The 71,596-nt window shown below is 44.1% G+C and overlaps 2 protein-coding genes across 9 annotated transcripts; both read right to left on the reverse strand.

The window, feature by feature from the left end:
* Nucleotides 1-10,966: 10,966 nt before the first annotated feature.
* TTLL6 (tubulin tyrosine ligase like 6) lies at nt 10,967-38,883 on the reverse strand. Of its 3 annotated transcripts, XM_032791449.2 has the most exons (16): nt 38,836-38,883; nt 30,797-31,027; nt 29,804-29,844; nt 28,750-28,868; nt 28,502-28,632; nt 27,912-28,068; nt 25,976-26,119; nt 25,464-25,549; nt 24,143-24,368; nt 23,193-23,374; nt 21,727-21,915; nt 21,166-21,322; nt 20,080-20,382; nt 16,825-17,191; nt 16,296-16,509; nt 15,077-15,252 (listed from the first exon to the last, which is right to left on the reverse strand). In XM_032791449.2, exons 4-16 carry the CDS (start codon nt 28,768-28,770, stop codon nt 15,228-15,230), a joined length of 2,202 nt encoding a protein of 733 aa, XP_032647340.1. In that variant the 5' UTR covers nt 28,771-28,868; nt 29,804-29,844; nt 30,797-31,027; nt 38,836-38,883; the 3' UTR covers nt 15,077-15,227. The 3 variants fall into 3 exon arrangements, with proteins under 3 accessions (XP_032647337.1, XP_032647340.1, XP_074915753.1); XM_032791446.2 differs by lacking the exons at nt 15,077-15,252; nt 30,797-31,027; nt 38,836-38,883 and adding an exon at nt 10,967-14,665; XM_075059652.1 differs by lacking the exon at nt 21,727-21,915 and having other exon boundaries at nt 29,804-31,027.
* Nucleotides 38,884-48,555: 9,672 nt separating this feature from the next.
* Nucleotides 48,556-69,392, reverse strand: CALCOCO2 (calcium binding and coiled-coil domain 2). 6 transcript variants are annotated; one of them, XM_032791451.2, is made up of 14 exons: nt 69,278-69,365; nt 62,281-62,469; nt 61,497-61,599; nt 60,702-60,835; nt 57,997-58,122; nt 57,756-57,914; nt 56,645-56,772; nt 56,024-56,114; nt 54,733-54,855; nt 53,816-53,902; nt 52,501-52,596; nt 51,137-51,278; nt 50,417-50,445; nt 48,556-49,915 (listed from the first exon to the last, which is right to left on the reverse strand). In XM_032791451.2, exons 2-14 carry the CDS (start codon nt 62,458-62,460, stop codon nt 49,745-49,747), a joined length of 1,569 nt encoding a protein of 522 aa, XP_032647342.1. In that variant the 5' UTR covers nt 62,461-62,469; nt 69,278-69,365; the 3' UTR covers nt 48,556-49,744. The 6 variants fall into 6 exon arrangements, with proteins under 6 accessions (XP_032647342.1, XP_032647341.1, XP_074915822.1 ...); XM_032791450.1 differs by lacking the exon at nt 69,278-69,365 and adding an exon at nt 68,929-69,019; XM_075059721.1 differs by lacking the exon at nt 53,816-53,902 and having other exon boundaries at nt 69,278-69,392.
* Between the last annotated feature and the right edge of the window lie 2,204 nt (nt 69,393-71,596).

The following is a 71,596-nucleotide window of genomic DNA, read 5'->3' on the forward strand; positions in this document are numbered from 1 at the left end:
TCCATAACCCCTGACTATATGCGGTTGCTTTAAAATTCCCCCAATTTTAAGAATATCCAAAACTGTGCTCAGGCTTTCCCACAATAGTACATTAGTTCCCACAGATCCATTCGTAATAAGAAGCCCTAACTCTGCTTTTTGCAGGTGGGGTGGGTGGAGGAGAGCACTGACTTCTGTTTAGTAATGGGAGAAGCTCAGATATTAGGGTGATGAGAGTCATTAGCTAGACAGAAATTAGTGTATGTGAAGCTAGATAGCTAGATCAGGATTTTGTACTATGGTAATAAATAGTAAAAGTAATAAATACTTCACAAGTCACAGGACTGAGCAAGGACACAACTGCGTGGAAACTGTACAAAATGTGAGCAACATTTTGCAATGCAGCAAAAGGCATGGCACACCCTTTTTATCTTCCGGATCATTAGCGTGGCATGCAACAGCTGGAGAACCAGCCAGCTTGCAAAATGACTTTCACTTTTCTGAGTCCACCCTTTGGGCTCGGGATAAATAAATGATAATAATAGAAGTCACCTGCCCCATCAGAGAACAGAATCCAGCCCACATGACATTTCATTTCCAAAGGATACCAGTAGCAACATTTACCAGTTCCTACACCACAACAAAACCAGGACAATGGCTACAGCCAAAGATAGACCCCGCTCTTGCAAACTGCTCCTTGCATCCACGCAAAGCGGACCGCAGGGTCAGGGCTACATTTTTGCATGAGGAAGTAGGATGATCCTCAGTAAACACCAGACCCTCCCAAGTACTTTAGTAGCTCCCACAAAACCTAAGTCAGGTTTCCAACCTTGGAGAATTCTCACGTTGACTGGAATGTGGAGCAAGAGATTTGTATTTTATTATTCAAAAAAGAAATCTTTCTGGCTAAATTTTCCCTCCATGTAACCATGGACTAGCTGTTCTGAGACCCTTTTTCTGTTAGTAGGTATGCATGTGTCAATTGGACTGTGCCATAAGGAGGTGCGAATGTAACACCGTCAGATCCCGCTCATCAGTGAGTGGGATCAAACCTGGGACCTCTGGAGTTAAATGCATGAGGCTCGACTACTGCATGAGCTAAAAGCCAGATGGCCCTTAGCTAACGCTGTAGAACAGACTCATTAATCTCTCTCTAAGTGGCAGAGCCATAACAAGAATTTTTAGCTCTAGAGACAAGGGCTGGCTACAGGTTCTTCAGCAGTAATTCGGTGGTGGGTCCCTGAGTCCCTGTTGGAGGGAAGGACCTGCTGCCGAATTGCCGCTGCTGCTTCATTCATTCTTCATTGGCAATTTGGCAGCGGGTCCCTGAGTCCCTCTCGGAGAGAAGGACCCATCGCTGAAGAAGCAGCAGCAGTAGAGCTGCCGCCAAAGCACCGCCGATCGCGGTAGAGCTGCGCCCCCTCAGCTTTGCGCACCTGAGGCAAGTGCCTCTCTCGCCTCACCCTTGTTACAGAACTGCTAAGTGGCCTCAGTGCCACTAGATGGGACAGAAGACCACAGGCAGGAGGCGTATGGGCTACACAAGCTGTAGTTTCACTGTTACATATTTGTTCAATGTCCATCATGCACCAGTCAGAAAATGGGCCAAGCACAGCTGGCGGGCAGATGGTACCCGATAAACAAAGCCCTTCCAATGTTACCATGGGGCATGTTTCATGTTGACCAGTCACCTACCGCAAGAGGCCAAGCAAGGGCTGTCATCATTTATGAAACCCTGTACCAACAAATGCCTATTGCCAGCCCTAAGTGGTTGCTGAGTGATGCTGCTACCCAGTATTAGATCATGCATTTCTGAGTCCAGCCTCCAAGCATTAAAAGCTCAGGTGGTCTATCATCATTGGACCCATCAATGGATCTGATCTTCCGTTCATTATTAAACCACGATTTTATTACCGCTGAGATTGTTGCTTAGTGAAGACAATTTAGTGTTGCTGGTAAATGCCTTTGTTTCCTCCTGATGGGGTTACTGTAATCCTTTATTCTCGGGAGCTCTCACTCATATTGTTTCTACAGAACACAGCATCTTCAAACTGCAGTGCAGTGGTTTTCACCCTCTGTTTCTGTTTGTCAGAAGCTGGGAGTGGGTGACAGGAGATGGATCACTTGACAATTACCCATTCTGTTTATTCCCTCTGAAGAATCTGGCATTGGACACTGTGGGAAGATGGGAGACTGGGCTAGATGGACCATTGGTCTTATCCTTCTTATAGGCAAATGTCACAGCAGGATGGTGCCTTCTCTAACAGATCCAGTGAAATTTTGTAATGAGTTTAATGATCCTTTAAGGATGGGGTTTTTTAAAGCACCTAAATCAGCTAGGCATGAAAGTCTCACAACAACCTGGGTTGAGCACTAGCTGCATCTGAGTAAAAACAATAGTGCCTTGTCACTGGTTCACAGTCATGCTGAAAGGGTATAATGAGTGGGGTCCTGCAGGGATCAATTCTGGGTCCGGATTGGTTCAATATCTTCATGAATGATTTAGATAATGGCATACAGAGTACACTTATAAAGTTTGCGGACAATACCAAGCTGGGAGGGGTTGCAAGGCCTTTGGAGGATAGGATTAAAATTCAAAATGATCTGGACAAACTGGAGAAATGGTCTGAAGTAAATAGGATGAAATTCAATAAGGACAAATGCAAAGTAGTCCACTTAGAAAGCAACAATCAGTTGCATGCATACAAAATGGAAACTGACCACCTAGGGACGAGTACTGAGGAAAGCGATCTGGGGGTCATAGTGGATCATAAGCTATATATGAGTCAACAGTGTAACACTGTTGCAAAAAAGGCAAACATCATTCTGGGATGTATTAGCAGGAGTGTTGTAAGCAAAACACGAGAAGTAATTCTTCTGCTCTACTCCACGCTGATTAGGCCTCAACTGGAGTATTGTGTCCAGCTGTGAGCACCACATTTCAGGAAAGATGTGGACAAATTGGAGAAAGACCAGAGAAGAGCAACAAAAATTGATAAAAGTCTAGAAAAACATGACCTAGGAGGGAAGGACTGAAAAAATTGGGTTGTTTAGTCTGAAAGAAGAAGATGAGGAGGGGACATGGTAACAGTTTTTCAATAGATGAACAGGTTTTGATAAGGCGGGAGGGAAAAAAATGTTCTCTTAAACCTCTGAGGATCAGGACATAGAATCAATGGCTTAATTGGGGCAGAAGGGAAGTTTAGGTTGTGACGATAGGGCAAAACTCTCTGTCTAGGGTAGTTAAACATGTGATAAATGAACTAGGGAGGTTGTGGAATCTCCATCATTGAATTTTTAAGAGCATTTAGACAAAATGTCAGAATGGTCAGACAATACTTAGACTGCCATGGAAGTGCAGGGGGCTGGTACTAGATTACACTCAAGGTCCCTTCCAGGCTAATGATTCCTAAAATTTGACATTCGTTAGTTATCTCAATGTAAGAAAGCCTATTTTCAGTGAAACGTAGCCAGAGTTCATACTGGAAAGGAGTTAAGTTAAAAACATAAGAGGGGGAGTAACTCAACAGGGGAAGAGACGAAAACACGCCTAGCAAGCATGTGAATTTCATGTGAAGTGCCAGTCCAGGGGTGAGCACAAGGGCTTCTGCCAAGGCTAACAGGTGTTAAAACTACAACTGCTTGTTTCACTAGGAATTTACCTCTGTTGGTTCGCCACACGTTCAACCACAATGGTGAGGACACACCTTTTTCCTAGTAAAGACAAGAATTAAACTGGTTAAGGCTATCCCACTGAAATTTAAGACGCTTAAAAGATCATTTTAAATAATAGTTAAATTAAAACTGTTAGACAAGGACCTAATGTATTTCCTACCAAGCGCAGTGTGCTCACATTAGTATTTATATGTTACACCAGGAAACTTTCCCTCGTCTAGACAAGGTCAGAGTGTGTAGCAACTAGCGCATATAAACATATTGTTTAGATGACTTATCTTGCGCAGGCTACTTATTGATGTAAGGAAGATTGTGATGAAGGGGGTTTTTCTTGGGTTTTTCTGTCTTTTCCAGGTTTGCATGCACAGGGGGTGGATCAATGTACCTGGCGTGTTACTGGTTTAACGAGGTGAGGGGAGAGGGAGTTTGTTGTTAGAGGGGGAGACCGGAGAGGGACTTCGGAATCCCAGGCAGGAGACCGAACAGTTATTGGCCAGTGGAGGACAATGGGCTGCAGAAGAGGCCCCGGGACCTGACGAGCTGGTCTTCAGCCAGAGGAGAGCTGCGAGGATAGGGGACTGCAGGCCTTCCGTGTTTACGACCCTGTTTAGCCTGAGAGATAGACAAATGGTACTGAGGTGGCTTGAAGCAGGGGTATCAGAGACCCAGCTGGAAGGCAGGGGGGCTCAGGCTGCGAGGGGAAGCAGGCGGACCACTGGATGGCAGGGAGCTGGGTGTGCTGTTATTGTGAGAGCCAGACTGAGGCCTGAGAGTTTCAACTGTTGTGTTAGTCTCAGTACACTCCTGTTTTATGCTGGCTGAGAGTCACTCTGGCCTAGAGAACCGGGTTGCATCAGCCCCTTCAGGGGTGAAGAGGCCCAGGGGGTCCAGAGTGCGTGGACTCCCGGAGGGGGCCCAGGGCAGAGACAGACGTGCTAAAGCTCAGACAGGTGCGGCTCCAGGACGTGGAGGGGCCTGACCCCGAGAAAGAGTGGACCCCCGAGAAGGGCTGTCTCACTAAAAGGGGCACCCCCCATGGACCGCACAGGGCCAAGAGTGGGCACGATCTGTGAGTCCATGACAACATGGCAGGTAATAAATGTCACTACAACCTACACACACACGCACGCACACACATATTGATGGAGTGAAAACAAAAAACAATAAAACTTCTCTGGTGAACTGCCAGAACCAGGCAATGGTCATACATGGCAAGACTTAAATGCCTTTTGAGGTAGAGAAGTTTATAGGAATTGCAGATCAAAGGAAGCAGCACAATGGAGGTTTGGTTTATCGCCACAGGGAGCCACTTTATACAAGAGAAATCAATAAGGAGGTGGGGGCTGATTTCCAAGGCAATGGTGGGAGAACTGGGCCATTTTGGAAGACACAGTTGGCACCTCCTCAGCCCAGAGCCCAAGCAGTGCAGGGGGAGGGATGTGAATTGCTCTCTGGGCTTTAAATGGGCAGGAGCATCCTCCTCCTCCCCTTTTTATAAACCCTTTTTCCTGGAAAATCCACTCTGCAGTGCCAGACTGGCCAGCCCTCCCACAACCCCAAACTTTACTGACTCAGACCTTGCAGGAGGTTCAAACTGAAAGTGGCACCAGCTTCTCCTGGCACTGGTTTTAAGGGGAGATCACTTGAAAGGGAAGCAGCACTTTTATTTCATTCCAGATTCCACAGCTGGGAAACTGACCAGGACTGACTCCCATATGTGTGAATAGGAAGATTCTAAACCTCCTTTTCTATTGCCAATTGCAGTGAGGCAGCTGATTCCTCTGCTCGCCCTTAGCTGAAGGGCAGCTTCAAAACTTTATTTCCTTTTTGATTAACCCTCCGATCAAGTAATTTAAAGGGAAGGGATTCTGCCCAGTGACGCTATTTTCATCCTTATTCATTTCACAGTGTTGTAAAAAACAATTATGTCCTCATCACCTTCAGAACATTAAACATTGTTCAATAACATCAGATCTAGTGAGATGAAACTGATGCAGCTTGTTAGAGCAGAAACTTATTGAAAATGTGCTTCGCAGCCAGAGACAAGTGAATGGTGCTTTTTTTTTTTTCTCCTCCTTTTCAGTATGAGCTTGGCTGATCCTCCTCAAGTTAAATAAACGGGGCAGTTAACAGTCTCTGATAATTAGGTTTTTAAAGAAACCAGTTCTCATTCTAAATGAAGCTAATTCTAGCTAAATGAAGTAGCTAGATTTTCAGCAGTACTCAGAAGCTGCCATGGGGATCTGTTTTAGTGATTCTCATCGAGCCAAACTTTGGGTAGAGCTCAGGGCAGATTTTGAAGTGTTCAGCGTCCCCATGGGAGGCAGATTTTCAAGAATGCTCCATTTAGGTGCCTCAGTAAAAGCCAAGGTGCTTAGCTCCCAACACCACCCATCATGGCCCAATTTTCAAAAGATTTCAGTGCCCAGAATACTGAATTCTCCTGAAAATCTGGCCCACTGGGCAGCTGGCAACAACAGGAGCTACTCTTTGATGGGCATTTTAAACATCTGACCATTTTATTTAGGTGCCTAAATGGAAGGTGAGCCCTTTTAAAAACCTGGCCTTCAGAGAACACGGTGTTTAAAGTCGCTTTGGTTTCTCATAAGTGATCCTGGACAACAAAGACCCAGCCAGTGATGTTGAACCAACTGAGAAAGATTTGGCCCAGAAGCTGCCTCCCTCAGTTGCAGAGGCTGACCGAGTTCACAGACACAGGCCTGCTTTCAGGCGGGAGCAACTGGTGACACTGGAGTAGGAATATTCCAAGGAGAGCTACCTTTCCAGGGCCTGAAGGTACAAATTGGCTGGTGCTCTGAATCTACCTGAATGCATCATCAAGGTAAACTGTTGTCCCTGGTATGCTCTGAGACAGGCATGGTCTAGGTAAGGCTGTAGAGAGGAAAAGATATGGGATCTCATATCTTGTCTGGGAGCCAGTGTGTGCTGATATCCCTTCTAAGGGACAACCTTGTTTGTTAACTGTTTAAATCCCATGACATGGGAATTTCAGAGCAGGAACCAAATCAAAGTGGGAGCTAATCCTCCCCAACGTAGCTCCAAATGCCTTACCCTTAGGAACCCTAATCCTAGCTCCAACTGCGCTACCCTTAGGAAACCTAACCCTAGAGGGGGAAGCCCTACCCATAGGAACCTTAACCCTAGCTCCAAGTGCCCTACGCATAGAAACCCTAACCCTAGCTCCAAGTGCCCTACCCTTAGGAACCCTAACCCTAGGGCGAGGTGCCCTACCCATAGGAACCCTAACCCTACCTCCAAGTGCCCTACCCTTAGGAAACCAAACCCTAGGGTGGGAAGCCCTACTCAGAGGAATCCTAACCCTAGCTCCAAGTGCCCTACCCATAGGCACCCTAACCCTAAGGCAGGGCACCCTACCCATAGGAATCCTAACCCTAGCTCCAAGTGCCCAAATCTTACGAACCCTAACCCTTGGGAGGGGCATCCTACCCATAGGAACCCTAACCATAGCTCCAAATGCCCTACCAATAGGAACTCTAACCCTAGGGCAGGACACCCTACCCATAAGAATCCTAACTCTAGTTCCAAGTGCCCAACCCATAGGAACCCTAACCCTAGCTCCAACTGCCCTACCCATAGCAATCCTAACCCTAGCTCCACGTGCTCCAACTATAGGAACCCTAACCCTAACTCCATGTGCCCTACCCTCAGGAACCCTGACCCCCTGGCGGGAAGCCCTACCCATAGGAACCCTAACCCTAGCTCCAAGTGCGCTACCCTTAGGAGCCTAACTCCAGGACGGGGAGCCCTACCCATAGGAACCCTAATCCTAGCTCCAAGTGCCCTACTCTTATGAACCCTAACCCTAGGGCAGGGCGCCCTACCCATGCCCTACTTCCTAGAGGAACCCTAACCATACCCCTAGGGCTGGGAAGCCCTACCCATAGGAACCCTAACCCTAGCTCCAAGTGCCCTACCCATAGGAACCCTAACCCTAGTCCAAGTGCCTGCCCTACCATAGGAACCCTAACCCTCCAGCTCCAAGTGCCCTACCCTTAGGGAACCCTAACCTAGCTCCAAGTGCCCTACCATAGGAACCTAACCCTAGGGTGGGGAAGCCCTACCATAGGAACCCTAACCCTAGCTCCAAGTGCCCTACCCATAGGAACCTAACCCTAGCTCCAAGTGCCCTACCCATAGGAACCCTAACCCTAGGGCAAGGAAGTGCCCTACCCATAGGAACCTAACCCCTAGCTCCAAGTGCCCTACCATTAGAACCCTAACCCTAGGGCGGGAAGCCCTACCCATAGGAACCCTAACCTAGCTTCCAAGTGCCCCTACCATAGGAAACCCTAACCCTAGCTCCAAGAAGCCCTACCCATAGGAACCCTAACCCTAGGCGGTGCCCTACCCATAGGAACCCTAACCCTAGCTCCAAGTGCCCTAACCCCATAGGAACCCTAACCTAGGGTCGGGAAGCCCTACCCATAGGAACCCTAACCTAGCTCCAAGTGCCCTACCCATAGAACCTAACCCTAGCTCCAAGTGCCCTACCATAGGAACCCTAATAAACCCTAACCCTAGGGCAGTAAACCCTACCATAGGAACCCTAACCCTAGCTCCAAGTGTAGCTCCAAGTGCCCTACTCTTATGAACCCTAACCCTAGGGCAGGGCGCCCTACCCATTGGAATCCTAACCTTAGCTCCAAGTGCCCTACCCATGGGAACCCTAACCCTAGCTCCAAATGCCCTACCCTTAGGAACCCTAACTCTAGCTTCAAGTGCCCTACCTAGAGGAATCCTAACCCTAGCTCCATGTACCCTGTACATAGGAACCCTAACCGTACATCCAAGTGCCCTACCCATAGGAACCCTAACCCTAGGTCGCTGTGCCCTACCCATAGGAACCGTAACCTTTGCTCCAAGTGCCCTACCCATAGGAACCCTAACCCTAGGGCGGAGTGCCCTATCCATAGGAACTCTAACCCTAGCTCCAAGTGCCCTACCCTTAGGAATACTAACCTTAGCTCCAAGTGCCCTACCCTTAGGAACCCTAACCCTAGAGCGGGAAGCCCTGTTCATAGGAATCCTAACCCTAGCTCCAAGTGCCCAACCCATAGGAGCCCTAATCCTAGGACAGGGCATCCTACCCATAGGAACCCTAACCCTAGCTCCTAGTGCCCTACCCGTAGGAACTGTAACCCTATCTCCAACTGCCCTACCCATTGGAATCCTAACCCTCGCTCCATGTGCTCTAACAATAGGAATCCTAACCCTAGCTCCAAGTGCCCTACCTTTAGGAACCTTAACCCTAGATCCAAGTGCCCTACCCATAGGAACCCTAACCCTAGGGCAGGGCGCCCTTCCCATAGGATCCCTTATCCTAGGGTGGAAAGCCCTACCCATAGGAACCCCAACCCTAGCTGCAAGTGCTTTACCTATAGGAATGCTAACCCTAGGGTGGGGCGCCCCACACATAGGAACCCTAACCTTAGCCAGCTTTAGCAAGTCCGGATCCCGATTTGAACAGTTTCAATGGGATCCCAGCAGGGATGACTGAAAAAAAACAACAACACATGGCGCTTGTACTCACTGGGCGGTGCTTCTAGTCTTCGGAGGCGGGTCCTTCACTCACTCTGGGTCTTTGACGGCACGAAGGACCCACCACCAAAATGCTGCCGAAGACCTGGAGCGCAGTCGGATGAGTAAAAATTAAAAAGGAGCCTCTAGCCAGGGAAGGGATTCTCAGCCGCTTGTCCCCCTGGCGGCCCTGCCACTAGTCACGGGGTCCTCTTAGGCACGGGGCCTGATTCGGGGGAATGGGTGGAATTGGCCGAAAGCCAGCCCTGCTAGAAGAATCCAGAGACCTGGGTTCTATTCCTCACTCTGTTCATGACTGGCGTGACACTGAGCAAGTCACTCAGGCCCAGATCCTCAAAGTGCCTAACTTCTATTGATTTTAGCAGTAGTTAGGTGCCTAAATACCTTGAGGATCTAGGCCCACCTCTTTATCCATAAGGTGCATCTTATTGAGGTTTCCTTCCCCCATGACAGCTATTTCCTGCTCCATGATTCAGTTTCCCCACCTGTAAAATTGATAGCAATTCTTGTTTTCCTCCTTAGTGGCATAGCAAGGACTGAGTTGTTATTGTTTACAAAGTGCTTTGCATGGAAAGTGCTTGAGAAGTGCAAAGCCCAGTCATTTTCTTCACAGGTTTGGTTCCAGAACTGAAGGATGAAGGGTAGAAGGAAGAGATACTCTCTGCCTTGGCCTCCACTTTTGGTCCCTGTTTTATATAGCTAGGTGAGCCAGACCTCCCATATTTCATACCCTTTACCATCTCAAGACGCCTGTCCCTTTGTACTCAAGTATCTTCCCAACATTTCTAAGGCCCTTGGACAACCTCAGATTTTTTCCTCCACCATTCCTGTGGCCTCTGTCTATCATAGCCTGGAGATTTTTTCAAATGCTTTCTCATTTCGTCTTCTGTAACGGAGCTGTGATAGAACAGATTTGTGTCCCCATACAGCGATCAGATCCAGTATCTCCTATACAGTCCATGCTGGAGCTCTTTTTGGATTTGGGACTGCATCGCCACCTGTGCTGATCAGAGTTCCACGCTGGGAAAACAGGAAATGAAATTCAAAAGTTCGCAGGGCTTTTACTGTTTACCTGGCCAGTGCATCCGAGTTCGGATTGCTGTCCAGAGGGGTCACAATGGTGCACTGTGGGATACCGCCCGGAGGCCAATACCATCAATTTGCTGCCACACTAACCCTAATCCGATATGGTAATACCGATTTCAGCGCTACTCCTCTTGTCGGGGAGGAGTACAGAAACTGGTTTAAAGAGCCCTTTATATCGATATAAAGGGCCTCGTTTTGTGGACGGGTGCAGCATTAAATAGGTTTAACGCTGCTAAAATTGATTTAAACGCGTAGTGTAGACCAGGCCTGAGAGTTATTTCTTTCCCTACATGCATGATTTTTAAAAAGAAGCAATTCTGACAATCTTGAAAACATCTTAAAAGATAGTGGGGTGTGTGGGTAATTCAAGGAGTGGCGAATAAAATAATTTTGCTTTTCATTAGGAACAGAAAAAAAAGGCAGATGTGGGTAGGCAGACCAGTTACTGAATTGGCCATATAGGCCTAAATAAGATTAATAAACTTGTCTCTAAACACAAAATAAGGGGTGACACGTCATCACAAATCCATATATCAACAGAGAACTAGCAGATGAAGGAAAGAGAGCCTTAGCAAGCCATCCTTTAATGAGCACAGATGGAGAAAAATGCCAAAAGCACTGCTGACCGAGCAGGTACCACCTACAAGTTTTTTCAGTATGCCATGGCAGTTACAAGCTTAAAATAAAAATGCTGTATTTTATACTACATTTTATTGCTACTGCTGGGTAATCCTTTGTCACCAAATGTATCTCCCTGAACTTGCTCTTTCAACTGCAAATATTCTTTTGTCTCTGTCAGCTCGTTAACAGAAGAACTGGTGTATTTTTGTCATTTCCCAGGTTAATTTTAGTTAGGTAATGGCAATAAGTGTTTTTGGAGGATGTTTCAAGAGTATTTTAATGTCCAGCAATTAAACAAAGGTGCATTTATTACTTAGGCTCAGCACTACTTAGCTTTATGTCACTCCTAAAAGAATTTTTCCATTGCTCCCAAAAACTAATCAAATCTAATTCATTGCAAAATAGTTAAAGATGTGGTAGCTCTAAATCTGTGTCTCTAATATGCTCCTATTAGTAGCTTTTAGATCTTAACATCTATCTGTTGCTAATGATCAGAGTTGGTTAAATCATTGAGAAAAAATTCACACCATTTATCTGTTGATTGATGGGGGGGAATCACAAATAATTGTCTGATAAATATTATTCAACAGCTCTGTTTAAAATGGTTTCACAGCTTGAAACATATAGTCCTGGGGGTTTGTACTGATAATGGTGAAATAGAGGCTTTTCTAAAAACAAATTAAAAATTATTTCATATCCCAAATAAGAGAGGTAAATCCATAGCTAAAATAATGACAATTGTCACAAAAACTCATGTTTGCTGGATTGGGACCTTAAGTGCTGTTTGTAGGGGAAATCTGGAATCAAACTCGGAACTTGCCAAGGAAATGTGATTTCCAAAGATCTTGTTTTAAAAATGTATTTAATTTGTGCTTTTTAAGCCCACAGCTAGTCTCTGGATGGTATGTGATGGTTAATATATATATATTTTTTCAAAACATTCAATTTCATCTTTAACATTTAATTAGAGCCAGCTCTGCCTTGATTGTTATAATCATGTTGAAAGTCCATGCAAATTCAAGCCCCTCCCAGAGGGAAGGGCCTCAATACATATTGTTGATGCCTTTAAGGAAGAGATTGCTTTGAAGTGATGCTGTTCCTGAGCAACAGCCCAATGAACCCTAATGTAGAAGACAGGTTTCCAATTCCAAAGAAACTGTTTGTTGCAAAGATCATGGCCTAGAAGTTCCTCTTTGCTTTTCTTGGAGCCTCTTTTCCTACAACTATCTCGATCTAGATCAGACCAGGAATGTGTGCAAAGGAAGGGTGGCAGGGAGGGAATTAGAAGTTAAAAAATTGATCTCCCCTTTGGACCACCTCTGAACGTTCCCAATTGTAAGAACAGAAACACTGTTTCTCAGATAGTTAAATATTCTCCCTTGAAATATTCCCGTTAATACTGTAAAAGAACAAAGATCATTAAGAGACTACGTAGGCTTAAAATAGCCTTCTGTAATACCCTGCAATAAAGAAACCTATAATCTCTAATAATATTAACTACTAAAGAAAATAACCTCTTCCTCCTGCTGGTAGAAATTCCATTACATGAGCCTAATTCAAGAAACTAAGTCTCGTTGCTGGAATTCTTGATCTTCCTCACCTCCACCCTTCCATACTATTAAATATACCCAGTTGTTCTGTCATGTCTAATATGATACTGTAAATTCTCTTTCTACTTGTATTCGGCTCTACCACATCTTTAGGCACTGTAAAATAATGAATAGTAATTATCATCTAGATCTCACTTGCTCAGGCTAGGTTCCTCTCTGTTCTGGAGAAATCTTCTAGTTCCTTTTATTTACACTTCTATTCCTATTGAGGAAAATGTGTGAAATAACTTGGAATTGGTTGTTATGGGACCAATCCTGGAACATGGTGCAAAGAGATCTTAAAACTGCACCCACTAAGTGTGCAGTAGGGATTCCCTTGGCCTGCGGGAATCCTCAGTTGCTATAAAGCTGATGGGGCTGAGAATTCCCTTGGTATGGAGCAATCCTCTGATGGTTTAAAGCTAGACTAGCTGGTTCTATGCCAGGGCCCGCGTGCCTCCCCAAGTACGGGGCAAGACCTAAATGCACTGTGCTCCAGTGAACCTTACAGATGTATAGACCCCTTGAGGGCTATTACAAGCTAATGCAACTTAGAGCAGCTCTTGGGATTTTTAAACTTGTGCTGGAGGTCACTGTAGGCCTCACTGGAGAGCACCACAAGCTCGAAGGTGGTTTAGACCAGAGGATTTAGCCCTGTGAGCTTAGGGCCTAAACCTGCATTCCTTACTTGGGTAAAACTGCCAATGAAATCAATGCTTGTAGAAATCACTGCTTGAACTGTAAGCCCACTGGGAAGGGCGAGAGCCTTCTTGCAGATCTGCAGAGTGTTGTTGGCATTATATATGATAATTAATAATCAGCTAGGGGGGTGTCCTTGTTCACAACTGCGAATATTTAAAAGACTTTCCATTATGAAAAGGTGATAGATCTTAGCACATCTCCAATAGACAAATGCATTTCCTACCTAGCAGTACTCATGTTGCCGACCCTTGTGTCCCATACCACATCCATATGTCCAGTCAGTCATCCATCCTCTCTGTATTACGGCTTTCAGCATGATCTGAGTAGCCATTGCTATTACGAATTTTATCATCAAACATGCATGTTCAGAAACACAACTTAAAAAAGAAGCAGCCCCGTTCAATGAATTAACGTCTTTCAGTGATTTTAGACCTTGTCCCCACTAATCAGATGGAGACTAGGCCAACAAAGGGCATTTTTATGAGGGTTGAGTACTCTCTGAGAGCATTGAAGACCTGCAACATCACATTTGGGGGAATCTACACTTAAAAATGTAGATTGACGTAGTTACATCGCTCAGAGTTATGAAAAGTTTTGTGCCTTGTGCGTCGTAGCGAGGTCAACCAAACCTCCAATGTAGGTGCAGCTAGGTCAGTGGAAGAATACTTCTGTACACCTAGCTACCAGCCCTCAGGAGGGGTGGATTAACTACGTTAATGGAAAACTTCTTCTGCCAATATAGAAAGCTACTTCACATGTCTTCACTACTCTGCCACAGCATGTACCTATTGTGTTTTTTGTTTCAGCTTTCTGCCTTTGCTTTCTGTGGCCCTGATGAGTAAAACCCCTTCTGCATTGCACTGCCCATTTTTATTTCCTCTGAACTCTTGTTAAAAGTCAGGACAGTAACTTCACTCTACATTAGCTAAAATAAGTATGTCCTGCACATTTCAGGGTAAATTTTCAAATTATGCTGCAAGGATTCAGCTGTGCAGTTCCAGCTGATATTAGGAGTTGTGCAGCTGAAATTCAGTGCACGGAATTTTCCCCTTCATGGCTGATGTTCAGTTGAATAGAGAAGACATCACACTGGAATTCTTCTTACAAAAGAATTTTTCACTAAACTAAAACAAGAATTGGCAGTAAGCAGATACTGCCAAAGGGAGGAGATGTACATCAAGATCCAGTATGACAGTTTCACATAAAGACACCCACAAACTCCTGACTTTTTTTTTTTTTGAATGCAAATGCCATTGGTGACACATTGATGTTTCATGCTATGGAAGCTGTATAACTGGAGGCAATCACCAAGGAGTATATTTGAAAAGAAACAACAAAATGTTTCTGTCAGTTCCTGATGAACAGATTATCTACAGGAGTGAGCATCTCTCAGACTTCAGGAGGCAAAACAGTGCTGCAGTTCTGCTCAGGCCCTGTAAGGAAGGAAATACAACACCATGCACATTAAATAGGTGGACTAAGATACATTCATCCTAGCACTTTTCATAGAAATGCTAACATTATGTATTATAGTGAAGTGAAGAAGGCAGCATGAGTAGGCAGCACCCTCATTTTCAACATTCTACTTTCAGACTAGCTACAGTTCAGACCAAGAAAACAGATCAGCTTTGAGTCAGATACCACACTGCATAATGCCAGTTAGGGACCGATTTTGCCCCCTACTCTGGCCACTATTCACCTCTCCAGCGGTGTACAGGGCCCAGAAAGAAGCCACAAGTGTTGGGAGAATTGCTCGGATACAGGAGCTATATCAGGCTAATATCTGAGGCCCTATATACCCCCTCAAAGCCCTCCGAGAAAGGTGGAGTAGTGTAGCACTCAGTGCTGTGGAGGATTCTGTTGCACAATCCATAGACAGCCCTGGGGAGGTTACTGTAAATTATGCTGTGGGCTATACTCACTGCTGTAGCAACCTCGAATCTGCCCTTTCTCTCCCTGGAATGTACCTTCTGTTTTCTGCCTCCCTGTCCCAGATCACTGCAGGAGTTCATTGCTATTCCTATATGCAAATTTATAACAGAAATTGACCAATGCCAACAATCACAATATTAGTAGATTACACTTATTTCATTCTGAAGGATCCCAAAGTGCTAAACATATAGTCATTAGTCATCCCACAATGAAATGCAGCAAGCTTTCTACAGTAGCAACACTATCCAATAATCTTTAGGTAGGGAAGTGAAGAAGAATTTATCCAGTTGAAACTACAGCAGGAATCTAGGAAGGCAGAATGTAATGACCCAGCATGAAAGGAGATTGGATCTAGCACCCTCTGGTGTTACAAAAAGTGTCAGGGGATTTTAATTGAGCTCACGTGTTCCAGGCTTTGGTGTTACATATTATCAAAAGATGCTGGGTAAAATTTTCAGAAGTGCCTCACAGCCAGATTTTTAGAGGTAAATAGTCACTTAAAGATGTCCATAGGTGCCTAGAGGGATTTTCCTAAAGATCATAGGTGTTTTTTAAAATCCCGCTAGGTGTCTGTCTGCATATTCAAGGCATCTAAATTCCTTTAAAAATCTGTCCCTAAGTGAGTTAGGAGACTAATTCCAATTTTCAAAAGTGACTTTGGCACTTAAAGGTCAGATCCTCAAAGCTATTTAAACACCTAGCTCCTACTGATTTTTAAATTGATTTCAGTGGGATTTAGGTGCCTATATATCTTCAGGGACCTGGGCCTTAGTCTTTCCATGAAATTTCAGCTCTTGAGTACCTAAGTCACCTTTTAAAATGGCACTTAGGCACTTTGAAAATTTTACCCAGTACTATTAAGCCCAGAACACCTGAGCATCAAGCTGAGAGACTAATACAATGATTATTCAGAGGAAAGAATATCACTGACTGAGTCATGTGACTAACATGATTTCCTGCAGTAACCTGATCTCACATATAAAAACTGACCAGGTCCACTTAAAGAGCACAATTTCATACTGCAATTTATCCCTCACCGATCAATGTCCATTAACTGCAAAGTATTCCCTGAAGCAGACCAGAATGCTACTGGCCTCTACAATATTATAGCAGAGTGATTCTACCCATTACCTGCCCGTCGGAATATCCTCTGAAGTTAGGGTATTGTTTTTCCTAGGTCGCGGGTCCATGTGGCCTGGGGTGGAGATCACCAAAAGGTCCTGAAGGCTGAACTGGTGACAATTTGTTTTTTGGAAAACTGTTTGAGCACTCTGAAGTTGCATTTGTCTCTTGTCTGTGGAGTTTCTGCTACTCAGATGGATTTTCCTGGAGTGGAAAGCACTTTCTGTGTAAACAAAAGTCCAATTTATATTCTGCAATCAATATGCACCCCAGACCTGTTTTCCTAGAGTCCATGTCTATGTATCTGAATCTGAGATACAAAGGGAGGAGAGATAGAGGGACAGAGTGTAAGAATACTATAGGGGCAGATCTACTGTATTCTTATACAAAGACTTGTGGGTATACTAAGATTTCCTCTCGTGTTGTAATAATCATGTACATTTGAGGTACGCTGCGGCTATCACCCTGTGTTTCCACAGAGAGGCACTAGGCACTTAGATGATACAATACAAATGTGTTCTATGAAGATGACACTCACGTGTTCTACTGATGAGATGAGGGTGGTGGCGAAAAGGGAATATTACGGCCTTGTCTCCTGGTGTGAAACTGAGTTTGCTGAAGAATTTTGACACCAAGATAGGTTTCTTTTCTATTTCAGGCTCTAACAAGTTTTTGTGTGGTATATGGACTTTTGAGTATGAGGTCAAGTTCTCCCTGACATGGGGCGGGAGTTGCTCTCTCTGGTATCCAAATGGCACCAAATTCTGAGTGACTATGCTTTCACAGTAAACCACATCAGTTGCTGTTGTGATTGCAGTCCGAGGTTGAGCCAATGTTGGGAAAGGTTTTGAAGAACAATGAATTGGATTATCTGATACTCTGGAAGAATCCACTGGTGTTTGAAGCTGGAGGGGAAAATCAGAAAGATCAAATTAGGGAGGGGCAGGAGTCAGACTGAGGCTGGTGGTAACTAGGACCAAAATTTTTCTAGTAGCGCCAGCAGTTTCTACTGGATTTGAAATTTATTATTTCAAAAAATGAAAGGCCTGATTCTCTTTTATACTAATGCCCCCTTTACATGACTGTAGTGGAGTTTAGGAGCTACAAAGGGGGAAGAAACAACCTCAGAGAAATACCCCAGTTTATGGGGTTCCCAGGCCAGTGCAGAGCTGTCTCTATAGGTGAGAGGCAGTGAAGTGGGCACACTAGAGGAGGGAAGGAACAGTCTTAGCATAGTGCTCTCCAGATATTGTCACCTGCTGTGGCCAGAGCATAGGCTGGAGAAACCTGGAGGCCGCCATATTTATGCTGGAGGATAGGCAGGCTAACAGCTGTTCCAGGGTTCTGGGGAGTGTACTGCCTTAAAGTCATGTTTCCACTCATTTCCATTCCTTTGTGAAACATAGGTTTGGAGAAACAGATTCAAGGTCTAAAATTTTAACTCTTATGATTGGGGAGATAACTTACAGCTTATATAATGTAGTGTTGTCTGAATGAATCTTCAGAAAAAACAGAAAAATGAGTAAGCTGTAAACTATCCCATTAACCTCAGTGGGGTGCTCCCTTGCTCACAAAACTATATGTCGGCCAACTTGACAGCACCAAGAAATGATTCAACTACCATCTCAGCAGGTGCAGAATGACAGTTGAATATATTTTGGGAAGAAAAATTTGTAAGCTGTAAACTATCCCATTAACCTCAATGGGGTGCTGACTTTGTACTCTAATGATGATAATTTACATGTCAACATTAACCATTTCACTGCTGCTGATTTTAGTAGCAACACTTAGCTATTCTGGGATTGTGGGAGGATCTGGCTTGGACACTACCACCACATTTTTTTGTCCTGCTCTGACATCTGACTTATCTGAACATTGCTGACAAGGACTGACTTTGTAGCTACTGTGTAATCAGAATGGGCAGTATATTGATCCTGTTGTTTAATATAATGGAGTAGTTTCCATTAGAATTATACCCTTTGTAGAATAACAGAATCATAGAAATGCAGGGCTGGAAGGGACCTCAAGAGGTCATCACGTCCAGCCCCCTGCACTGAGGGAAGACCAAGTAAATTTAAACCACCTCAGACAGATGTTTGCCCAACCAGTTCTTTAAAACCTCCAGTGATGGGCATTCCATAACCCTCTTTGGAAGCCTATTCAAGAACTTAGCTCTCTTTATAGTTATAAAGTTTTTTCTAATATCTAATTTAAATCCACCTTGCTACAGATTAAGCCCATTACTATCTGTCCCAGCGAAAGCAGACTTGGAAAACAGTTGATCACCATCCTCTTTATAACAGCTCTTAACATATTTGAAGACTGTTATCAGATCCCTCCTCAGTCTTCTTTTCTCAAGACTAAATAAGCCCAGGTTTTTTAACTTTTCCTCATAAATCAGGCTTTCTAAACCTTTTATCATTTTTGTTGCTCTCCTCAGGAGCCTCTCCAATTTGTCCACATCTTTCTCAAAGTATGGTGCCCAGAATTGGACATACTACTTCAGTTGAAGGTTCACCAATGCCAGCTAGAGTGGAACAATTACTTCTCATGTCTTACATACAACACTCCAGTTAAAACACCCCATAGTGATATCAGCCTTTTTCTCAACTGCATCATATTGTTGGCTCATATTCAATTTGTGATCCACTAGAACCCCTACCTCCTTTTCTGCAGTACTACCACCTAGCCAGTTATTCTCCATTTTGTAGTTTTACATTTGATTTTTCCTTTCTAAGTATAGTAGTTTCCACTTTATTGAATTTCATCTTGTTGATTTCACACCATTTCTCCAATTTATCAAGGTTGTTTTAAATTCTAATCCTGTCCTCTAAAGTGCTGACAACTCCTCTCATTTTATTATCATCTGCAGATTTTATAAGCATAATCTTTACTCCATTATCCAAGTTATTAATGAAAATACTGAACAGTACTGAACCCAAGACTAACTCCTGCAGGGCTCCACTAGATAACAACCTCCCAGTTTGACAGAAAACCATTGATATCTACTCTCTGAATACAGTCTTTCAACCAGTTGTGCACCCACCATTTAGTAATTTAATCTGGACCACATTTCCCTAGTTTGCTTATGAGGCTGTTGGATGTCACCATGTCAAAAGCCTTACTAAAATTAAGATATATCATGTCTACTGCTTTTCCCTTATCCACTATGTCAGTAACTCTGTCAAAGCAAATGAGATTGGTTTGGCATGATTTGTTCTTGACAAATTCATGCTGACTCTATTCCTTAAACCCCCGTTATCCTCTAGGTGCTTGCAAATTGAATGTTCAATCATTTGTTCCAGTATCTTTCAGGTATCAAAGTTAGGCTGACTAGTCTATAATTCCCCGGGTCCTCTTTGTTCCCTTTTTAAAGGTAGGTGCTATGTTTGCCCTGCTCCAGTCCTCTGGGATCTCATCCATCCTCTGTGATTTCTCAGAGATAATTGCTAACAGTTATGATATTGCTTAAACTTGTTCCTTAAGTACCATATGATGATTTTCATCAGGATTGGATGACTTGAATTGATCTAATTTACCTAAATATTCTTTAATCTGTTCTTTCTCTGTTTTGGCAGTCTTTCTCCCCTGTTAATAGTAATTGAGTCGAGCACATGCTCACATTAACCTCTTCAGTGAGCCTGACACGAAGTAGGCAATAGACAGTTTGTAGGCTGGTCTGGGGCCCACGTTAAGTGTCATTTCCAGTCTGAGATGGATGTTTGAATGGACTGGAGTTAGAAATATAGGCAAACTACTACAAATACGTACTTACAAGTGTTCTGCTACTTACTATTAATCTGATGTCCATATCTGCTGCAAAGTGATGACCATGTACTGTGCGGTCCCTCAGGTCACGGTTGGAGTTGTATTGGTCTGGGGCACTAGTTGAATTCTGCACTGTCAAGTTTGGCATGGAGCTGCAGTGCTGTACCTCTTGTTTTTCAGGTGCATTTGAATACTCGTGAGTGTTGGGGTGCTCTTTTGGTGGGATCCTTGCTTCCCCATTAACCAATTCTTTTTTTGTTTCTTTTTCACCTGAGAAACTGTGAAGCAGGAGAGGAGCACCAGGTCCTGACTCTGAACAAAGATAATGCTGAGAATGGAAAAAAAATAATTAAATCTCATATGAATAAATAGCAACACTGTTGCCAGAAGACCCAGGGCCAGTTTCTCTGATGCAAACAGCATAAAAGGGCCATATTCTGGCTGTAAATGGCCAGTGGAGAATTCCTCTTGGGGAGGGGAACTCTCCCCTTGTATAAGCCTAGGGGAGGCAAATCCAGTGCCACATCGCCCTTCACCAATCTGGTATAGGGGGACTGCTGAGGGAAGGAGGAAACTTTTTGGTGGTGTGCCACAGCAGAGCTCCACTGCACCAATCCCCCACTTAGAGATCCCCCTTAGAGATTTTATGCCAGAAATAAAGTTAGAGAAACACACAGGCCGCACTAATTGATGCTGTAACCACACCCCTGGTGAACCATCTCAGTGTCAGGCTGACCTCCAAGACAGGGGAGAATTGAGCACCAATTATCTTGTCTTCAGCAGTGTTTTTAGAAAACACTTCTGATGTCTGACAAAAGGTGACAACCAGATCTAAGTGACGATATTGGCTTATAGGATGCACATATCTGCCTACATGAAAAGACTTTAAATGATTAGCCTAGTGTCCCTCACCTGCTTGGGTGGAGAAAATTGAAAGTTTGTGAACACCAGTGGAATCTTTTTATATATAATATGCCCATCACCACTATTATCCCATCTCGTTAGTTTTCTTGTGGATGTTCTATTTCTGACCTTCAGGCTTCTATTCCCCATGCCCCAAGAAGCAGGAAAATAAGTGAAAAATCAACTGAATCTTCCCCCTAAATCATACCTGTCTTAATCCTTGTGCTGTAGCTGCCCTGCTCACTAACTTCTGTTTGAAAGTCTTTATCTTCTCAGATCCAGACTCCCCCAGAAGCTCTATCTTCTTCTCTTGCAAATGGGCTGTTTTTTGCTCATGCTTCTTTCGCAGTTCCTGTAGCTGCTGCCTGTAGATACAAATGGGTCCTAACAGGTCTAAAATAGTTCTGATGATACCAGTCCCACTGACTGGATCTTGGCTACAAATTCTGCCTTATATGGAACAAGTCTGGTCAGATCTAAAGGCAACATGATTCAGAGTATTGAGCTCTGCGCTTAACTCAGGAACTCTGGAATTCTAATCCTGGCTTTGACATAGATTTGTGAGCAAGTCACTTAACCTTTGTGTGTCAATTTCACCACCTGTCAGATTAGGATTGATAATACTCATTTACCTATCTGACAGGGCCATCTCAAAGAACCATCAGTCAATGTAAAGTGCCATGTAAGTGATGGGTATTATTATTTAACACAAATTCAGAATGCATCCTCCACTCTACTTAATAAAAATTGAGCTGGAAATCCACCATACCTAGCATGTTCTTCTCGTGCCTTAGAAGCTGCAGTCTCCTGAAAAAGTGAATTGTTGTGCTGGAAAAATTTATCATATTTGTCCAAATGAGATTTGGGATAAATTCTGCGAAAACCACCTATGTTTTTCTCCTCATATTTCTCAGCTTGTTTCAACCAAGTGGCCTGGCAGTTCCTATACTCCTCAGCCCTGAAAAAAAAATAAAAATTCAGGTATAACCATTAACAAATCCTGTGGGATCCAGGCCTGGTGCTAGGAACTTATGTTGCTATAACGACATTGTTCACATCCCTGAGCAACACAGTTATATCGACCTGACTCCCAGTCGATGGGAGAGCTTCTCCCATTGACATAGGCCTGGTCTACATTGGGGCGGGGAGAGTATTTAGATCTATTTTTCGCGGTGTCTTCACTGCGCGAAGTCGACGGCTGACGCTTTCCCGTCGACTCCGCTTGCGCCTCTCGCCCTAGTGGAGTACTGGAGTCAATGGGAGAGCGCTCGGCGGTTGATTTTTTGCGTCTAGACTAGATGCAATAAATCGACCCCCGCTGGTTCAATCGCTGCCCGTAGATCAATCGCTGCCTGTAGAGAAGCCCATAGCTATCACCTCTCTGGGAGGTGAAGTACCTACACTGACAGGAGAACTCTTCCCTTCAGTATAGGTAGCATCTTCACTGAAGCACTACAGTGGTGCAGCTGCAGCATTTTAAGTGTAGCAAAGCCCTCAGAGAAATCTCCAGAGCAGGAGTTATTTTCATTTCACACTAATCGCATCCCTAATCCTGTCATCTTAGTTTTGGTGAAATGTAGAACGGTTCTCATTTACCTTCCTACATAATTTATAGCATAAATGTAAAGATTATCTGCAAAGGAAAAAAAATGAGCTTGTCTTTCTGGCTTCCCTATGGTTGTTAACAAAGGCCTGAAATTTTATTTTATTTTTTGCTTGTTTTTTACATTATAAATATGGGAACTGTCTAAGCTGGAAGACTCTATGAAGACTAAAGAACTAGTTAAATGATGCCATCACAACAGCCAAGAAAGTGAAAGATGAGCTATCGAGAGGGGAAGGAATTTTTGGTCAGGTCATTTTTTTTGCTACTTTAAATGAATTGTTCAATGAAACGTTAATTAACATTTTGAATAAAGGAATACTTTGTTAAACATTCAGCATCCTCACTTTTTCAATTCAGTTGTGAAGAGCTTATAATAAACAGCCCTTACAAATCCCAACTGCGTGCCAACAAAGCCAGGAAAGATCAGACTTTACATTTCTGGTATTTTAAAGGTTAAAAAAACAGGAAAGAAAAAATCTTTAAAAATGTCTGTGCAGGCCATCTGTATACACCATAAAGAAGCAGAAAAAAAAAGACATAAACTAATTAAAAAACATACTTTGCAGGTCACTTGAAAATTATGGCTCACATAATCTGAGGAAATTAGATGAAGCTGTATGAGAACACACCTGGTCTCTCGAGAACGGCATTGCTCCAGGAGTCTCTCCTTTCCTCGCCGTTTCTCTTCTTCTAGGATTTTTCTCTTGTCACAGGCCCCTAAATTTATCAGAACCAAAGTGTCATACAGCAGCTGGTCCTTCACTTCTTTGTCTAACCAGGAGTCAGTGGTGAAGCTTGGAGAGTGATTCACCTGAAACAACAACAAGAATGTCATCTATTTGCTGCAGTTGAGATTCAATGGAAATTACAACTCAGGACATAAAACAAGTCTGAAATCTAGATTAGTGGGGATTCCAGCCAGAATCTAGCATTGGCAAGGATCCTTACCAGACTTCAATTTGTGATATAGGTGTATAGTAGGATTCCATGGGCCAAATTCAGAAGTGACATAATGGGTGGGACAGATTTGGTAGAAAACAGGTGCAAGTGGCAGAGTGATGTAGCTTGAACCAACTTAGTATTCAGTGCAAGATCAGTAATTTATATTAATTTGATATGCTGTGAGGACCAAATTCAGGCTCTGGTATTAGCAGGTGCAGCTCCCATTGAGGTTAATGGATAACCCTGGAAGATTCCTTTGTTCAAAGAACTGAAGGGTAAGGCTGTCCCCATGAGCTAGGATTCCCACATGCAGAAACAGATTTAAATTTCAAGGCTACAGATCAATGTGACTGTCTGTGGGAATGACTGTTATTAGCTTATCTGTAGTCTCACCCCCTCTGCTGGTCACACATCAGCTTAGAAAGCTGATGGAATAATGTAGGAGATGCTACAGGATGGACTTTTGTTAGGAAATCTAGAGAAACGAAAAAAGCAAAAATCGGTGTTAAGGAAGAAGCTGGTGATAGCAACTCATGTGGCTGAATTTGGCCCCAAAGTCAGGGAAGGGTGAAAAAAGATACCAGTTCATGGTATGGATATGTTATGAGATCTAAGAGACTTTTGCTGTGGTTCTTACCTCAAGCAACCAGGGTTTGAGTTTGTGATCCAATAGAATATCAAATCCTAATATTTCAAAGCAAGCACTACCCACAGCGTGGTTGGGGAAGCAAGTGTGATAGTTATGTTTGATAACAGGATGTGCTGATATCAAGGTTTTAATAATAACATCTTCTATATCCAGCCACATCTGGTCAGTATCATAGCCATGTTTCTGCATGTACTTATTAAAGGTGGAGAGCTTCCTATGAAAAAAAAAAGTAAGTTGGTAGCCCATATTAATGGCAAATCAGTTCACAGTAAGCATTTTTCTGTATGTTTCCAGGATGCTTAAGTTAAGCATAGAAATTTAGGCCTCATGGAGATCCACATACCCGCAGAAACAAAATCTGAATTAACAGAACAAATTGTTAGTCAAACCCTTGCATAGATCAATGTAAGAGCTTCTCAAACACTGAGGATGGGAGACACACTAATACGTGGGTTCTCAGCCAAGCATACTATGAATTTCAGTCAAGTGTGTCCTGCCTGCCTTTACCATATTGCTAACAGGGAGAGGATCCCAGATATACAGGAAAGGATTCCTTGTATGACAAAGAACCACCACTGTTCTAATTAACCTCTTGCTCTTAGGACAGCTCTACGCTTGAAAATTGTATTAGTATCGCTAGGTCAGCTGGGGGGGGGTTAATGATATAGTTATACTAATAGAATCCCTAGTGTGGACACAGTTATACTGGTACAAAGGCGCCTTATACTAGTATAATTATTCCTCTTCATGTATGTGAATAGCTATACCAGCATAAAGCATCTCTATACCAATATAACTGCGTCCACCTGAGTGAGGGGGAGGGATAGCTCAGTGGTTTGAGCATTGGCCTGCTAAACCCAGGGTTGTGAGCTCAGTCCTGGAGGGGGCCATTTGGGGATTGGTCCTGCTTTGAGCAGGGGGTTGGACTAGATGATCTCCTGAGGTCCCTTCTTCCGACTCTAATAATCTATGATTATATATAGATTTATCTACATTAGATAGCCCAGTGTAACCACCAAGGGCAATAAACAGAGTGATGTAATCCAGAAGCATCAGTTGCAACAAATGCATTGGTATTTTCAACTTGAAGGATAGTTCACTTTTTTCTCTCCTGCTTCTGGCCTCTCACTGTTACTCATCTGATCTTTAAATGATTTATATAACTAATGACACAAAATACACTGTTCACTGGCTGCGCAGAAAGAAATATTTCCTAAACATATGTGAAAAAAAGTGTGGAAATGCATATGAAGATACATAAGAACAGACTAGCATCACTTGGCTGTGATTAATGTTCTCTCCCTCTTACCTCTTACTTCCAGAATCTTCATCTCGGACAAAATTAGTACTGTGCTTGTTAATGGAATAATTAGTCAGGTGCATGCAGATATCATCCTGCAAATAAACGAGTGGGTTATAGGGTGACAGAGACATCTGCCTTCTTCACTCTCCCTGTACATGATGATATCTGGTCACACTACTTAATGCAGAAAAAATCTTCAGTGCAAGACATTTAATATCAGTACTTATCACTCTAATGAGCCCAACACAGTCTTAAGCTCATTTAAATAGGACCGCTTGCATGAGTAAAGTCATTGTGGTATGTTATTGTTTGCAGGATCAGCCTCTAACTGCCAAGAAACTATTATGTAGTGTTAATGTGTGCTGTTAAACTCTAGTTATGTTCTACCACAGAGGTGGCTGCATTTCAGTGGTGGGTGAGATGATTCATCTATAACCTTACCCATCTCACTTTGATGAAGTGAGGCTTAATTATTATTGTTTGTGAAGGGCGTTATGTTAACAGGGTTCTTTACTCACCAGATTGCTGTGTGAGGGATCAGAGTAGGCTGATGTAGCAAAGCGTGCAAGGCCCTCACTATAGACAAATATCCTCAGAGGGTCACATGATGTCACCAGCACATAAATCCTCAGATCAAACTTAAAACGATCAATAATAAAAGGCTGGGAAAAAGAAGACAAAACTGAGTTGCTTATAGTTTGTTTGAAGTACAAGAGGAACATTAGTAACTCATTAACTCAAGGCTGAGGTGATGAAAATAGCTATACAGTCACACCTACAAGCTGAAAAAACAAAACCAAGACATGCAAACCTTATAACAATACTTAGCACATATATATCACCTTCCTTCTTCAAAGTGCTGGGCAGATATTCAGTAATCGAGCCTTACAGCATCCTTTGGGAGATAACACTTCCTTATCTATCTCCATTTTAGAAATTGGGAAACTATCTAGGTTAAGACATTCCATCCAAATAAGGGTAATTGCAAACCTTATGCAGAGCATCATCATTTTAATACGATCACATGATTAGAACTAGTCATGGACACTTAATAGATCATGCATCCAACGAACTGGGTATTCACCCACGAAAGCTCATGCTCCAATACCTCTGTTAAATAAGGTGCCACAGGACTCTTTGCTGCTTTTAATAGATCTAGGTGTTCTTAACATGGTTATATAGCATCCAGTAGAATGGGCCCTAATTCTGTTTGTGGTCCTGAGTTTTACTACAATGCAAAAAACAATTTACATGTAACCCAGTATCCTGGATATAATCAATTCTTGCTAGAGTACCTTCCTCTTATAAATGATGTTTCTTATAGTTATTCAAATATTGGGAAATTAGGGAAGATAAGAACAATAATGTATTCTATAGTACTGGGGACAGCCGCAACACTATAATAATAATGAAACTAATCCATCATAGAGTTCTTTACATGTTCTCAGCATTGAACAAACTCATTAATCTTCATAGACCCTATGAGGTAGATAGGCTCCCCCGCCCCCCATTTTAAAGGTGAGGAAACAGACTCGGAACAGTGTTTTGCTGAAAGCCACACAGTGAGTCAGTGTAAGAACAGATATAAAACCCAGCAGTTCTGAATCCCAGCTCCCCAGACCATGCTTTATCTCCCTTAAAAATCAGTAATAAAGAACAATAATGAAACATATTCAAAATGAAAGAACAAACCAGAGTAAAAACTTAGGTTCTGGTATTAACATTATAGGCAGCGCTGGCTCCAGCTTTTTTGCCACCCTGAGCAGCAAAGCGGGGAGAAAAAAAAGAAAAGAAAAGATAAAGCTGATCGGCGGCACTTCGGTGGTAATCCAGCAGCGGGTCCTTCGCATCCTCTCTTCCTCTCTGGCGGCAGCTCAAAGAGGAAGAGAGGGACTGAGGGAACCGCCGCCAAATTGCCGCCAAAAACCTGGACATGCTGCCCCTTTCCATTGGTCACCCCAAGCACCTGCTTCCTTCACTGGTGCCTGGAGCCGGCCTTGATTATAGGTGTCCCAAAGACACAGGAGATCCTGGAGGCTTGAATGTGGATGTTCGCTATGAAGAGAGGGTAATGCCAAGATGTCAACTAAAAGATTCTTGAGTAAGAAAGATTTGTGGGACTGGGTACAAACAATCCCTTCGCTCTCTCCTCCAGTTGGGCCTACAAAAATATTGTGTCTCTTTGAGAGCTAACTCACTCTACAGGAGGAAGGAGATTGCCCTCATCCAGTTAGGTTCACCCAGCAAAGGTGAATTAGTTTAAATAAAAAACTTATTCAAAAATGATTTAAGAACCCAATGGCACACAAAAGAGGGATTATTTCAAAGGGCATGTATTCAAAGGCAACGACTGCTGTTTATGATCGGCTGATCACAGGCAAGCAAGGCTGAGCTGAATTAAACTCTGGTTTAATGACAGAACAGTAGTCTTGGTATGTGGAATAGGGAGATTACTCTTGAGATGTAGAGCTGGCAGATCATATCCTCTCCGGGTTTTATGTCTTTCACAGATCTGGTGATGAAGATGCCTCTCCCCTGACAGCTGGAGTCGGGCTTACAGATGTATGTCTTATGTTTCCTTGATCTGCTATAGGTCTGCAAATCTCCGTAGCTATTGGAAGGAAAGAAAGAACGAAAGATCAGAATTACATGATTCTGAGGTTTGATGTCTCACAGCCTACCAATGCTAGAAATGTTTTTGCAGACAAATGCAAATGTCTAAAGAACCAGTGATCACAAAATAAAAAATCTGTCCCTCCAAGGCCTGGAATACAACCTGTTCTCTAGCTCTCAGTAAACCTTTATTTCCAGTAAATGCAAATTTGGAGTGAATCACACAGTCTTACGGGAATAATCCCTTTTTTGATTTTTAGAGAAAAGAGACTTAATATGATGTAGAAATCATCTCGCCTTCCAACAAGGGAAGATACCTCATCCCATTGAGTAATACAGCAATGGACTTCATCCAGAAAAATAAAAGGAATTTTATTCCATTCACTGCCAAGGGGTTTGCATCGCCAATGAACATTCTAAGGAAGACTCACTCAGCAGGAAGACACCAGGTCCTGGGAAAGAAGTTAAATTCTTTTGGAAAGAGCTTTAGCATCCTGCTCATGTTCCTGGCCAGCAAATCCTTCCTACAGATTTCACTCATCCCAGGGAAGTGGTTGATTTTCTGGAAAGAAGTCCAGAGAAAAGGCATAATAATAAGAATCTTTCTGGTCTCTAGGTCATTTGCACTGGGGAAAAAAGTAATAATTTAACATCTTCTCCACCTCACAGAGATGAGTACCTGGTAACTTTTCATTTCCATTACCCGATCCAGTGAGACTGAATAGTCTGTCCAATAGAGGTTCCACTCATCATTCTCCCCTGCTTCCCGTAAGCCATACTGCTGAGCAGCCCGACGCACTGCATCATAAGAAAAGAAACAGTTTTAATCATACTAGAAATTTAGACTTAAGAAAATTCTGTTTGGACTCAGAAGGAGCCATAGAATCATGATTCAGTTATACCACTCAACTCAGCCATGTGCAGACCCCTATTCCACTTTGAGTGGTAACTTCCAGTCTTCTAATCCCTATGGATATGCTGCCCAAAAATCATCCATTTTGTCTGACAAATTGGACAGTCACTGGTGACTACTGAACAAGTTGACCTCTCCAGTATGCTGCTAGAAACTTCACACTAGCTAGTAAATCTTGCAAGAAAGAGTAAGCTTGCGTTGTTGTTGCATTGGTCTTTCTATTGGTGTAAAGCAGAACTTCTTTAAATAAACAAATTAAATTATTCATTTTATGTGGAATGGAGCCATTTGAACTGGTTCCCAGTGTTCCAAATCCATGACAAGAATTCAAATCTTGCACTGGCAAAAGTTCATGGATATGAATTCTTGCCTAACTTCAGTCATGATGAGGGAAATATATTTGATGATCACAAGCTAGTCCCTTTAGACAATTGACATCATTAGCAGACTATGCTTGAGGAGGGCAAGTAATAAAATACCAAGGGATACTGTGGGTCAATAATGAGATATCCTGGGAGACCTATGTGGTGCCAAATGTGTGGAATAACAGGAATGCAGGTCAGGAATTAGTTTCACTAGTAGGGGAATCTTGAACAATGCTTGCCCAGACTGCATGAGATTTTTAAATGAGGCTTTCATTTGGGCATGTTCATAAGCACTAAAATTCAGTTAACAAGTCACATGACAAAATAAATTTCATTTTAAACTGAGTTCTTTTTCTTAAGAGCAAATTAAAATGTACTCCTTTTTACATAAATCGACTGGGTCACAATTCTTTGGCTTACCTTCTACATTTGGGAAAGGTGAGAAAGATACTCACCACTCTCATACTTACAGTTGGTCAGACTTATCACAGGTCATCTGGAAAAAAAAAAAAAGCAGAAAGACAGAGGCATACAGACAATGACCAGTTTACGCTTTACGAGGAAGCCCTGGGAACTTTACAGTTGTGCTTCCATAAATTTATGTAAAGCACTATCTAAATGTTCATCTAATAGGCTATTCACCAGGATTGATCACTGTTTTTTTGCTCAAAAAATTATTTGCTGGAGACAAACCAAATAATTACGCATCTAGAAAGAGAATTCAGCGATGAGCACTGCAGAAATGCCTGTAAAGATAAAATAAAAAATAATACTTGAATACCAAAATACCAGAAAACCAGTAGTTATGGAACCAATGTGACCAAGTTTATAGGAAGAGCACTCTTTCTGTTACAGTGTGAGAAAAAGATATGGCAGTTACTCAACAAGATTCATTATTTAGCAATCAACCTATGAATGGGATTCCCCAAAGTCATGAGCCAAAGGCCAAGTGATCAAAAGGTGAATGGGGATTAACAGAAAATATTTATGCTCACAGATTGTACACGTTCTTCTCCTCCTGGGCTATTCTGCACTGCAACGCTTAGTAGCATATCCATTTCACATCAGAACAAGAGCTCCTCCGAACTATGTTTTTCCCATGACCACTAGTGTATAACTATTACTAACTATTACCGTTTAGGTTCTTTCTATACATTCAAGAAAAGGCAGTCCCTACGTTAAGTAGCTGACAGCCTACAAAACTTAAAATCATCACTTTTTCTGAACACCAAAACACCTTCATTTCCCCTGCACTCCAACACAACACTTACCTATCCCTCTCACTACAAAAATCCTGTGTTCCTCCCCCTCTGCATAGCACCAGTCTGAACACCCTGTTCTCCAACATCTCTTCCCCTCATTACCCTCCTCCATTTTCACTAGCTCTACTAGGAATATATTCTACCCTCTTCAGGACTTTTACAGCCCTGTCAGTAGTTATTTCTAACCTCTTTCTCTTTCTTTTCTTTTTCATGGATATGTTAGGATCTTGAATTCTTCTTTTCTTCTCTTCACATCCCACTGTATCCTGATGTATGGTGTCCAAGGCATTATCTTCTTTTTCTAGTTCTCTTGGTAAAAAGTTTAGTTCAGTTACATCTTTCTCATCTGACTCTTCTGTCTCCTGCTTCACTTCTTCAAAGGATCCATATTTTTGCAGCATAGCTGATGCCTTCATCCTGAGGAAACATCCACAACAGACCAGAAGAAAAATGAACTGAGTAAAGGGATGAGCAACAGTTCCATCAACCTTTTTGTGAATCCAGCTGCTTCCTCAAATACAGCTGATAAAACAGAGTAAAGTATAACTCCTCACATATTCCCAAGTTAGGAAGAGAGATGTTCATCCCCTCCTCACGAGTTCATCCTCCATGCTTCTCTCCCCATTCAGACAGGATCAGAAGGAATATTTGTACCTATATGTATGTACCTATATATGTATCTGCTTTTACCAATAGTGATTCCCATCTGAATGACATCTCTGCACAGGGAAATAGCTTTTTTTGATGCTGATGAATATTTCTAAACTCCTGCTATCTGTGATATTATGCTAATAGAACATCAGGAAGGTGTCTTGATGTGGGTCCTTAGTGTTACTGCAAGAAACTACAGTGGAAGGATTAATAGCTTTTGTCTCATTAGAGTTAAGGCTCCCTTAACATCTTGTTCTTCCTCTCTTCCTAAAGGTTCAGTCCTGCTCAGACTTGAGAATTCAGTGCCAGCTCAGTGCTAACACATGATCAGAGGGATGAGATGAATCAACATCTATCAAATCTACAGGTGAAACTCTAATCTAACAGATCAGGTTCTGCTGCAAACAGAAATCTTTGGCAAAGTAAAGGGAGATTAACAATCTTGATATAGAAGTTAATGTTTCTCATATATCTATGGATTGTACCCTGCCCTTCCAGCATGGGGTTGTATTTCTAAAATGCTCCAGGAGGTAAGGATTCCTTTCTCTTAAAGTATAAATAGCAAGTACTTCAGAAAACAAACTCTAAAAAACTTTATATTAACAAAAATGTTCTCACTCTTTTTATTTAAAACATAATTTTTGTTTGCACTTAAAAATCTCCTTGCAGTATTTACCACCTGAGTAGTAAATATTGTGCTAACTTTTGAGAACCAGAAAGTGAAACTATTCTAATTCCATTATTACATACAAAGAATTGAATGAAGCAGGGGAACTGTGGAAAAAATAGAATATGATCATGTAATTAAAGACTTTATTGTAATGCATACACACAAGGAAGGCGAATTAGAACACAACCTAACTTTGAGCGCTTGACTTTGCAACTTTAATAATGTTCTTTTAATGTAGTTTTGTGTATGTGATTTTTGAGGTTTTTAAAAAAACAGACTGAAAAAACAATTTCCATCATGTGGCAGCATATTGACATCCATATGTCAATGGGTTATCAGCAATGTTGCAGCCTTTAGCCCTACCACATGGATGTTTGCCATTTGAGCTAACAAGTAACTGTCATCCTCTATAAGCAGCAGAGAATCCTGTGGCACCTTATAGACTAAGGGCTGGTCTACACTACGGGATAAAATTGATTTTAGATACGCAATTTCAGCTACGTGAATAACGTAGCTGAAGTCGAATATCTAAAATCGATTTACTCACCCGTCTTCAGCTGCGCCGGGGTCGATGTCGCAGCTCGCTGTCCAATTCCGGAAACTTCCGTGGGGTTGGTGTAGTTCGGGGGGGGGGCGAATCGATATACAGCGCGCTCGATGGATCGAGATATCCCGTCTAGTTAGACGCGCATATCGATCCCAGAGCAATCGTTTAACGCGCCGATATGGCGCGTAGTCTAGACGTACCCTGACAGACGTTTTGGAGCTGAGCTTTCATGGGTGAATACCACTTCGTCAGATGCATGTAGTGGAAATTTCCAGGGCAGGTATATATTGCTAGCAAGAGCTAGAGAAACGAGGTTAGTTCAATCAGGAGGATGAGGCCTGTTCTACAGTGAAGTGTAAAACAAGAGGAGGAAGACTGGTTCCGTAGTTGGCAAGCCATTCACAGTCTTGTTCAATCTGAGCTGATGGTGTCAATTTGGCAATGAACTGAAGCTCAGCAGTTTCTCTTTGAGTCTGGTCTGAGTTTTTTTTGCTGCAGGATGGCCACCTAAGGTCTGCTTAGTGTGGCAAGGAGGTTGAAGTGCTCTCTACAGGTTTGATATTGCCATTCCTCAGTCTGATTTGTGCCATTATCCCTTCCGTAGAGACTGTCCAGTTTGGCCGATGGTCTAGCAGAGGGGCTTGCGGCTATGTGACGCATATTTCATTGGGGTGGATGTGAGGTGAATGAACCGGTGATGGTGTGGCTGATCTGGTAGGTCCTGTACTATGGTGTCGCTGGTGTAGATAGTGGGCAGAGTGGCATCGTGTTTGTGCATGGATTGGTTCCTGATGGAGTTACCATGTGTGGTGTTGCAGTTGCTGGTGAGGAAACATTTCAGGTTGGCAGGTGCTGGCGGGTGGGGATTGGCCTTGCCACCAGGCCTGTTGAAGTGTGGATAATTGTCCCGGCGATGGGTGTAGATCCCTGATGATGCATGGAGGGTTTTAGCTGGGGGCTGTATGCGTGGCCAGTGGAGCTGTTGGTTTCTTCTGTCGGTTTGTCTTGCAGTAGGAGGCTTCTGGGTACACGTTCTGGCTCTGTTGATCTGTTTCCTTATTTCCTTCGTGCGGGTTTTATAGTTTTGAGAATGCTTGGTGAGATTTTGAGGTGTTGGTCTCTGTCTGAGGGTTTAGGATCATGGCTGTTGTACCTCAGTGTTGCTGTAGACAACGGATCGTGTGATGGCCCGATGGAAGCTGGAGGCATGAAGAGGATAGTGGTCGGGTAGGTTTTTCGATATAGGTAGGTGTTTATGTGACCATCCTATTTGCACCGTGGTGTCTAGAAAGTGACCTCTCGTGTAGATTGGTCCAGGCTGAGGTTGATTGGGTGGAAGCGTGTGACAAGCTGGTTGAACTCGTGGGAATTTTCCAGAGCTCTTTCCATGGGTCCAGATGATGAAAGATGTCATCAATGAGCGTAGGTAGAGAGGGCTGGTGGATGAGAGCTGAGAAACGTTGTTCCAGGTCAGCCATAATATTGGCATATTGTGGGGCCATGCGGGGGCCCCAAGCAGTGCCAACTGATCTGGAGATATATATGTGCATCAAATTTGAACATTGTGTGTATTGATAAGGACAACAGAGCTCGAGCAGCCAGTTTTGCTGCTGGGTATCATCAGGGATACTGTTCGACAGCTTGTTAATCCATCTGCGCGTTGGATTTTGTGTAGAGAGCCTCTACATCCATGGTGGCTAGGATGGTGTTTTCTGGGAGGTGACCAATGCATTGTAGTTTCCTCAGGAAATCAGTGGTGTCACGGAGATAGCTGGGAGTGCTGGTGGCATAGGGTCTGAGTAGAGAGTCCACATATCCAGACAGCCCTTCAGTGAGAGTGCCAATGCCCGAGATGATGGAGCGTCCAGGATTTCCAGGTTTGTGTCATCCTCTATGTGAACCAATGCTAAAGGGGAATGGAACACTTTGCCAGTGGGTTTCCGATATGTTTGAAAAGATTGCCAGAATTTTTTAACATGGGCAAAACAACATTTTTTTCATTACCCTCATTCTTGGAAACACCTGTATAGTGTTGGCTGAATTTTATTTTTTTTTTAATTCAGCCTGAGGCAGATACCCAGGATGGAAAATTTCAGCCTAAATGGTTAAAGTTTGGCAAAGTTATAACCAACTGAAAACAGAGTCTTATAATGGGGAATGTTGAACAATCTTAATAATATGTGGTACTACCAGCCTGCCTATAATACAGGGGATTAAGTGCAGACAGTATATGAATGATTACATTTATAAGTATTTTTAAAGTGTTCAGATTTAATCATCTAAATAATATTAGTAGCACAACCAAATCTATAGTTAAAAAAACATGTTTCACTTTTAATTTGATAGCACCTCTTTAAATGTTAACCTGAATCTCTTTACAAAATTTGACCTGGATTTCTAGCTCCTGTGCCCAGAATGAACATTGGGCTCTCCCCAGCTCTGGCCACAGCATGGAGAAGAAATAGCATGTTACAGTTTTTATCTAGTTGTTGTCTCTGGGGTAAGGGAGTCACAGACAGACAAAATAACAAACACAAATCCCAACTGATGAAAGAGTGAAATATGCCAATGCCTCACATATACATGGAGGGCCTGATTCTAAACTCACATTGATGTACATCAGGAGTTACTCCACTGAATTCAACGGAGCTACACTGGAATAAAACTGATGGGGGCTGTCCATATATTATGTAATACATATTTTGGTGATTTCCAAAACCCACCCAACCCCTTGTAACACTGCAACAAACACTATGTCATGCAAAATTAAGGACCACCAACCCACTAATATGTTGTGTTATTTATGGGCACCCCCATGTAAGTGAGATCAGAATTAGGCCCATTATTTTCAAGACATTTGTGTGTTTCAGTATAACTGGTTAGATCTGGCTTTCCACTATAGATCATTATGGCTTCTGTCTAGTTAGAGAATGCTGAATATTGTTTTTTGTATTGTCTCACATTTTAAAAAATAGAGCTTTTCAAAGGAAAGTGTAAAATGTATCTTACTGATCCTAGATCAATACAGTCCTTTTGAACTTTTTATTTTTATTTTATTTTTTTTTTTTGGTCATATAAAGGCAGTAGCTTCTTGGCAAGACAAAGCATGGTATAAGCCCCAATCCTGGAAGATTAACCACGTGATCTGACCCATAAGCAAAGCCACAATTCAATAATTAGCAATCTTTCACAAAAGAGAAATTATGATTCAATCGTTCCCCCCAAAATTCCAATGGAAACAGACTTTTAATATAAACAACATAACAAAAAAATAAGCAAATATTCCTCTGCAAAGTTTTCAAATATTGCAGCAATATGCTACTGAACAAATAAACCAAAAAATGAAATTGATGGCAAAATAAATGCAAAAAGTAAATAAACAGTGAAGAATAAATTAGATGTAAATATTCTTTTCATTTTTATAATCTAAAGTGTTGCCAGTAACACAGGTGAGGAATTTATATATAATTCCTGTGTTACTGGCAACACCTCAGATTAAAACATTATTAAATTTGATATATGGTAAATTATTTTCAGTTGACATTGTCCCTGTAACAAACAGAGCCAAATTCATCCCTGCTGTAATTCCCTTGAGCCTTGTTTTCATCAGATTTTTCTGTCAAAAAATTCTCACTGGTACTACATCCGGTTGAGCACCATTGTATAACAAATGGCAGTATTAGTGCAGAATGGTGTTCCTAGCCTCTATTCATCAGAGGATGGAGATGGATGGTAGGAGAGAGATCACTTGATCATTGCCTGTTAGCTTCACTCCCTCTGGGGCACCTGGCAATGGCCACTGTTGCTAGACAGATACTGTGCTAGATGGACCTTTGGTCTCACCCGGTACGGCCGTTCTTATGTTCTTACCAGGGAACACTGGTATTTTTACTGTCATATATTTAAGACACAAACGGGGTCATAAGACATAGCCATAGAAGTCATGTCTACTGTAGCATTTTTACTACAGCTACCACTGGTGCAGTTAAACCAGTACTAACAATTGGCAAATTCTGGCAAAACCCCTAGTGCAGGACAGCCTTAAAGTCCCTAGTATTACAACAGGGTTGAATTCGGTCCTCCAGCTTAAGTTGTAAAGGAAAGATTTCTCAAACTCTTACTAATCATACTGTTTTGAGGGCTTGTGATGACATCAATGTTTGCAGGACAAATATACAACATTGAACTCTTGGAAGATAATTGAAGAGACTGAGCATGATTCTCCACTGCTTTGAATCTTGTGTAGTCATTCACATCTGCGCAAAGTGGATGAAAGACGCTACCATCCAGTGAATGAATGATTTGGTAGAATTATACATTCATTTCACACTTCTCGCATAGGTGCAAATGACGACACAAAGTGAAAAGGAGTAGGGATGCAGGGCCACTGAATTTAAAATGTGTCAGAAAATGTTATTGTATTTGTAACATATAGTCTTTTTCTCTTATGTATATATAGTATAACTGATTGAATCAAACTATTTTACAAACATTTTATATCCAGGCCTTTTTTACTCCAATCCAAAGACTACTGTAGTCAATTGGAGCCATTCTATTTCTTTCAGTGGGCTTTTGACAGAGTCCACATGCCACACTCATCTCTGCGGTATCTGAACATATACACATAATTCAGGATGATTATTATTGGTACATGTTTACATATTTTCTCCTGGTATTCCAATATTTTAATTCTGCATTGCTCATGCAGAAGAACCACCTGTAGATTAAACTGCAGCTACAGATTCTCCAAGCAGCAACTTGCAAACTTACTTTTAGAAATTTAATTATGAGTAATGTAATTTATAAATGGCTTTTAGTTCAATTCTGAGTAATCAGACAGTGGGGGTGTTTCACCAACACCCTAGGTAATCTTGTATTATCTACACAGATTTCACTATCAGTCACTGCACAACATGGATAAATTATTGCACAATATATGTCCTTGTTTACCCTCTGTCTGATATCTATATGCACATCTCCCTAGGAGAGGAGTGTGAAGAATGGGAAGGGGAAATATCACTGGGTAAAGAAGGTGGGACTAGAGATAGAGAGCGTGAGTGAGTGACTGAGTATAAACAACAGGCACTGGGCTCAAGGAAAGAAAAGTGACACCCAGTAAGACGTTCACAAACAAAGACACATAGGCCTTCACCGTTTCTGAACACTTATGTGGCCCTCAGCAAGCAGCCTCAGACAACAAATGGATAGAGCAAGGGCAAGACATAGTCAGATACTGTGCTGCATACACAGCTACCCTTTCTAGGGGAGGCAAGGAGGTTTAGTAGAATATTTATAATGCCCCTACTGTCTGCAGTGCCCACCATATTACAACCTTTGCTCTCCTTCCTCCACTCCTATCCTGACAACATGGTCCACCAGTGGTCACCAGTCAGAGGAACTGGTAAAAGGACAATTCATATCTGGCAGCAGTATGGAAAGCAATGACGTACCATTCCCAAAAGAGGGGAAAAGAAGAAAAAGTAAGGGATTGCTTCCTGTCACTCCTCACTCTTGCAGCAGGGTGGGCCTCTGGGGTCCCTCCAACCCTGCCCCAGTACTGGGGGGCAATGGGAGAGCTCTGCATCAGGATGGGCTCTGCACAGAGGGAAATATAGAGGAATTTGCACAGGGGAAAATAGGAGGGAGCCCTGCACTGGGACTAGGGCCGGAGGGATGCTGAGGTGGGGGCTGTGTGCACCGAGGAGAATAGGGGGGCTCTGTACTGGAGCTAGGGCCAAAGGGACGCTGAGGTGGGGGCTGTGTGCACCGAGGAGAATAGGGGGGCTCTGTACTGGGGCTAGGGCCGGAGGGACGCTGAGGTGGAGGGGCTGTGTGCACCGAGGAATAGGGGGGCTCTGTACTGGGCATAGGCCAAGGGACGCTGAGGTGTGGGCTGTGTGCACCGAAGGAGAAAGGGGGGCTCTGTACTGGGCTAGGGGCCGGAGGACGCGTGAGTGGGGGCTGTGTTGCACGGGAAGAAATAGGGGGCTCGTAACTGGGCTAGGGCCGGAGGGAACGCTGAGGTTGGCCGGGCTGTGTTGCACCGAGAGATATAAGGGGGGCTTCCTGTACTGGGCTGAGGCCGGAGGGACGCTGAGGTTGGGGGCGTGTGCACCGAGGAGAATAGGGGGGCTCTGTACTGGGGCGGGCCGGGAGGGACGCTGAGGTGGGGCTGGTGATCGTGCTGCACCGAGGAGAATAGGGGGCTCTGTACTGGGGGCTAGGGCGCGAGAGGACGCTGAGGGGGGGCTGTGTGCACTGAGGAGAATAGGGGGCTCTGTACTGGGCTAGGGCCGGAGGGACCCTGAGGTGGGGGCTGTACGCACTGGAGATAATGGGCGGGTTCCCCGCTCTTACCTGACCCTGCTCCCTTCCTCACTCCCCGTTTTTATTCCCCAACTCTCCACCTCACCCTGTTAACGCTCTCAACCAACCTGCCCCCCCCACGCCTACCCTGATTACTGTCTTCCTGCCTTCTTATTATAGTTGAAATACATCCCGAAAGCCCCGCCTCTCCACTCCCCCTTACCTGTCAATCATTATATTTTCAGTCCCATTGATCCAAGCTTCAGCCACGTTTCTGATTGGGTGAGAAGAAGGTTGTCACGGTAATGTTAGGACGCTCTGGCCTCGCGCTCCCGAGTGTGAGGCGTTGCCATCCTGCCCATGCGCAGTTGAGGTTCTCGGCGACTCTCCTTTCCCTCCCTTGTCCCACTCCTCCTCCTCAAAAAAAAAAAAAAAAAAAAAAAGCCTCGAGACAAACTGTCACCACCAACCGCCCTACCTCGGGTGTGGAGCCAGGGGCGGGGGCTCGGTTTGAACTTCCAGACCGCAGCCAATCAGAGCTGTGAAGGCAGTGGTTGATTTGAATATACCTAAGTCGCTCTCCTCCTTTTCTCAGGAGATTTGGGGGGCAGCAACTGAGGTCCTGCCTAGAGGGAAGGGGGTCCAGACAGAGGGAACGAGACCCCTCGTGACTGGATCCCTTCCACCACCCATTTCTCAACCACTGCCTGAGCCTGACATGACATCAACAGCACTAAATATGTCACCGTGACATCACCATGCTAAATATGTCACTGCCACATCACAGCGCTAAATTGTCACCATGACATCACCATGCTAAATATGTCACTGACACATCACAGCGCTAAATGTGTCACCATGACATCACCATGCTAAATATGTCACTGACACATCACAGCGCTAAATGTGTCACCGTGACATCACCATGCTAAATATGTCACTGACACATCACAGCGCTAAATGTGTCACCGTGACATCACTGCATGAAACCTATCACATGACAACACTGCACTAAACACGTCAGTGCACCACGTGTGTCACTGCAATAGGGTTGACAACTTTCTAATCGCACAAAACCGAACACCCTTGTCCCGCCCCTTCCCTGAGAAACTGCCCTTTCTGAGGCCCCACTCTCCACTTACCCCCCCCCCCAGCTCCCCCATTGCTTGTGCTCCCCCACCCTCGCTCACTTTCACAGGGCTGGGGCAGGGGGTTGGGGTGTGGGAAGGGATGTGGGCTCTGGAGTGGGGCCGGGTATGAGCAGGGCCGGCTCCAGGCACCAGCAAAGGAAGCAGGTCCTTGGGGCTGCCAATGGAAGGGGCTGGAACATCCAGGTCTTCGCGGCGGGTCCCTCAGTCCTTCTCAGAGCGGAGGACCTGCAGCCGAATTGCCGCTGAAGAAGTAAGTGGCGCGGCTGAGCTGTCACCAAAGTGCCACCAATCGGGGCTTTATCTTTTTTTTTTTTCCCCGCCGCTTGGCAAAAAAGCTGGAGCCAGCCCTGGGTATGAGGGATTTGGGGTGCAGGAGGGGGTTCAGGGCTGGAGTGGGGAGAAAGGGGCAGGAAGGGATGTGGCCTCCAGGTGGGAGTTTGGGTGTGTGGGGGGTTCTGAGCTGGGGCAGAGGGTTGGGGTGCGGGAGGGGGTTCAGGGTGCAAGCTCTGGCCAGGCAGGGCTTACATCAGGCAGCTCCTGGTACACGGGACAGCAGGGCTAAGGCAGGCTCCCTGCCTGCCCTGACTCTGCGTGGCTCCTGGAAGCGGCCAGCATGTCCCTGGGTGGAGAGGCCAGGAGGCTCTGTGCATTGCCTGTGCCTACAGGCACCACCCCCGCAACTCCCATTGGCTGCGGTTCCCGGCCAATGGGAACTGTGGAGCCAGCGCTCGGAGCAGGGGCAGCACGTGGAGCCCTTTGCCCACCCCTGCGCCTAGGGGCCACAGGGACATGCTGCCACTTCCAGGAGCTCGGCGGAGCTAGGGTCAATTGATTGACAGTGTCTCTGAGCCTAATAAGCAAGGTAACACTCCACCAGTGCTGTGTGTAATAAACTCCTATACTTGACCTCTACGTGGTGTGGATTTATGTCCTTCAGTGAGGATAATATTCTATGTCCACGGGGAGGAGAGAGGAAAGGCAGAATTGTGAGGCCTAATTCATCAATATTTGTAATGTGTTTTGAGATCCTGGGAAGGGAAAGGGCAAAGAATGAGCTGCATTTCACAGATTCTGCTGATTAGGTTCTGTGTTGCTAAGGATTTCACTGTATTTTGGAGTCTCCACACCAAAGTGTCAATTGTGTGAAATTACGATCCCTAAAAGGCTAAATCCTGGTCATACGGAAGCCAAAGGTAACTTTGTCACTGGGACCAGGATACGACCCTACATTTCCACTGATGATAGCTGGGGTTGGCTATGGGGGGATAACATGGTAAAAGGATTGCACTTGAAAAGAAAAGCCTCCTCTGATGAACAGCAAGAGATAGGATGTGTAGTACAAATACAGTAATTCTGTCAAACCAACTCGGATCAGAAACTCCATTGCTAAGGAGGAGGCCTTGTGTTTGCCTAAGATTTACTGCTTTGCAGACTGAGGGAGCGGAGTGTAAACTGCAGCACATCTGTCTTTATTCCCGCAGCCTCCATGGTTACATTATCCCTGGTCTCCAATCCCCTGGATGAATTGCCTTTCCTCCACTGTGGGACCAGGTGACTCTATAACTGGCCACCCAGCAGATGCTTCTGCAATACCAACTGTTCTGAATCCCCCGCTCTTCTCTCTCTCTTTTTTTTCTCCTTCTTCCCCTGTGCCCTACCAATCTAGGCTGCCAGGCACATGCTGCAGGGCTGCAGTCCCACTGGAGTGATATTGTGATGGAAATGAGGGAGGGAATGCAGGCAAAACTGCACAAATTTACAGCACTCAGAGGGCTTCCATTAAAATCCTTGACAATCTGTGATTTATGACAGGGCCAACAGTGCTCCTAATGTCCCAGGCCTAGGTACCATTCTGCTTCAATTATGCTGTTTGGAACAAATGAGAAAGCAGCTCTGTTAGTATAATGGAGGAGCCCAACAACTGATTGGTGAAAACAACTGATTTCATTTGGGACTCACTCCTGCTCCCATTTACCAGACTTTCAGGGTCTGATTCTGCCATACCTGCACCTCATGTCATCGTTCATACCAATGCAAAGTGAGTGTACAATGCTGCCATTCTGATCTGGTGGCATTTACGCCCACTTTGCATTGATATACATGACAATATAAGCTGCAGGGTAACGGAGAAACAGGCTCTGGTTGACTTTAATTGGAGCAGGTTCTCAGTGTCAGCTGGGACCTCCACAGTAATGCAAAGACGTACAACAAAAAGGGGATCTGTACTTCAAAAACAATATGGAAAAAAATGCATTAGCAGTAAGAATCTGCATTTATTCATTTATTTTCCAAATTCTACATAGGCACATTAGGATTTATTTAACTTCTGTAACAGTTTCTGAACCTTTAACATCCAATGCCCAGTGGCTTTTGGAATAACAATACCCAACTTTTTGCCCAAATTGTGAAAAATGGCAGGTAAAATATGGGTACATATCTAACATAGCTACCATAAACAGAATAGAAATGATCCCTGAAATAAACATTCTGATGATCATGTAGCTTTAAGCATGAGGATGTATATTATACAAAACTGTGAAGAAAATACCATCTCTCTCGCTGTGTCTTAAAATAGAACTGACAAGCTGAATGACTAGCATAACCATTCAATCACTTCCTGAAACGTTGCTTTCCTTTCCTCCCATTGTTTGCCTCCATTTGTCTATTTACATTTCTTGTGGCAGGAGCATTTCTATGTTTAAAAAGTGACATGTTAATGTTTTTCACCATATGCAGAATAATAAGAGATAACTGTGCACACAGAGGGTAAAATTTTCAAAAGTGATTAGGAGGCAAAGTCACAGGATGTAGACTCCTAAGGAGCAGATTTACAAAGGCATTTAGGTGCCTAAATGTGTAGATGAGTGCCTAGCAAGATTTTCAAAAGCACCCCCCAATCTGCTTAGGTGTATTTAAAAATCTCACTTGGTGTCTATCTGCATTTTTAGACAGAATACCTTTAGAAATCTGGCTCTAAGTCACTTTTGAAAATGGCTCTTAGGCTACTAAATAGAGCTGGGCGAAATATTTTGGCTGAAATGTTTTTCGATAAAAAAATGCAGATTCAGATCGACCCAAACATTTCACAAATGTATACTGATTTTGCCAAATTGTTTCAGTTGGAAAAAAACCTACAAAACTTCTGAAAACATTTTGATTTTTTAATTCAAAACAACTATTTGTTTTGAAATTTCCTTCCACTTGATTTTAAAATGAAAAAAAATAAAAGAGCTCAAAATTGAAATGAAACATTTTGGTCTGAGCTTAAAAAAATATCTTCTTTGACCCAAAACATTTTTTTAACTTTTCAATTTGCTAGAAATTCTGAAAAAAAATTGATTTGAGTTGACTCCAAACTACTTTCTTTCCAGAACTCCCAGCAAACCAAAACATCAGTTATTCATACAGCTTCCCTCTTAGGTCTCCTGGGCTTTCTGAAAATTTGACAGAGAGAGTCTGATTTCCATTCTTCTACACTTTATATCATAACCTACACTTGTGCAAAGCAAGTGTAATAAAATGCTACCATTCTGATTTTGTAGTATTTAACATCCAATTTGCACAGGAGTAATTAATGACTTAAAGTGCAAGTCAGTGGTGAATACGGGCGTGTGTGTATGTTTCCCCAACTGTGTAGGATCTCCACATGCAACTACCTTTGACACAAACCCTCAAAAGCCAGGAAATAAATTATTAATTGCACATATTTATAAGATGCTCAACAAGCAAACCAACTCCACAGAAGTCATTAACATGACTTTACCAAACATAGGTTATACCTATACAAATTGTTCCATCTACGACATTGGCTTTAACTGCTACCTTGATTCTTTTTAATACTGTCTGCTAGTATCGTTGAAATAGAAATTATGAAAAATGTATTGTGCTTCTAGAGAAACATGTTTACTTTGTGACCAAGATGCAATAATCACAAAACAGGTTTCCCTCTTTTAATGCAGATAATATAGTGTATTGCTTAATAAGAAATTTGGGCCAGATTCCACAGCCCTATTTCCATCTTCTCCACATGGCTTAAGCAGCATAAAGGGGATGTAATATGGCTGCAGCTGGCCATCTGAGAATTCTTCCAGCGGATTTGAATTCCCAGTTTGCATAAAGCCCAACTGGCTCTTAAATTTTTTCTCCTCCCCACTCCAACATAGTGGTATGTTGTGGCAGAGCAGCTGGTGCAGGGTTCTGTTCGCCTACAACAATTCTCTGCTAGCATATGGTAAGATCCCTTAGAGAACCTTAACCACAGCCATAAATCACAGCAGCCCTTAGGCTGCTCTAACTTATATCAGGACTAAGTTGGGTTTGAGAATCAGGAAAGCTGCAACTGGCTGTCTCATGGTCCCTTCCCTCTCTTCTGCACCAAGAGTATCTTGACAAAGGAAAAACTCTGACCCCTCTTGAAAGAATTGAGATCACTGAGCGTGTTATGCTTTCTGTGATCACAGCTAGGGTTGATAGCATGTTGCTGCTGTTGATGGAGTTTAGCATTTAATGACTTAACTGTTTTATTTCCTGGCTCCTGACTGTCTGTGACAACGATCACTGTACATATGCACCCTTTACTTTTGAGCCAAGTTTTTTTGTATGCAAATTGGGAAATGTTCCACCATGGAATGAGCTGTCTGAAAATACGACAGATACATTTCTGGTGTGTCTGAACTGGACAACAAAAGCCCAAGGGAGGAGAGGAGAGAACTGCCTAGGAAAGAGGAGAAAGTCAAAGAGTAGGGCAAAAAGAAATCAAATGAAGTAGGGAAAAGGGGCCTTCCCAGGCTGAACAGACATACCCAGAAAGGGACGGCAGGCACTGGAGTAGGGCTGTGAAGAAAAGTTTTGGCATACTCTCCCTGCCTGCCTCACTACCTTATGCTCACAAACCACCCACATCCCTGTGTGCATCACTGCTTCCTCCAAGAAGTGTCACTGTTTCTTCCTAGCTACGGTCAGTGATTAGGGGAATGGGAAGACGGAAGAAAAGACAGAGAGCGACAAAACCTCCAGGGGAGGGAAAGGGGGGAAGTGGAGGCGTGCAGACAAAAGAAGGTGAAAGGGGAGGAGTCAATAGGGAAGGGGATGTGACGAATGGGACATAAGCAGAGCTCAATCACTTATCCCTGATTTGACCCCTGATTATTAATAATCAATGTTTGTTACAATTATTTAATAATTTATGGCCACATCCATAGGGAAGAAACTATTATGGTAGTTGTAATGTCAGCACCTGTGGAGAGGTGGCTACTAGCTAAACGCAGCTGGGCTGAAGATTTGGTTTTTGTATACATTCCTTTAGGACTTTAGTAAAGGACTCTGTAAAGTAATCTGGCTGACGGCTAGGACATTCTTATGCCTGGAGCAGGCCTAAGGATGGTGCAGGAAACTGAGACAAAAGTTTCCACAGGACCACAGCCAGCTAAGAGGCTGTGTTGGGATGGAAACTTTGCCACAGGCAGAAAACTCCTTCTATGCCTTTTTGGGGTTGCTCTCTGTAGGTTCTTACTCAACACCTATCAATGTAATAGGGGAGCACCTCCAAAATTAGAAAGTACATACAGTAATTTCTCATTTAAAGTCATCCCGGATAACAATGTTTTGTTATTAGGTTGCTGATCTATTAGAGAATATACTCATTTAAAGTTGCACAATGTTCTGTTATAAGGTTGTTTGGCTTACCCTGCTCTGCCTGCCCAGCATCCCAGCAGGGGAGCATGCAAGCCCCCAAGCCCGTTCCCCAGCAGGAGCACCAGGTGGGCGGAAGGGGGCAAGCCCCTGCGCCCCAACCCCGCTACGCCCCTGCCTCAACCAAGCTTCACAATCATCATTGGTGAGTACAGTATTAAACTGTTTAAAATTATTTAAAACTTATGCTGTATATTTTTTAGTCCAGTGAAAAAAATTTCCCTGGAACTTACCCCCTTCGCACACCTCCCCATTTCCATTAATGTTTATGGGGATATTGGATTCGGCTTAACATCGTTTCACTTAAAGTAGCATTTTTCAGGAACATAACTACAACGTTAAGTGAGGAGTTACTGTATATGTCAGTGAAGTTACTCTTAATTTACACCAGTGTATCAGAGAGGATTCCTTGGGCCCCATTCCCTGGTGATATAAATGGTGCTGTACATTACAGGTCAGCAAATGGATGCCTTAATCTGTGCAGGGGCCAAATTACCCCAGGACAGAGAAGATGCATGCTGCACCTTACTGTGCTCTGTACAGGGGCAGGGCTGAATCTGTGCCACTACTGCAGAAAATTCCTACTAGCTCTATCATGGGACTTCCTGCTATCTAACCCCCCCTGCTGGGCATCCACTGTCTCCGCATGCTATTGGAATGGTGCAGGTGCTGTTATGTGATACCTGCAGAAACGACAGGAGCACACAAGGAAGATGATGGTGACAGCAACCAATGTAAAAGGGAGGGAATGGCGAACTAGGAGCACAGTTCATGGCATTGACAGCATAAAGGGCATAAGACAGACTCCTGCCATGGATCTAACCTCAAATAACCATGGTTTGGGTTTGTGAATTTGGATTCTAAAGCAAGTTTTAACCACAGTGTAGGTATGGTGACCAGACAGCAAATGTGAAAAATCGAGATGGGGGGGGGGGGGGTGTTATAGGACCATATATAAGAAAAAGACCCAAAAATCAGGACTGTCCCTGTAATTTCAGGACATCTGGTCACCCTAAGTGTAGGTGGGGAAAGAGGTAATTGTGTCTAACAGAAGCATGTGTTGATATTAGGATTTTAATAACATCTATAGCTGTCTGTATCATAGCCATGTGTCTGTAAAAACGGAGGGTTTCCTGGGAAGCAAAAAATAACCTGGTACTCGGGCTGGTGGGAAAAAATGGTTTTTCACTGGAAAATGGGGCTTCTGCGGGAAAAGAACAAGTTTGGTGACATTTTCTGTAGGGGACAATTGAAATGAACCATTTCATTTGGGGAATCTTGAGATTTCATTTTGACCATGTCAGAATGAAATACGCTGACATTTCAAAATAAAAAAATTCAGAACTTTTCATTGTGCAAGGAGTTTCAGTATTGCAATTTTTGTGCCAATTGGAGATGAAAACAAAATTTCAAAATACTGTTCCCACAGGATAAAAATTCCGTTTTTTCAATCTGCTCTGTTTGGAGCTCATATTAAGGAGGCAGCTAACAACAGGAATCCTTCCTTTTTCCAAGATCTTCTATGCCATTTAAGTTAAACACAGAGGGTCAGATCTTTAGCTGGTGTAAATGGAGCTACACTGATTTACATGAGCTGAGGATCTGGCCAAGAGAGACCTCATGGAAACCCATGGATGAAATAAAGGCCAACTCTGATAGTGAAACTCAGGAATCTGTCAATGGATCAGGGAATCAGGGTGCTAGACACCAGACACACATAATGAAAAAAAGACCAATCCCTGCTTAAAAGTATTTATAGTCTAAATGTATGAGGAGAGGCAATAAGTGGAGAAAAATAGAGTAACGATGTAGCAAATAATGCAATGCCCTAATTATAGACAAATGTCTTCAGAGGATTGCATGTCACCACCACAAAAACCCTCAAGTCAAACTTAAATCCAATGATGATAAAAGGAGGGGGAATAGTCGATGAAACTGAATTGTTCCCCCTGTACTTCAGGCAAACCTCTGAACATCAGTGACTCATTAACTCAAAGCTGAGGTGAGGAAAACAGCTCTATGGTCTCACCTACAGAGAAAACAAACCTGCAAACCTTATCATAATACTGAGCACAAATACAATGCTCTCCCTCTTCAGAGCTATGCAACACGGTCTTGGGTGATAGGTACGGAGGAAGTGTCAGAATCCCCATGCTACAGATGGGGAAACTGAGGCAGTGAGTATAAGTGATTGTCCAAAGTGACATGATTGTGTCAGTCCTGATCCATCCTACTAACTAAATGCCCTGGGTATGAAACCGATGCATGTTCATCTTAAGAGGAAATATTTATCCAGTTCTGGGGATGGTGATTATTTATGCCAGCCTGGAGGCAAACTGGGCAGCAAGGGATGAGTGTGAGGAACACAGAAGGCGACTGGACATGTCAGGGAAAATGTTGTGTGTTTGTACAGCACCTAGCAGAGTGGGGCCCTGGTCCACAACTAGGGCTCCTAGATGCTACCAGAAAATAAATAATAGGGATTCTGAATGGTGATAAGGGCGGTAGAGTCAAGGGGATTCAGTAGCAATGCTGGGGGCAGAGTGAAGAGGCTGGGAACGTGCTTGGGGATGGGAAAAGTCCACGGGGGGGGGGGGGGGCACTTACTTTGGAATAAAAGGGTTCTAGAAGAGTGTCTGTGCACAGGTTTGCACTGAAATAGCACAAGGTGCGACTTGCAATCAATTTAGTTATTTTGGTGCCAGGCTGTGTGAGGACAAGGCCCTTGTTTTACAGTAAGTGCAAGCAATGCAGTTGACTTCAGCGTGGAGTGCTAAAAGTTAGGGATGTGCATAAATGGACTTGGGCCTTAGAAAGGAATAAGGACCTGCCAGACAACTCCCCAAGGACATCTGTCACTCGGGATGGGATGGTAGAATCTCCACCTGTCTTATTTGTTACAAAAATAACCAGACATTTTCTACAGGTGTAGTTTCTGTTTGCTATTGTTTATTCACCTTTTCCACTTCTCTGTTACATGGTTTTGTATAGTGCCTGCTAATAGTTAAAAAAAATAAAATAAAAGCCTTATTACATAATTGAAGACAGAAGTCCAAAGTTTTCAAAGGTTGATCGATACATGTTTATTTAAGCCTTTAGCACTGAAGATATTAAAGCAGCATTTTAAAATATCCATTATTCTTAACTTCCTTTGAACCAGGCTATTATGAAAACCTATTAGGATTCCCTATAGATTTAGATATTCATCACTAAATTAATGCACAGTGTAACTCTGTTGGATAATAAACTTTATATCCTTGGGTTTGCATAGAGGAAAGAATGTTTGCTGTAAATTGCAACAAAAAGAATTTAAAACTTGTGCAAAAGCAGTGCAATCATCCCAGGAACTTGATAGGTTTGAACCTCAGCATTCTGCACTCAGAAAAGGCTCCTTTTGGCCTGGAATCAAGAAGCGTCAGGCAAGCAAATCAGAGAAACAATCCAGGCTCCACTCCATCAGTTTCCTTAGAGGATGCACATAGATGGTTAAACTCATTCCTGAGATATGTAAAGCATTTACTGGCTTGGGATAAAGGGTGAAGGAAGGACTCAATTTTATTATGAAGTTAGATCTGCAGTCCTGTAACCATGAATAAGTGTTGGGACTTTGGGCTCAAGGGCAGTATACATTGGTTTTGGCCTTAGGGTTAGTGGTCTCAGCTCTGCTCTATGAAATATAACAATTGTAACAGAGACATGCCTGCAAAACACAGAAAATTGGGAACTGCTGTTCTACAATATCAGCACTTGGCTAGATTGGAACAACAGATCATAGTGACAGCCTTTGTTCTGAAGTACTGGTATCGCACTCGGTCTGAACAACCGGTTACAGGGACTGAGCTGTTGAAGAGTGCCCATATTTGACTAAAGATAAAGGACACAGCTGACAAGGATGGATTATTTCAATAGTATTGGTTGGTATCTGACCCAGCTTGATGATGGATCACATCACACGGAACAGATGGGTCAGCACTACAGTACTGGTGCTGAGTCCAGCCTTGCTGGGGTGATTTTTCTAGGATCTATATTCTTACAGTATTGGTTACGATCAAGTCCTTGCTATCATACCTGAAAGAGGAGCTATACACCTGCTAGACAGCACAAAGCAGACTGAAGAATTATTCCAGGCTGTGGCAGTACACATGATCATCATACACCTGCTTATCCTGAAAGGTCTCGTCACAGAACGGGCAATCCAGAATGTGGCTTCGCACATGCTCCTCGTACTGACGTGGCCCAATGTCATCAGAAAAGACTTCGTGACACAGGGGGCATTTCTTCACAGAGGGCTGAAAGGTGAATACAAAACAATGATGTATAGATATCTGCACTAGCAATGAAAGGAGGTTAGAAATAATCAGTTACAGGACAGGCCACTCTAGGTTCTAATACTCCACAGGGTTTTAAATGTCCCCATGCCTCAGTGACGGGCTCTGGGAGCCCAAGAGCTTCTCAGAATGGCTTTTGCTTTCTATCCTACCCAGTATGTGTCCATTTCTCCATATGAAATACAGCATCTGGCAGCTGAATTCTGCTCATTACGGCTTCCATGCTCATGTTGTCCAAGGCTGCAACTGAGTTCTAGCAAAGTTCCCTCGCTCCTGCTTAGCACAATCATCATTAATTCCCCCAGCTTATTCTGAAATATCCAGAGCTCCATTTGCTACCTGGGAAGATAGAACCCACTACCTTGACCAGCACTAAAAGCTTATAGAAGAAACTGGCCATAGAGCTCAGTTAGACTGCCACCTTCAGACCACTAAGCAAAACCTACCAGCCACTTTACTCACCACGTTCACACCATAAGTTTCTAGGGATTCTGCAAAAGAACAGAAAATGCAAGTCTTAACCATAGCCAAAAGTAAACCATTTGATGTGCTGTTGACCTGTTATTCTTGATTCTTCTTGAAGCACCAGCTCTAGCTCTGAATCTGGAAGGAACTTCCATATTTAAGACTCTGGAATGCTCAACTGGCTGCCTTGCGACTGGGCAAACTGGCTCTCTTGCTTGGCAGAAAGAGAGCACAGTGCTAATCACTTAAGCCAACTCTCAGACCTGACAGAGTTGTGGAGCTGGCAGGGCATCTTCTGAACACATGGGAGGCAGTACACACATGCTGTTGAGAGCTTCTTTTCTACAAGCCTCCAAATCAAGAGGGATGACAACCTGCTGAGACCCCAACCACCACATGTGTAGGGGGATGTCCCTCTTGCCAACAAAGAGTGAATGGACAGATTCCATCTTCTCAGGAGCTATGGGAAGGATGTAGATTTTTACCTTCTGTCTCTCACTGGCCAAGAAGAGGAAGGAGGACTGAAGAAAAGATCTTCAGGGGGTGGGGGCTGGAATTTTGGTAGCTCCCAACTCTATTCATTCTTAATGCATCTCTGATTCTAGCCCAGTTCCTTGATTAGGGTTCTTCTGCTCGGGAGCTGTCAGGATTGTGATTAGATCAGACCTATCCCATGTGGTCCCTGGGAGCCTCTGCACAGAATGCCAAGTAACTCACTATTGTACGGGTTCCCAAACAAAAGGTCTGAACTTTCTGGAGACCGAGTTGGAACTTGCGCCGATGGGACTGCAACCCAGGCAGAATAATCTGGGCTCTCAGAGAGGCGCATCAGCAGCTCATTGTTCTCTTGCCTTAGACTCTGCAAAGGGACAGAAGAGCAGAATGAAGTTCCAGGAGCTCAGGGGGCCATTTCCAAGAGAAGCTATCTATTGTTAGTCATGACCGTTTGTGCTGATATAGTTCCTCTCACCTGAGAATCTCAAAGCACTTCAAAAATCCTTTTCAGTAGGTCAGGCTTATCCCCACTTTACAGATGGGGGGAAAACAGGCAAAGAGAGGTGAAAATACCTATTTAATGGCCTGTGTAACACAGGATGTCAGATCTGATGATCATTGAATCATAGAAATTTTGGGCTGGAAGGGACCTTGAGAAGTATTCAAGTCCAACCCCCTGAGCTGTGGCAGGACCAAGTAAACCTAGACGATCCCTGACTGGTGTCTGTCCAACTTGTTCTTAAAAACTTCCAATGACAGGGATTCCACAACCTCACCTGGAAGTCTATTTCAGAGCCTAACTAGCCTTATAATTAGAAAGCTTTCCCCCCCAGTATCTAACCTAAACCTCCCCTGCTACAGATTAAGCCCTTAACTTCTTGTCCTACCGCCAGTGGACCTGGAGAAAAATTGATCACTGTCCACTTTATAACAGTCCTTAACCTATCTGAAGACTTAACAGGTCTCCCCTTAGACTTTTCTCAAGACTAAACATGACCAGGTGTTTTGGTTTTTTTTAAACCTTTCCCTCATAGGTCAGGTTTTCTCAACCTTTTAACAATTTCGTTGCTCTCCTCTGGACTCTCTCCAATTTGTCCACATCTTTCTTAAAGTGGGGTGCCCAGAACTGGACATTGATGATCAAAATAACCCCTTATGCCCTTAAAATCTATGACCAGCCTAAGGTCATTCAGTTAGTGGCAAAGCTCTGAACAGAAACTAGGAGCTATTCTTTAGCTAATAACTCAGTGAAAAGACTGTGTGGTTTGTTTGCAAATACTGGGTAGGGCCACTGATTTCCATGGGAGCAGTTAGGCCAGTGCTGAGAGCACCTGAAAAAACCCACCATGTTGTCTGATTGCATTTTAGTAAAGCTTTCTTCCACAATTTCCTTGTCAGACAGCCCTTTTTAACTATTTTCTCATGATTCTCTAGTTCACTTTTACAAGCTGCTCAATAAGTCTCAGCAAAATCTCTTACAGCTTTTCGTCCAACCACCTTGCCTAACTCTGAACTGCGTTCAGTACCACTACTAATGAAGACCTCTCTGCGCTGTTAGGTTGGTAGTGTGGGTGTGAGTTTCTCACCAGATTTTTCTCCTCAATTTCATCCTTTTTCCGCTGAAGAATCTGAAACAAATGGTTCTTCTCCTCAAGTTCCTTTGCTAGATCGTGGTTTTGATGCTGTTAAGCAAAAGCATTAGGTTCATCAGTGATGGGGAATCACCAAATGAAAAGCTGTGAGAGTATCAGGAATTGCTCAGATATCATTTGTTTCGTGTGGTGTGTGTGTGTGTGTGTGTGTGTGTGTGTGTGTGTGTGTGTGTGTGTGTGTGTGTGTGTGTGTGTGTGTGATCAATAAATCAACCTTGAACTTCAACGAGAGTCTGACCATGTTATATCTGTACTTCCCTCATTACATACATGGTGATACTGTAAGTAGGGATGTAAAAAAGTTTGATGCTTATCGGTTAATCTTATCAGTTTCAGTTATTGATTAAACTCCACAGCTGGCCTGCGCCCAGGACTCCTCTCTAGTTGTCTAAAAGTCTCCATCATCTTGGCAAACAGCGACCTGGCCTTGGCTACACATGCCTTTGTTACCGCTCAGGCTGGATTACCTCAATGCAGCATACCTGGGCATGAAGCCTTCAGCATTCAGGAAACTTCAGCTGGTCGACAACACCACAGCACATCTCCTCAGCAACACTGGCTACTGTGAACTAAGACTGCCAACCTTCCAGGATTGTCCTGGAGTCTCCAGGAATTAAAGATGAATCTTTAACTAAAGATTCTGTCATGTGATGGAATCTCCAGGAGTACGTCCAACCAAAACTGACAGCCCTACTGAGAATACATGAAACCTGCCCTCAGCTCCCTACACTGGCTTCCCATAGAATAGCAAATCAAGTTTGAGGTCTTGGTTCTCATCTTCATGGTGCTCAATAATCTGAGCCATGGGTATCTAAAAGATTACTCAAGTTCCGAGCTCAAGATCACAGTTAACAAGTTTGCTCCTCAAGCACAATGGTAACAACAAGAGTAACAGTTTGTGTGTGCAGGAACAAGAGCTTTCTCAGGGCTAGTTGGAGCTTGTGGGACAAACTTCCCCAGGACTAAAGACCATCGCAAACCTCGCCTCCTTCCTCTCCAAATGCAAGGTCTGTTTCTTTGATGTGACTTCTCTAACCTGCCAGCTATATGCCCTTCATGATAAAAAAGTAATGCAGTGTTCCATTCTGCTGTATTCCCATTGACTTTACATTCCTTTCAGTGAAATACTGGCCCTCTCTGAATCCCAGCAACACTCTGTCCTCTGTGCAACCACAGATTTCATCCCTTCACTTTTCACTTTGCTCTTTGGAGACCATCCCCCACATCCACCCAAAGAAAGACATGACACCTGCTTATGTTGCAGATGAAGAGCCATGCTGGCCTCTGTCACCTTCAGCTCCTCCAGACACTGTTCCAGCTTCACTTCCTGCTCTTTCTGCACAGGACCACAAATTTCAGCACCATACGCATCAGTGAGCGGGAGCCACATATAAATAACAAAAGGAACGCCAAAGAGAAGGGAGGTTGGAGAAGAAAATGGGAAGCACACAGTGCCTATCAACTCATCCTCCACCAAAAATGGATGCTTCCCACTGTTTCTGGCTTTCTTCTGTAATTTATACCCTATTAAATGGCTTTGCTAAACTAAGATACTATAGATGAATAAGGAACAATAGAGGAGAGTTAAGGGTATTGTTGCCCCTCCATCAAGCAGTAGCAGATGTTCAGGGCTTTGTAAAGCAGCTTCCCACTGGAGAAGAAATCAGCAATGCAGAGTCTGGGTATATTCCTAGTATACCTTGTTTTATTTATATGTATACACCAATCCTGGGACATGGGTGGTCACAAACAGAACACAGGCAATCCTCTCTTGTTCAGAAATCTCAGCCAAACACAGACCCCTGGCTGCCACAGAGCAAATCTGACTGAAGAATTGACACCAGTTAGAGATTAAGGCAGGGAGCAAATTCTCTTGCTGTTTGCAACTGCTCTTCCAAAGGAACTGAATCACAACAACCAACCATACAAGTGTCTCCTCGCCTCTCCCCGACTAAAAACTGGTTTGCACTCTAAAAAAGAGCACCTAGAACAGAAAATTATGTGCAACAGCACCACCTGCTATAACAGGGGCAACCCCTTCCCCGCCAACACCTAATTCCCCTGGAGCTTCCGTAAGATCACCTCCATCTGCTCACCGCTATGGGCTGCTCTATATCCCTCCAACCCAGCTCCCTCAAGCCTCAACGTTATTAGGGAAGGCTCTACCTGTTCAGTCAAAGTAATGCGTAACCGACGATTCTCCTCCTTCATATGCTCCAGCTGCTCAGTCTTGTCATGGTCCATCCGAACCAGGTTTTCCATTTCCTTCTCTTGATTCAACACCTGTGACTGAGGTGAAACGAGTGGATGAAAGCGATGGCCCAACAGTTTATACAGGACAGAAAGAAGCCCAGGCAATTTATAATGCAGCAGGAATGTCCAGAATGAAAGTAGCTTGGCAAAGTCTTAATAAGCCATAGATCCTAATTCCAAATGCTGCCCTATTCACATGGATTTTGGGGGTGATTTGCATAACAACACACTAGTGGTAAATAACCTAAAATGTTGTGGAACAAATGTCTGGAAATGAATTCCAGTGAAACATTTTTGGAACCCAATGAAATTTTTGGACAAGTACCAATCTGGAGACAAGAAAGATGATCCTTTGGCTGGGAGACAAGAAAGCTCGGTGCTACTCCTGGCACTGACACTGATTTTGTGCATGGCCTTAGTCAAATCACTCCATCTTTGTTTCCCCATTTGTAAAATAGGGCTAGTAATCTTAAAGCAGATCAATTTTTTTTTGATGCAACGATTTTCCATCAAATGCCATTTAAGTGAAATTGGGATGTTTCAAAGGAATCATATTGGATTTGATAACATTTTTGCTGGAAAGGTTCGTCGGGACCAGGACGGCATTTCTGGTCAGGAGGGTGGGAAAGCTATGTAGCCTGGTGGGTAGAGGCTCCATAATCCAGTAGTTCAGACACTGCCTTGGGTCTCCCAGGTCCCCAGCCTAACTACCAGGATACAGAGAGTCAGTCTCTTCTTTTCCTTCTGATGCAGAACACATTTTTTGAAACCTCTCTGTTTCATGAAATGGAGTTGTTGTTTTCCAGCCAGCTTTACCACTTACCTACCTCATAGGGCTCTTGTGAGAATAAACCCTTCCACATTCATAAATCCCTTTGAGATCCTCAGATAGGAGGTGCTAGAGGAGTACAAAGTCTTTATGATGAACCTAACATGGGTGCACAGGGTAGGTATTTTGGGGTATGAGATGAAAAATCTGCAAGGATTCACTTAAGCTTCCTCCTTCCCAAATACAGCACTTGTTAGGAACTTCCTGGAGCTCAGGTTGTCATGTTGTAGGTTCAGAGTTTCCTAAGGAGCCTATGGAATCACTAGGAACAACTCAGATACCATCCTAATTTGGTACAGCAGCTCCATTCCCAGCCAGACAGACACAGAGTACTGCACAGATTGCAGAAGCAGAGACAGACTGTGCCTTGCCTACCTGCAGCTGGTCCATGTGATCCAGGGTAGCTTTCAATCTGCTTTCTAGCTGTTCCTTTTCAGATGACACTTCTTGGTTGTGTTCTTTGAATCTGCTCAGAGGAAACCAAACTGTAACATTTTCAGCTGCATGTGGGCCCCCCCCAAATACCCCCTCAGCACCAGCTCTTGGTAAACCACACCCGCAGACCTTCATTTCTCAACCTAATCAAAAGCTTATCTGGTCTTCAGGCAGGTTCAAATGGAATAATCCTAGATACCAAAGCCCTGCTGTCTTGCTCAAACCTTTGCATGAAGTTACCAGAGATCCTGTGAATCTTGGATCTGTTTCACAGCCCTGTGGGTTGCTTTCCCCTCAGTGGACTCAAACAGCTGACAGCCTATAATGCATGGACTCATTCCAAGAGTAGTTTTGCTCAGTCACCCTCACACTTATGTTTGCCTGAAGGCCTGTGAATGCCAAACCTAGCTCAAAACCCCAACGAGCTCCTTATACTCTCACTCGCAGGGTTCATTCTGTGCATGCAGTCACTGGCTTTCATCAGCACGAAACAGAAGAGGAAACCCAAACCGCTGCGCTTCCAGGAACTCCCATTTGCAAACGTATCATGTAAACACTCACTGCTGCAGCTCTCTCTCTCTGCAGTCATTCTGCTCCGTCAGCCGCTTGTTCTCCTCTTTCAGGAAATTTCCTTCCAACTCCAATTTCTCACAGCTGCTCCTCAGAGACTCCAGTCCCTTCTGCAGCTCCTGAGTGCAGGAAGGTAAATGGGAGTCAAACCACAGAAATGGCCCTCATTTTTGCTCCCCACTGTATCTTTGAATGCAACAACATCAGACAACCCTCCTGCAGGGAACAAGATTTTCTCTCTCCTTTCTCGCATGTATTCAGCTCCAGTTTTCCTTAAACTGGGGCCTTGGCCAATGGAAGAGAAGGAAGGAGCAGTAATAGGCAGGTCAGATCCAGAGCTGGTATTTGGGGTTTTGGGACAGGCCTATGAAATCATTCTTGAGCACTTCCCCTTCCCCAAACATAACCAACTCCAGGCCATCATTACCACTCTACTCTGCACTGGGTCAGCCTCAGGCTTTGGGAGAGGGTTGGAGAGATGGTTTGTTGGAGATACACGCACAACTGACTTGTGGCACACGAGACGCCCGTCAGATCTCTCTCTCTGTCCAAATCTTTGGAGCTCACCAGGCTCCTGCTACAGAAGCGAAGCCCAGCTGCTTGGTCCTTTCCACCCAAGCGATTGGTTTGTATTTTCAAGGCTTTTTGTCAGGAAAGGGCCTTGAAATCCTTTTTGTTTTGCTTTTTAAACGGAAGTGGAGATTCTCTGTTAAACTGAGGGTTCCCCCCAAATTGGGAAGGTCCAGGGTTTCCAACTTTGCAAAGCCCAGGAGCCCCGTTCCATTCAGAACCGGTTTAATTGCAGAAAGAGGCTCATCAGTTCCATTCCCAAGCACAAGGCACTGGGGCTGCAGCAAGACCGTTCCACAGAGATCAAAGGGGAGGGGGAGGGAAAGAAGTGAGGGGGAGATTTTCTCTTCTCTCTGCCCTTTGGGACTAACCCTGAGAAGCATTTACCAACCCCTCCATTGGTTACAATGGGAGATACAGTTGCTCACATTTCTCTGAGGCTGACCTTGACTCTATCTTATTCTCCCCTCTCCACTTTCTCTGGTCTCCCCTTTTTCCATGTCACCCATTTCCAGCTCATCTGGACTTTTACCTGATTTTCCTTTCCAAGTTTTATGTTCTGTTCCCTAATTGACGCCAAATTCATCTGGGCAGAGCTCATCTCTCCGGCCTGTAGCTCCTGAGCTCTCCGTAGCTCCAAGTTCCCAGTCTGCAAGAAACAGACTTCTCCCTCTAGTTCCTTCATCTTCTCCTGGAAGCACACAATGGGCATGTATAAGCCTGAGCTGTCAGCCACAAGGCCTCTGAATTTCTGTATTATCCCTTGTCTGTACCTGTGCCAGCCGGAGCTCCTCCTGCAGACCCAGGTTCTGTTTCTGGAGACACAGGCAGCTTTCTTTCAGTTCCTTGTTTTCTTTAAGTAAATCCTTGTTTTGTTGCTCAATCTCCTCCACTTCTCCCTGGCAAACAACACAGACTTGATCAATAAGAATGCAGTGTAGCGATGAGGAAAGGAACGTGAGCCGTGCAGAAAACCAGTGTATTCTTCCCTACCTCTTCACTGACACCAAGGAGACTGGACTTCCCTTTCAGTCTCTCCCGGTGCTGTGAGAGCTTGTCCAACCAGAGCTCAAAATCAAGCTCCACTAGGCCTGAACCTCTAAGACGCTCAGTGCCCTCAATTCCCTGTGACGTCAGTGGGAGCAGAGGGTCTTCTGCCTCTTGTAGGAGTAGGCCCATGAACTGACGGCTCTGCACAACCATTAATTTCAGGTGGCCAGCTGAGACCTTGATACAAACAAGCACCTGCTGGCTACCCAAATGCACCCTTGATCATTTCCTGGCACAGCACTACCTGCTGCCACAGCTGCACTTCCACCCCCACCGTGTTAATGCGGGAATGGTCCAATTTCCACTTCTGGGGTTGCAGGGAGCAGCACCTACTGAGGCTCTTGGAGACTGAGGCTCTGGGACACCTTTAAATCCTCACCTCCCCCAGCCTAAGGGAAGGAGCCACTGAACCCAGGTGTCAACAGATTATAGGAGGCAAAAATGAAAAACCAGACAGGAATGAGGGTCACATGGTCAAAAGCAGGGATCCAGAGGAAGACACTTAGCAGAGAACCCCGGATAGCGTCCACTACCGCCTGAAGGCGTCCAGGGAGCCAGTGGACACAGCCCAGAGGAACTCTGCCCAGAGATATGTCTTAAAGGAGAATCAGAAATATCACAGAACACCTCCCTGTCCAGCTTCCTCCTCCTGATATAGTGGACAGCCACTTTGGCCAGCACCAGGATGAGACTGACCAGGACGTCTTGTGACTTTGCGGGGCCACAGATGAGGTGTGCAAAGATCAAGAGATCCAGGAAAGTGCAGCCAGAACTTAAGGAGAAGATTCTGGAGGAGCCGGAAAGGGGACTGCAACCTGGCGCATTCAATGTAGACGTGCGCCAGGGTCTTCCTCTCACCGCAGAAGGGACAGGTGTCGGAGAAGGTGGTGAACTGCACCAGATACACACCCATGCTCAAGGCTCCCTGACGGAGCTGCAGGGAGCAGCAGCTGAAGGAGCCACAGATAGCAACAGGCCACATACAACACCCCACCATGTAGCCCAGCCAAAAAACACTTTCCACTTACACAGCACCTTCATCGAGGGACTCAAAGGGCTTTACAAAGTGTATCTGTCCTCAATTTACAAAGGGGTAAACTGAGGCACAGAGCAATAAAGGAATTTGTCCAAATAGTACAGTCTGCGGTACACCTGGGGACATAACCCAGCAGTCTTGATTTCCAGTCCTCTACTCTAGCCATACTACATTGCCTCTTTTAAGAAAAGTCTCCTTAAGTCCAGTGGAAAACTGAATCTGACAATAGTTCTTTCACAGCACTCAGGAACCCCAATTATGGGCCACGACCCCACTGTGCGAGGTGCTGCACAAACACAGAACAAAGCAATGGCCCCTGCCACAAAGAGCTGACAATCTAAGTTGGCTGCCTGACCCTCCTCCCAAACACTAAACTTTTTAACTGACTCCAAGGCCAATTTCTGCAAAGAGCCCTTAACAGGATAATTTTGCTCAGCCTGACAGCGGGAGGGGAGGGAAAAATCCTGTTCTTCTCTTTAAGTTCCAGATCTCAGCCTGTAAAACAACAACAGTCCTCAAACTGTTACACTGACAAGGAGATTCCCCGCTAATGGAGACAAATAAAATGCTAGTTTCTACCTCCTGCTTGGCAAGCAGAAAAGATTCGTCCTCAGCTGTCCACTCTAAGTTCTATTAAGCTAGGGAGGAAGTGAGGTCTGGTCTTCTGAGCAAGAGACGGGGAACCAGGACTTTTGGGTTCTATTTCTAGCTCTGTCAGTGAATTGCTCTGAGTCTTTAGGCAAGTTTCTTTACTGCTTTGTGCCTCAGTTTACCCATCTATAAAATGAGAATAATATTTGCTTACCTCAGAGAGAGGCTGCAAGGGCTAATGAATGAACGTTTGCACAGTGTGTGAGATTCTTGAGCAAAAGGTGCTATAGAGTGTACATTATTGTTACAATATTTCATAGATTTCATTTCATAGACTTCACAAATGCCAGAAGGGACTTGTAAATCATCTACTGATCTCCCATATATCACCGGCCATTAAATTTATCTACATGCTGAGCCCAATAACTTGGATTAGACCAGGGTTGTTAAATGTACATTCTGCAGACCATTTCATCCAGCCCTCAGACTTTGACCCCGGAGTCCGCACTACGGTGATGTGATGTGCAGAACACACCAATGTGTTGTGCTCCTACTCCCCCAGGCAGACCATGCTCGCATGCAGTGGTGAGAACCAGGACTACATCAATGTGCACTACAGAACATTTAGTGCACACCTGCCAGGATCACATGGGGCAAGTTAACACGCAGCACACTGGTGCGCTCAACAAATGTGAGTCCCAGTTCAGTGCCGTAGTCACTGGACCCCCATGTTGTGTTAGGTAAAGGGAGTTTGAACAGAAGATAAGGGCCTGAGAAAGCAGGAAGAAAGAGGGAACATACCTGTGTAGTAACCACCAGGATATCATCCTCGGTCTCTGCCCGGAACTGGAAAGGTACGCTGGCTCCACGGACCACCCCCTGCTCATCAACGTAACAGAACTGGTAATATTCGTCATCTTTCGGCAGGTAGTAGGCTTAAAAGGAACAAAAATCCCCACCGTAGGGTGTTTTTAATTACTCAGGCCTCTTGTCATCTGTACAGCACAGAAAGCCCAGATCTAAAGACCCAAGACCACGGAATACAAAGCAGGATCCACATTATGGGGCCAGGTAATCACTGACCCACTCCTTGTGGCTTCATCTATAGCAGTGCAAAGTAAGTGTAAAACACTGACACTTTGCGCTGATGTAAATGACTCCTCAAGGAGGTCAGTGACTCCTTATCACCAGAAGAACACGGATGGTAAAACACAGCTCAGCGTAGTACCTGCAAGGGGGATTCTCACCAGGGGCTTTTGCTACACTGATAACAGCGGAAGAAGAGGCCGCAGGACCACATGTGCTATATGGACGTGTCTCTGTGTTAGCAGGAGGGGACACTCTCACCAAGTTGAACTTGACGGACAGTACATTTGGGGGAAAGGACCCTTTGAGAAAAACTTGGGGGCTATTATTTTGAGATGACCTTATAGCCACAGCTTCTCAAATGACATTTACCCAAGTACGGGACGATATTCCTGTTCAACAATTGTACAGCTTCAGGTGGTAACACTTATTACTGGCGTTTAGAGCAATTTGGTATATGATGGTCCGTGTGTGTGCATGCTGTGAGCTGCCCATCCCTTCCCAACTGACCTCGAAACTGAATTTGCTGCTGCACGATAGAATCACCGCTGAGGTCACTCGGGAAAGGAGCCCACATGAAGGTGTAATATTCGCGGGTTGTTTTCCATCCCACCTGCAACAGCGAGATAATCATACGGTATCATACAGCTTACTTACGTTTATCCTGTGGCCGTTCACAGAGGGCGACATTGTAACTTGGGCTGTATGCCCGCACTGCCATAAGAGCCCCTTTTACACTCCTATACCAGCTACCTAGATCTTGGGTCCATGCAAATAGGAAAAACCAGGCTATTTGCCTGCTTACTCCTTCCTTGGAGCAAGACGGAAGGGAGAGGTGTGAAATGAGAGGCGCGCTGGAGAAGGAAAAGCATTGAGGGTAGATGGGGGCACAATGCACTATACCACGCCTATTCCTCACTGGCTCTAGGAAACAGGGCACAAGTCAGATTAGCCTTGAAACAGCTCTAATTTCAGGCTGGCCCGTGACCAGTCCCAGAATACAGGAAATGCAACCGTGGCTCAATGAAATGTTAACCTCCCCTACTCCATTCCTGCTCCCAAGTACAAGAATGGCGCAGCAAAGATTCAGGTCCAACGTCTCCTGATGCAGTACAGACTCAACAATATATAAGTTAGCCACCGAAAAAGAGCTGCTGCTCTGTTCTTCCAAAGTCTCAAACTCCCGCTTAGGGATCAAGCGTGAAATAACTGGAAATGTCCACATCAAGTCATTTCTTTTCTGAGCAGCCACCTTACAATACATGGTGGCTAATGGTTTGCAGCACACACTTACCCGGAAAATGCCCACCCAGTCCTTTCTGCGAGGAGTGATGTGCTGCGTGAGGGTATAATAGCAGGTTATGTCTCCTCCGGGGATGTAAAACTTCTCCACGTTATTAAAGATAACCTGGGAGAAGTGGCAGTTGTCCAAGAAGACAGCAGAAGTGGGAGGTTCATCTAAGGTCTCGTCCATGACGGGGCTCTATGAGAGGACAAGAGCAAAAGCAAAGGGTAAGACAAAACCTTGCAGCCTGTGGTGCTGGGACACAAGAGAATCCTGGGACCTCATCCAGAGCATTCTTAGCCCCCAAGGCCAGTCTGCATGAGAAATGCAAGACACGCACTCATGCCAATAAGAAGCAAATCCAACAGCCTTCTTATTTTTTTCATTAGCAATTCTACTGTAACACTTTAGCATCCAAATCCAACACATTTTGTGTCATCCTCATCTTTGTGGCTCAAAAGGGAGACTGATACCTCACTGTTAGGCTTGGCAGAAATCAATTCTTATTTATTTATTTATAAGTTTAACAAATAATATTGATGTTTATTTTTAAGCCTTTTTTATCATCAGCTATCTAAATTTTCACAGTTGCAGGAAGTTATGGGCAGGTCAGCCAATAACTGTTTAAACAACAGGAAACATCGAGATTCAAAAAGTTAAAGCTTTTTAACTGTTAAAAAACAAAATTGTCAGCATCGCATATCGAAATATACAAAACAAATATTGTTGATGGAAATATTTTTGGTGGGTTTGTGTGCTTGTGTACAGTGAAATAGACATTTGCCAACATTTACCAATAGAAATCGAATGGTTCCAAGCCTATTCATTGTGCACTCCTCCCAGGCAACACGATCCTTGCTCCCTAAGTGGCAGTAGTTTGCTCTTAAGGGTCCGAACCCGAAGGATGTAGCATTTGCTACTAGCAACAACTATAGTAAAATTGCCACATGGTTCTCAGTATTAAAACAGCAGCAGCAGCAATCAATAGTATAAGAATTCTCACCTGTTTCTTTATTTAGGAACCTTTTAATTGTGCTGTTACAAGTTCAAAAAATAAATTACACAAGGTTACCTGCAAAACTACTGACCCCACAACTGTTAATAAAACAGTATCTAAACTACCAAGAACAGAGTCAGGAAACGCTCAGAAAACTAAATATGCGCCTTACCATCACGCACAAGAGGCAGCCAGCCTCTACGTCTGGCAGATTGCCAAGGGAAGGGATTTCTTGCCAAGAAAATCCTGCTGCAAGTCCAGGAAAACCCAATTCCAGGAATAGAAAGCAGGAGCCTCCCAGCTGATCTTAACTGCAGCTATAGTATATAGGGTAAGAGATGACCTCAGATAAAATCCCCAGAAGGTCTGGGACTGTGTCATCACAGTCTGTGTCATCACCGGCCCCAGGAGTTCCATGTGGAAGTGACTTTAGATCAGAACACTGGTTTTCTGTAATCACTGAGAAGGTGGTCAGCTGCATTCTGTGCCAGCCAATACTTCCCAGTGGTCTCGTGGAGCAGTTCTAGATGGAACAGATGGCAGATGTATAGCGTGAAGGTGCCAAGGGTATAGGAGGCTGTTCTTAGGGCCGCATTCAGAAAAGGAAAGCTGTAATATCTCAGCCAGCCATAGAGAGGAAGGGGGACACTATTGGTCCTTATTGTTACTCGGGTATTGTCAAGGTTGGGACTTGGGCAGCCTGTGGGCACAGTGAGTTGCTCACTATCAGGGCCAAAGGTCAGAGATCAATCTAAGTCGGGTCGAAACCGCAAAGTCAAAGTCCATTACAAAACTGAAAGCATGAGGTGAGAATCAGAGTCAGGCCAGGCCAGGGTCTTTCACTAGGGTCAAGAATGGTCTTAAGCCAGAGACAGTAAATCAGGGTCGGGAACCAGGGATCACAGCAGGCAAAGTTGGGGCTAAAGCACACCAGAGTTTGCATTGCTCAGACAACTCCCAGCCATGACTTCCTAGCTTATATGGGGAGATTCAGCCAATCAGGGAACCATGGAGGGCTGTCGCTCATGGCCCTTAGGATGAGACTTCCTGCAGGGCTTAGCCTCTCAGTTCCTCTTGGTGACACCCTAACCAGGCTCTGGGTGGCAGTGAGGAAGCAGTACCTACCTTGGACCCTGCACGCCTGGTTCTAGGCCCATGGGTTCTCACAGGTCTCCTAGTACAGGGGTGAATTCAATTGTACTCCAGCTGAGAACTTATTCAGCAAAAGGTGGTGCAGCTATCACCTCTGCCCAATCACATCCACAGCATACAATAAAATGCCATGGGTAGATAACAATTACTTTATCTCCATTATTTCCCAGCCTTCCTAATCAAGGTACAAAGGCTGACAGCTACCGACTCCATGTTTAAATGACATTCATCACCCCAGCCCCCAGACAAGCACTATATTTAGAGTGGGATCTTCTTGTATCTGGTATCTTTCATGTTCAATATGCCTCAACGGTTCAGATGTTAAGAAAGCAAGGACTACATGGACAAACATAGCAATTGTTCTGCACACAGTATTAGCTCAAAACCACTTGACCCTTGGAACATGTTTCCTTGGGACAGGGAGGAGTTAGCCAGGCTGAGGGCAGGGACCCTGGCTCTTTCTGGGCTATGGCATGGGACCTTTAACAGCCACTGTGCTAGGTCAGAATTGGGTCTGAGCTCAAGATGGTGCAAAGGTTACATGTGACCAGTGTCTGGCTGCAGCCAAATAATGAATTCAGCAGCAAAAATGCTGAATTCAGCAGCAAAAATGCTAAATTCAGCAGCTGCACCAATAGCAGAAGCCATAGTGCCCTGAGTGAGATGGCTGGGCCACTCACAAACCCAATTATTTTAGACTTTTTACAGACTCAGACAGGCATTGCTTTACATTTGTTTCATGTTTTAGAGATTGTTATAGCCATTACAGATCAAACTTAATTTAAAAAAAAAAAAAGAAAGCTGAGGTTCTGGGGTACAATCTGAAGCTATGGGTGAATTCCATGGCAAATTACACAACCACAGAACATACAGGGCTCTGCGTTCGTTTTAGAATTAGCAATACTTTGCCTCTCTCTTGCATCTTCCAACAAAGTGCCATGCAAACTTCACAACCCTTCTACAAGAGTATTATTATCCTCATTTTACAGATGGGGAAAACTGAGAGACAGAGAGTTTAAGTGACTTGCCCAAGATCAAACAGCAAGTTGGTGACAGAATTTGGAAGAGTGCTGAATCCCAGTTTCCCCCTGTTCTAGCTTCTAAGCCTGCCAGCTGTCTGCATACGTTGTTCCAATGCTTCACCAATGCAAGGCTGTTTGTCAACTCATTTCAATCAATAGAACAATAATGAATTAAGGAGAAAAAAGAGGGAGAGGAGGAAAATAGACATGGGGAGGGAGGAAATTAAAAGAGCAAGAAAGAAAGGAAAAAAAGATGAGGTGACAATGTAATGACGTCAAATCCCGCCACTTATTCCTTGAGCTGTTCATAAACCATCAGAAGAGGGAGAAGAGGGAAGAAAAAATGAGCAATCTGGGGCTGCTCCTTATGAAAGGGCCAGTGACAGCCACACCTTATGGAATGCTAATGAATAGCTTGCTGTAACGCAGACTGTGCAATGAACTAATGAGATATTATTACACCATGGCACCCAGCAGGGGAGGAATAAATAACCAATTAAAGATTTCCCATTTTTACAGTCCATCTCTGAGGGACTGTTGTTGTTTTTTTTTTTTTCTTTAGGAAGATGCCATTTTCAATTCTATCATATAAGCACCAGAGATCCTAAGATAGGCTTGTGTATGAACACTGTTTCCTAGAACTATATGAAACCCTGAATTCTTCTTACCAAGCAAGACGAGGTCATTGAATTGCCATGATTAGAAAAGTTAGATCTGCACTCGCACCTCACAGGTGTTAATCAACTAAAGTTATTTGAGAAGAGTTTGAGTCTCTCCAAAATACACCTCTACCCCGACATAACGCGACCCGATATAACATGAATTTGGATATAACACGGTAAAGCAGCATTCCGGTGGGGAGGGGCGGGTGTGCGCACTCCGGCAGATCAAAGCAAGTTCGATATAACGTGGTTTCACCTATAACGCAGGAAGATATTTCGGCTTCCAAGGGCAGCGTTATATTGGGGTAGAGGTGTATTCATATAGCCCTCAGGTACCAGCTAGATAATAAATAATTGGATTCAAGGAAAAGAGGGGGCAGGTTGGTCTTGTGGCTAAAACAAGATACTCAGGAGATTAGGATTCAATTCCTGATTCTGCCATAGACTTCTTGTGTGACTTTGGGCAAGTCACTTAATCCCTCTATGGCTCAGTTTCCTGCTGCAAGAAGAAACCAAACCAAACTTATAAAGGGTGATCACAAGTATCTAGACAGCGGCAGATAGACTGTCTCCACAAGGCCCAGAACTAAACCCTTCAAGAAATCCCTACACCTAGCATGGGTGAATGCTGAACAAGTTAAACCAAGTGCTCCATTGTGCCACCAATGAATAAATATGCCAAGGCCTCAATCAGGGAGTCTAGATCCAGGAGAAAGGTTAAAAAACAGCAAGAATCATCCAGTCCAGGAATTCAGCACCCAACACAACCCTCCTATCCCCTCTAATGATCAAATGCTTTTCAAAGCCCTTTGAGATCCCTGAATGAAAGAAGCTGCATAAGTACAATCATGATGGCCTTCATGTGAGCAGGAACTCTAACTCTGTTCTCTTGCTCCAACGCCATCATTCAGATACATCAGCCCCTTTCTCTCTCCCCTCTTCTCTGACAGATGATCCGCCACTTATTTTCAAGGATTACTGTAGTCCTAAAGGAGCCTAGTTAGATGAATCACTGGATGGAGAGAAGCAGTAAGCTCAAGCACAATAAACCCTCTGCCAGCAAAGCTAGCAGCAACTCTGGTCACTCTGGAGCAGGGTAGTCAATAAGTGGACCACGGGCCAAATCCAGAGTGCTTTTGAATGGACCCCAAAATATTTTTCCTTTTTTTTTTTTTTTTTTAAATAATTTTCTCTGAAGTCTGGACCTTGGCAAAGAAATTTGGACCTTGACAAAAACTAATTGACTACCCTTGTAAGTCTGGAGTATCATATGTTTACTTCCTTGACTGCTGTTTTTACGATGTCATCCCCTTTTCTTCCCTTTGAATCTCTACTTTGGCTTGCAGTTTCCTTCTGCACCATGCTCAACCCGCTCATTCTGACCATGAAAGCTATTCATAGTTCTATTCCACGTATATTTCGCCCCCACACCTTTCATTACTCCCTTGCTCATGCAGCCAAATACATGCCAATGCAAGGACAGAGGGGGGCAGAATGTGTCTCCTCTATTCAGCAGCACCCCTGCAGCTATTGCCCTTATGGGTACTGCAGCAACAGAGAACGACTAGGTTTGGCCCAGCCATCTGTATATTAAGGGGAAAGGACTGTACAGAAATGAGTAACTGGGCCCAGTGAACACTCCACTCTGCCAACACAACATGCATTGACACACCTTTAGTCTCCTTTTCCCTTAAGCAGCTCTATGGCTTTTCCACAACAACCCACATGAGTGGAACATCCTCCCTGATCCTGGGTGCCCTGCAACTTCCCAAGACCCACTTCCTTCTGCTAGGTTTCCAATGCTGACCTCTCTCTTCATCACTCATAGAAACTGCCATATCAGAGCAGATCAATGGTCCATCTAGGTTCCGACAATGGCCTTTAGCAGATGCTTCACATACACGATCATGACCTACTGCTTAGGGCAGTTACGAAATAAACTGCCATTTGGGAAGTTTCTCCCCAATAAGGCAAAGGGATTATATCCCTTACACTTTTTTTTCCTACCCAATGTTACAGTGGACGTTCTCATTATTCATATAAACGGATAACCATCTTGTGAAGCCTGCTGAGATCTTGACCTCAATTGTATATTGTGGCAGTCAGTTCCACAGGCCGATTATGTGTGTGTTAAAAAACTTTACTTCCCTTTATCGGTGTTAACGTTTATTTCCTTAATAGTTTAGAAACACCTATAAAGGTAACAGACTGCCCCCATGTTACCTTATCTATATAGCCCTTTATTTCATATATCCCTTTCACGCTCTCTTGTTCCCCAATACTATAACATGGGTGGAAGGGAGCTAAACTCATGTCCAGTCACGTGGGGCACATGCAGAGTTGCCTCCTTACTAACTCAGGCATCCCAACCCTACGTGGACCCAGCGACTATTGACACATCATCCCTTCGTCGCCGTGCACTGTCATGTTGGCGTGCAACACTAGCGCATCACGTGGCACAGGCTGCAACATTTCAAATGGGGCTCCTCGAGAGATTATCGGAGGAGTGGGGGGAGGGGGCGGCAGCCCCAGAAAATCTCAGGGTGGGGGCAGGCCATTCAAAAAGGCTGGAGCTATTGGCCCACGGAAGATGCTGTGGCCAAAGTCCAGAGTCCAAAGGATTCTTGGGGAGGGAGAGACATCTGACCCATAGAAAGCATAAAGGCCTGCCTCTTTCCACTTCTGGTATGGGGGGGAAGGCATAGGGGATTGTGCCACCCACCTCCTCTTACTGGCCACGTACAAAGAGGCCTTGGGGGATGGGAGTAAGTAGGGACAAGGGGTAAAGGGGGAGGAAGGCGGAGGGAATGGGGGGGAACCCTACCATTGTGCCCCAAGGTGACTCTCTGCGGTGATCCTACGATGGGGGGGTCACCCCCCGTGCCAGGCCAGCTGGGGCATTGCCCCCCCAGTCCGCTGATGCTGGAGGAGAGAAGTTGCCCCCCACCTATCCAACAGCCAGGCCTTGGGGGGGGGGGTGCCCCCGAGTGGGGCCCTCCCCTCCAGCCCAGCCCCACTTGCGCTGCGCGCAGCGAAAGGAAAGTGAAAGCAGGGGGCAGCTGCTACGCAGGTAGGGAACAAACAGCTCCCCGGTGCCCCCCCATATCCTCTCCCCGGGGGGAGGCGGGGCTCTCACACACACCCCCCAACCGCCGCCCTGCGGACTCGCTCACCGCTCGACCACGTCTCTATCTCGCCGCCCCTCGGGCCCTGCTGCGACAGAGGAAGAGGAGGAGGAGCCACCGGGAAGGGGCGGAACCGGCTGCTCCCGCCCCTCAGCCCCGGCCGGAGTTAGTTTAGCAGAGCACCTCCCCTCGAAGAGGATGCTGGGACTTGTAGTCCTGCCAGAGGGGACTCCTGCCCCTGAGAGGTAGAATGGGGCACCGTTTGAAATAAGTGTGCATCTCCCAAACCGAGGATCTCACCCACCCTGCACTCCTGCAACAACACATCATGCAGGCATTTCTTGCCCTGGGATGTGGCTTTGGAGTGGGATATGGCAAGGAGACTGTGTGGGTCCTTCATGTTAGGAGGAAAGAGTGACAAGATGGGAATCCTCTTCACATTTAAATGGGCACTGGAAAGGGTGGTACACACCCTATTGCTCAGGCAGATGGCTCCACCCGCTGGCTAGTTTGTGGATCAGATAAAATGGACAATAAACCTGACTGAGAGAGGACGTGGGGTTTGGTTTTATTATTATTATTATTCAGTGTCTAAAACCTCTAAGCTTTTTGTTTATCAGCACCTGTTTAACTCAATACAAGATAAAGTATTGAACAGCGAGAAAAAATCTTCAGTGGTTGAATTTTTCCCCTAGGATGAACCCAAAGCCTAACTCACTGTGTGTCTTTACTCTACTAGAATGGTTGAGCAGCACCTCACTTTACTTTTCTTCTGTGGCTGCCCTGTTTCCCTCCTGCAGTCTATACTGATGTGGGGACAGGTCAAGGTCACTGAGACATGTTAGCACATGTGAGAGGTCTTTAAAAATCAGGCCATTAACTTCTTAATACATGCATGAATTACATAACTTTGACTTAATTGAAAATCGTATATGTATGTAACTTCTGTTTCTATTTTTTATCTCAGAAATATCTGGAACACTGAGCTTATCTTCCCTGGAGGTCTCCTAGAAGGATGCAGAAATAGCTGAGGACTTAATTATAGGACCTGGGGTGCTGCATTAAACAACAGCTTTTCTTCCAACTGTTTGCTCAGGTGTTTGAGTTACAAATGTGAATAAAACAAAGAAAAATTAAGTTGTTTTAAACAGCCAATTAAAAAAAACACAGTTAGAAGCAACTTATAAAAGGAAAAAACATGGGCTTCTGACATTTTTGCTTCTTCTGGAGGTAAAAAGAAAATATGAATTAAAAAAATTCTAAAGCACGGGATAACAAGTAGAATTATGAACCTGCCTGTCTGTATCTATTTGTTGTCTCTTGTCTTTTAAATTAGATTATAAGGTTTCTGGGGCAGGGACAGTCTTTTTGCTCTGTATTTGTACAGCACCTAGCACAATGGGATCCCGATCCATAATTAGGGCTCCTAGGTCATACAAATAAAAATTATGAATAGTGACATCACAGGCAACATGGAAAATAAACCCAACTAAGTGAGAGGGGAATAATTTTATTATTATTTGGTGTTTAAAACCTCTCATTTTTTATTTGATTTTGTCAGCACCTGTTTAACTCAAACACACAGGAGAAAAACTCTCTTTGTTGAGGCCTGATCACATATATACATCCTTTAACTAAAGGTGGAGAAAGCCCCAAGCCTACATTTCCAAGTGACCCACAGGGTATATTTATGCTGCAGCGTAAACCCAGGGGTTGAACTCAGGCTCAAACCTAACCCTCCTGATGTCTACAAATCGTACTAACCCAGGGCTTGGACCTAGGTTTCCCGGACAGGGATGGAAGGTCTGACCCTGAGTCAAGATGCGACCCAGGATAGCCCTATTACTTTGCAATGTAGATGCAGTCCCACTGGATTTGTGCTCTGGGAGTCCACCAAAAGTATCTAACAATTCTATGGGCTGAATTTCTTTGTCATTTGGACAGTCAAGTTTTACCACACTATCAAAAACCAAGGTCTAGAGCGGACACGTTTTGGAAGGGTGCTAGAAAGTCTTGGATATCAGTGATTGGTCTTGGGCCCGCACAATGCTGTGTAGATACAGGACTGTAGCCCCAGGTTAGTATCCAGGGTTCAACAATCCTAACCTGATGGTACAAACAAGCTCTAGCTGTAGGTTAACAAATCCAGGGTCTGCTCATTTGAGTTCTATTAACCATGGGCTTACACTGCAGTGTAGATATATCCACAGAGACCTCTGACAAAAGGGAAGCATAACGTTACTAAAGGAAAAAAGTAGAAAATAAAATAATTATAAACATTTCCAGCCTTTGTTTTGCATCATGAAGAAACATAAAAAGACAGATCACCTTTAAACATAAAATAGTGAAAGGTTCAAAATCAGACTG

Source organism: Chelonoidis abingdonii, chromosome 21 (assembly GCF_003597395.2).
Source record: "Chelonoidis abingdonii isolate Lonesome George chromosome 21, CheloAbing_2.0, whole genome shotgun sequence".
Classification (NCBI taxonomy): domain Eukaryota; kingdom Metazoa; phylum Chordata; order Testudines; family Testudinidae; genus Chelonoidis; species Chelonoidis abingdonii.

Coding starts and splice junctions, on each gene's coding strand:
- TTLL6 (XM_032791449.2), bottom strand. CDS start 28,770: ATGGAAATGAAAAGTTACCAG. Junction 21,916..23,192: donor TGCCGTTCTCGAGAGACCAG/GTGTGTTCTCAT, acceptor TTTTTTTTTCAG/GGCTGAGGAGTATAGGAACT. Junction 17,192..20,079: donor ATATGGACATCAGATTAATA/GTAAGTAGCAGA, acceptor TTTCCCCTCCAG/CTTCAAACACCAGTGGATTC.
- CALCOCO2 (XM_032791450.1), bottom strand. Junction 58,123..60,701: donor TCCTGGTGGTTACTACACAG/GTATGTTCCCTC, acceptor GTTGTTTGCCAG/GGAGAAGTGGAGGAGATTGA. Junction 54,856..56,023: donor ATCACATGGACCAGCTGCAG/GTAGGCAAGGCA, acceptor GTTTCACCTCAG/TCACAGGTGTTGAATCAAGA.